The 69046-nt window shown below is 35.0% G+C and overlaps 1 protein-coding gene across 1 annotated transcript; it reads left to right on the top strand.

The window, feature by feature from the left end:
- The first annotated feature begins 9599 nt into the window (after positions 1-9599).
- On the top strand, positions 9600-59022 carry LOC121430599 (ZP domain-containing protein-like). The gene is made up of 9 exons (XM_041627917.1): positions 9600-9864; positions 22148-22336; positions 24003-24200; positions 33667-33762; positions 35240-35418; positions 44320-44717; positions 52919-53021; positions 56515-56689; positions 58716-59022. The coding sequence occupies exons 1-9, from the start codon at positions 9600-9602 to the stop codon at positions 58868-58870; spliced, it is 1758 nt and encodes a 585-aa protein (XP_041483851.1). The 3' UTR covers positions 58871-59022.
- The last annotated feature ends 10024 nt before the right edge of the window (positions 59023-69046 follow it).

Consider the following 69046-nt stretch of genomic DNA (forward strand, 5'->3'; position numbering starts at 1 on the left):
ATAGTGAGAAAGGGGGGTAGTGAGAGAGAGAGGGGGGGGGGGCTAGCGACATAGTTGCCACAGTTGGCATAATTATGCTTTTTGGCATAATTTGGACCGCTTCAGCATCTGGCATTATGCTTGGCATAATTTGACAAAATTCAGCATAATTTTAGCATAATTTGGACTTTTTTGGTGAAACCATTTTCCCCGACCCTACAAAATGTGAGACAACTCGCCCTTGCTGAACCGAGGCCGTGTATTGTATTTCTGTGGGCCGGATGAGCGGTCTCGGGGTGACTGAGTTGTCTACCGGGTGAGTTGTCCAAAACATCTCTATGGATCTTACGTGTACGTAAGCTCCCGAAGGGAGCTAGAGAGGCAACTCTTTTCGCGCGGTTTTGATTTTCCAAAGGTTTTATACATAACAAACATGGCTGCCATTTGGCCAATTTGAAGGTTGATTTTGGAAGGTCAATGTTTAATTCATGATAATGACGTCAAAATACGCATAATGCACTTGTATGATTGGATAAAACGCTAATGTTTTATTCATGTCCTCATGCCTTAAACATTATTTTCCGTCCCACAATTCCCTACGATATCTGTGCGAAGTGTCGTTCTTTTTGATTCTGCGAAATTCAGCTTTATGAAATACAATAGCAAGTCTCAGTGGCGTAATTACGGGGGGGGGCATGTGAGGGCACGTGCCCCCCCCCCCCATCGGCTGGTCAAAAAAAAACGGGGAAAAGGAGAAAAAGAGGGAAAAAGGAAGAGAAACGTAGTGGGGGAAGAAGAAATTGTTTATCATAGTATTATATTATGTTATGTAACACAAGAAGCATTTTTTCACAACTTTACTTTTTTGCTTAATAGTGTCTTCATTGTTCCTGGCGCTCACATAGACTTTTTAACGAGATATATAAAACTGCTGTACTAAAGCCTCCCGTTTTCAAATCAATGTACAACAAAATAATACATTTCCTCTCAATTAGAGTTATTATTATTTTAAGTAGTAATATATTCTTTTTTATGACTACTGAAAGTTATTGCCCTATTTTAAGGTCTTAATATAAAACATTTTCTGTCCGTGCTAACGTTCGCATTAGTGGATTGGTGAGATTTATGCTCTTCATGAACTCCTAAAATCAGTCCTTAAATGTCAATTTTTCTAATCTGAATATCACAAAATTTTAGCTCGCGCTTCGCGCTCGCAGTATTTCATTAGTGAGATGCGTATGATAATCATGATTACAATGACTTCAAAAAGTGCTCCATGTGTTTAGATATAATTCTAACAAAATCAACATTTGCTTGGCACTTGCATTAGATTACTATGGTGAGATATGTATACTCTGACTTAATGGATTCGTAACAATAGTCCTTAGAATGCCCCTCTTCAGGTCTATATTTCCTAAATTTTCAGCTCGCGCTTTCGCGCTTGCAGTATTTGATTAGTAAGATACGTATGATAATCACGATTACATGACTACAAAAGGTGCTTCATGACTGTGTTTAGATGTACTTCTAATAATTTAAATCAGCAAAGGATGGCACTATAGCATTAGATGACTATGGTGAGATATTTATACTCTTAACGGATTCTAACATATAATCCTTAAAATTTCCTTGTTTAGGGTCAGTATATACAAAAATCTTAGCTCGCGCTTCGCGCTCGCATTGTTTAACGAGACAGTTAAGTATGATTACAAAACAATTCGCTTATAATGTCAATTTTTAGCCCTCAATGTATAAAATTTTCAGCTCACGCTCGCATTATTTAATCAGTGAGATACATATTCGTTTGATGGCACTGCCTGTCCTTAAAATATCTCTAATAGGTCAGTATACCTGACAACTGAGCTCCCTAAGTGACCCGAAATTTTTGCTGGTGCCCCACCCCCCATGCCGTGACCCACGGTACGCCACTGGCAAGTCTAATTATATGTTTTTAGAATTGATGTTCGAAATTTGTTTAAACTTTTTTTTCCAGATGTCTTGTTAAACCTTAAACTTGAATGTTGTAGGTGTTTTCAGATGCCTTGATATACCTTATAAACTTGAATGGTTTAGGTACATGTGTCATCAGATGCCTTGTTGGACCTTTGACTTGACTTCTGTGTTTTCACTTTCCACATGCCTTTTTATACATTAAACTTGAAACTCGTGTGTTCAGATACCTTGATATACTGGGTACATACATGAAACTTGCTGCTGTCTTTCCACTTGTCTTTTTTATACATTACACTTGAATTTTACTATGAGATGCCTTGCCATACCTCAAACTTGATGACTTGTTATACCTCAAACTTTACTTTTGTAGTTATTTTCATATGCTTTGCAAACTTTGACAACTAACAAATATACATGCCTTGTTATACCTTATTAAGTAACTGCATAGCCTTACAACCAATTCTATTCAAAACCAAAAAGAGGTACTCCCTCCCGTTAGTGTGCGAATTGCAGAATCGAGCTTATATGTCGGTCAATTCCCATGTAAAATGTATGCAGTTGGCAAGTACATGTGTACTCCTGTTTTCATGAAGTAAGACTGTTATCTGCTTCTGAATTTTGGTAGCTATGTAATTGTTATACATGTTGGTAGATGCATTGTTATGCTTGTATATAGATTTGATATTAACCCTAAATCTCCCGGGGTATTTTGATTCTTGTCATTCCCGGGGGGGGGGGGCCATTATGGCCCCCCCCCCCTTAAGATCTCGGCCGCCGATCGCGCGAGCGACGCAAAAATTTGCACGCTGGTAGTGTGCGATGTAATCTACAAGGCTGTATGGTAAAATTTTCCAAAATAATGAGATTTTATTTTATATGAATTAATTATGCTAATTTATGCATAAATCATACTTTTTGCTCTAATTCACTAAATAAAGCTCCTAGAATGCTAATTTTTGGTAAAAATTTTCTTTGTAGCATTCTTAACAATCGTAATTCAAAAAAACTTTGGTTTGGAAATAAATTTCTTATGTATTTTATTGCTTTATGAATTTCCTATGTATTTCCTTGTTTTTTTTACTTTTTGTTTTTTATTGTTTTTTCAATGGAAATTGTTCCAGACATAATTTTGATCATAAACAAGGCAAAATTAATTAAGTTTAATCAGTAAAAGTAGAAATAATGATACATTTATGAATTTTGGCTAAATACGCAATTTGCATTGGATTTGTACATGAAATCACGTTTATGAGCAATTTTGGGTCTGACATGCACTTGCATAATGTTACGTAATGTCGTAACCGCGTACCCGGGCGTCATAACTTTGGTCTCAAAATTGCGCGAGACTTGAATGTAAAAAGTCAGTGAGCGGCGAGGTGAAGAAATTTCGCGCAGCAGATATATCGCGAAAATTGTTGAGGGGGGCCATTATGGCCCCCCGGGAGAATTAGGGTTAAGTCATGAGTTTAAAGGTCAGAAGTCTGAGGTATTTCATTTTGTGCATGCACACATTATAGATTATATCAAAATATTTATGTTGACTCAGGGTCTCTGTGAAAATACCTCACAAATAAGCTGCAGATGCCAATAATTATACCAGACATATATGGAAATATATGCGTCATTTTGTGTTGTTCTAAGCTTCTGGTTGTAATTCAGTTGTGCATAGCGCATGACAGATGTTGATTCATGATGTCATAATCGCAGTTAAAGAACAAATGGGTTGAGAAAAAAATATACCATTTTTAAATTTCATTTTAAGCAGTCACAAAATTTGAGACAGAAATATTCAATAATGTTGTTAATCGTCTTTTATAGATTTGAAGCAATTCCTGCAGCATCATACAGAAAAAAAGATATAACATGAATTTTACATGCTTACGACAAGAAAGTTTCCCCCCTCGGTTACTATGTCAACCAAGTATTCCCATGCAGGATCTAAAAAACTTATTTTGAATATAGAACTATACCCCTTTTCAGCAAGCTTGACTATTTTGTTTATTAAAGATTAGAATAAAGACAGGCAGGGTGTGAGTGGCGATGCAAGGCTGGATGCATTTTGTGTGTGTGTGGGGGGGCTCGGGCCAATATTTTGTTTATGTTTTTTTTAAGTCTTCACAATCTGGACAAGATACATACAGGTTTTCATACCCCCCGCCCCTTCTTTCAGGCTTATCCCAGTGCATGAGAACCGTGCAAGTCATTGCATTTTTGTATCTACTTAGCAAATTGTTTATTGTAATTAGATTGTCAAATTTTTTTATTATTTTTTATTATTTTTTTTATATTTGATTTTATAATTTAAAAAAAAAATCAAATTTTATTTTTCAATTTTTTTGTTTTTTTAATATTTTTTATTTTATTTATATAGACCTATTTATTTATTTCATTTGATTTCAAAAAATTGTTAAGTCATCTCACCCATTTTTGCATAAATTTTAGCGTAATTTAGTATTTTTTGCTGCTCCATGTTGTTATTTCATTTGGCATAATTTTAGCATAATTTTGCGGTCCTCCCTAGCATAATTTCATTTTGAGCGCTGGCCACACTGGCTAGCGAGAGAGTGTGTGAGAGAGGGAGAGAGAGGGATAGTGTAATACAGAGAAGGGGATAGTGAGAGGGAGAGAGAGAGGGATAGTGTGAGATAGAGAGGGAGAGAGAGAGAGAGAGGGACTGATATTTCCATCTAAGCATGATCAAATAAATCCCCCTCCCTCCCCCCACAAAAAAAAACCACCACCACCACATTTTATGCAGGCCTATAAGTATCCAAAAGGAGGGGGCAAGGCAAGAGAATAAAACAGAGAGGAAGGAAGAAAGTCCTTTCTGTTGATATTTTTTATCCATTCCTTCATCACGGCCTGGAAACCTATGCAGGGAGTACGGCTTCACACACAAACAGGCTTCATGAGTCCAAGGCGAGTGATTTTCACATTCACTTTGCTTCCAATCTTGAAGCTTTCTCCAATTGTTGTGGCAATTGAACACAGCACAGCTGCGACCTGAACTTCTCCGATTAATGCTCATTGTGAATCTTACAAGAAATCTGCTCAATTGGTCCAAAATAAAAAAAAATCGAACGAATGTACCGAATAACCTATTGACTTGTGTACTATAAAAGTTGATTCGCCCACCGCAGCATGGCGACCAGTCTGCTGCCCTCTCACGTTGTGAAATTGGTCTATATATATGAGGCCTCTAGTCTTAGCCATGTCATAATTTGCATGTACTTTTCAAATGTGGAAAAGCAAACGTTTGGTGTATAACAAAACACTTTAACTTTTACAGGTATGCTTTTTGCATAAATTAAAGAACTTCATCCTTATTGAAGCTCAGACATATTATTCTAAATTACGAGGATCACAAGTGCTTCATCTCGTTAATTATGCTTAACTTGCCTGTCATTTTAATATGACTGGCTTTTGTGTGTCACTTTAAATTTAAGTCTTGTATCCAAAGACACATTCATATACAAACACACCAGTCTTGAATAAGACTAATCAAATGAAACCTGCGTTACACGCATTCCATTTGATCATTTAAAGCTAAAAAATATGGCTTGGCAATTTCTAATTACATGAGCCTATTTCCTTAAGCTCAAATAGCATTTAACCTCCAAAAGAAACATTTGACATTGAGCTAACCTTGATGCCCAAAGTACCACTTCAATACCACTTCAATGACCTTTTTACATAGGCTATATATCGTATTATGGTATCTCTGAGATAAAACGCTGCATGTTGGTGATATTGGTGTCAAAAAGCAATTTTTGCAAGAAGATAAAATGGCACAAAACAATAATAAAGAATTATCCTTCGCCTTTGGTATCCAAAGTCAAAGGTCAAAAGTTAATAATTATATAGATATTCATGCATGATCCCCCCCCCAAGAAATTAATCCATTATATTCACATTTTATTGTAATTAATAGAAAGATCGCTATTTGTAATGAAAACTTGCTTGTTTAATAATTTCACTCTGAAATAAAAATAAATAATGGCCATGAAAAATATATTTAGGGGTTAGAGGTCAATCAACTATTTCAATAACGGCAGGTCTTTCAAGTAAACAGGTCGATAACTTGATTGTGGCATGTAGGTGTATAGTGATTCTGATGGGAAAAAGACTGACCTGCTTGGAAAATGAACAGAAATTTAATAGTTGATTCCTTGACCAATGATGTCAAAATACAAGTTCAAGGTGAAATTGAGATCAAATAGCACTTTTTAATATATTTTGTAGTAATGCATTGCCAAAAGTGTAAAAAGAAATCATGTATGATATGATTTGAAATGGTGCATTTATCTAGAATAGCAGCATTAAAATATGCATTTTATAAATCTAAATCAAGGTACTAATTTCTATGTAGCAATAGGTCACCTCAAATGCTACAATTAATTCTATAAACTATAACTTAATCTGTAAATGGAAAGAATAAGCATCATCCAAGAACATTTTCATACCTGTATAGCCAGGGACAATGATGAAGAATTAAAAAAAGGCAATCATTAGAGCTGCAGCTTTGGTCATAGTAAATGAAGTTAGGTGTCTCAAATTCGGCAAAGAGTAATCAAACTCTTGAAAACCTTCTGACATTTTCAGGACTTTGATCTCGCCCATGCAATGAAAGCCTGTCAAGGGATATACCAGGATCTACATGTATATTATTAGTGATATGTTGCACAGCTTGATCCTCAAGAACTGGAAGTGATGCTGTAGGAGTTTTGTTAGGTCGATGGATGTGTACTTGTAAGCTATTGTCTCCTTTTGAATTTCATTATTATATGCCTAATTTGTGCATGATAACAACAGTTGTTCTGGACCAAATACATGATCCTTGTACAAATTGATACCTAGTAGAAATAGCATCATGGGTGACGTACGGCAGCTGGAGAGCAAATATGAAGTTTTGTCCTGCAGCATTAGCATCTTAAGAGATTCTGGCAGCTCGCAATGAGAGGTAATTAATGATATGGGAATTCATCTTTGTTGAAGTTGAGATACATGCTATTTACTATGAAAAAAGTGGCAGCTCTAAGTATGACCTTCATTTCATCTTCATATTCATCCCTCTGCTGTTTGGAAATTCTCTCAGATGATGCTAGCTGTGACATGAGAGTGAGACCTATCCTATCCATTTTCATAAGATTTAGCTAATAGTTTATAGTATTTATTGTATCATTGTGGTGAGTGGACTATCGCTGGACAGGAAAAGACACGACCACCTTGATTCAGATATTATGATGCATTAAATGCTGCTACTTAAGATAAATATTTCAAATTATATACTCGATTTCTTTATTTTTGATCAATGCTTTTGGCAATGCGTCGCAGTATATGAAGAAATGTTATTTGGTTATCAACCCTTTTTACTTAATTTCCACTGATATTTTGGAAAGAGTTCATTGACCTCTGACCCCTAAATAGATTCTCCATGACCTTCATTACTTCAGAGTGAATTTATGAAACCTCCATGTTTTCATTACAAATTAGTTATCTTTATTTACATTATAACAAATACAATTAGAATAAATGTTTGCTATTTTTATATCATACAGATATATAATATTTCATTCGATCTTGGAATTCAAGGTTGAAACTTTATTCCTTCTACTGGTTTTGGCGTTGTTTAATCTACTTGTACAATATTAATCTTTGCATTTTGGCACCAAGATCACCAACCTGCGATGTTTTATCTCAGAGATACCATTATCATTATCTTATGTTAAAAAGGACATTGACCTTTGTCCTTGAATTCTAAATGTGAATGTGAATTCTCGATGCTTAATGTTATTTGATCTTCCTGCATGTAAGAATCTGTGTATTTTGACAGCAAGAACACCAACCTTTGCCGTTTTATCTTAGAGATACCATTATATAATATGGTATATAATGTATAAAAGGTCTTTGACCTTTGGCCTTAAATTTTATGGGTGAATGTGCATTCTAGGTACTTAATATTTTTCCATTTGATCTTCTGGTAAGAATCAGTGCATTTTGACACCATTATCACCAACCTGCGCCTCTCTATCTCAGAGATACCATTATACAATATGCTGTATATAATGTAAAAAGGTCTTTGACCTTTTAAAAGCGTTGACCTTGAATTTCATTGGTGAATGTCCATTCTAAGTACTTGAATTCATTCTATTTTATCTTCTTGTAAGAATCTGTACATTTTGACACCATGATCGCCAGCCTGTACCTTATCATCTCAGCGATACCATTATACAGTATGGTATATAATGTAAAAAAAGGTCATTGACCTTTGAAAGGCTTTGACCTTGAATTATATCAGTGAATGTGCATTCTAGGTACTTAATTTTATTTTATTTGATATTCTGGTAAGAATTTGTGTATTTTGACACCATTATCACCAACCTGCGACTTTCCATCTCAGAGATACCATAATACAGTATATATGAACAGGTCACTGACCTTTGACCTTGAAAAAAAGCAGTTTCCACAACCCGCATTCCTCCTAACTTTTTTTGGTAAATGTTGACACCCATACCTACTCGAATCAGTTGAAAAACCATTTCCAATAATTTTATTCCAGATTGGTTACTTTGGGGTCTAATTTAGGAATACTATGGGACAACCAGATAACAACAAATCCCGCCAGTACTACCAGCCTTCAGAAGGTCTTGGATATTCTACTTAATAATTCGATGTTTCAAGTAGTAAGGGAGATTACTCGTCCTGTTTCAAATAATATCCTTGATTTAGTGGTTACCTCAAATCCTGCCCTGGTAGAGAATGTGTCTATTCAGTCTGGTATATTGGATCACAATATTGTTACCTTCACGCTTGCTGCAAACCAAGGACCTCTGTAAAACCACCTAGAAAGGTCTTCCAGTTCCACAGAGCTAACCAATAGCAACTGAAGAATGCAGCTGCAGACTTTTCAACTGAATTTCTTCAATCGAATCCAGAAATGAATTCGGTAGATAAAATCTGGAAAGCAATCACCAACTTTTTGAATAGGTGTATGTCTGAGCTTGTTCCCTCCAAAATGAGTAAGGGTAAGAGGCATCTCCCCTGGGTTACTAGAAGCATTAAATGTCAGATGAGGAAGAGAGATAGGCTTTTCAGGAAGGCACAGACACAGTCATGTCCAGAATCATGGAAAGCTTACAGGCAATATAGGAATCAGGTTGCTAATAATGTGCATCGGACAAGTCGGGAGTATATCAACAACATCATCCGGAAAGCCTTAAAGACAATCCAATGTCCTTCTGGTCATACATCAGGACATGTCGATCTAAAAACATTGGTATCCAAACGTCGCGTACTCCGACCAAGCTTTGTGCTATAGCCTTGGATAAGGCATAGGCATTGAATGACTTCTTCCAATCAGTATTCAATCGTAGCCAGCCTCAATCACATGTGCAGAAGAGATCATCTCCTTATCCAGCCATTGGCCACTTGCACATCCATACGACTCAACTAACATCAGTAGTACATGATGGGTCTTCTATCCTTCAACGTCGAAGTCAAGTGGACATCATCTTCCTCGACTTCCAGAAGACCTTGGACCTGGTCCCACACCATCTGTTGTTTTCTAAGCTTGAATTCTATGGAATCACTGGTAACTCTCTACGTTGGAAAATGTCACTCCTCGCTGATCGGAAGCAGGCAGTTGTTGTTGATGGATCAAAGTCAACATGGAGAGACGTAACATCAGGAGTGCCGCAGGGATCCGTTATCCGTTATCTCTCCATGTTGACTTTGATCCATCAACAACAACTGCCTGCTTCCGATCAGCGAGGAGTTGGCCCGGGCGAACTCTGCTTTTGCTGTACATCAATGACATCCTACATAACGTACAATCAACGATGCGTCTCTTCGCAGATGACGGTGTCATTTACCACGAGATCAAGCATTGTGTCGACCAACAAATCCTCCAAAATGATCTCCAACAACTGTCTAGTTGGTCTACCAAATGGATGATAGACTTCAGCATCAAAAAGTGTGCAGTGTTAACTATTACACGCAAACAAACATTGCCAACTCGTCCGGCAGAAAGCAAGTCGTACTCTTGGTCTCCTGCGTAGGACTCTTTACTCTTGTTCAAGAGATGTGAAGTCTACACATCCTTAGTGCGCCCCCAACTAGAGTATGGCTGTGAAGCCTGGAATCCATACAAAGTCAAAGTCACGAACCTGCTTGAGCAAGTACAAAGATCAGCGGCTCGCTCCGTGTACTCGGACTATAGGATTTCCACATCACCTTCATCTCTTGTGACGTCACTGGAATGGGAAGCACTACACACACGCCGAATCCTTGCCCAATGTTCCCTCTTTCACAAAATCCACTACCATCATTGTTTTTATAACTCCTCCACCTATCGTCACCCCAGCAACATTTTTACAAGACATGATCACAACTTGAAGTACATCATACCTGAAGCCACATCGACCCCTTCAAGTTCTCGTTCTATCCATGAACGATAAGGAAATGGAACTGGAACAACCTACCCAGCTCAGCTGTCAACACCAAAGGAATATCCAGTTTCAAGGAGGCTGCTCTCCCTGCCATCAGAATGATGCAGCCCCCTGTTGGATCCTATATGTTTTAAAGTCTTAAGCTTGGTTTTTACTTGCACTCAACATAGCATGTTTTACTGTACATATACAAAATTGCTATGTCTATACATCACCATTTCTGCACTTCATGATGCTCCTTTCAGTGGCTCACTTTATTTATCATCTCAGTATAGCTCTGTATGAGCTGCCATAGGGATTTACATCAAGTGTCAAGATATTCATGACTTGAGAAGTTTTGCATATTTAATGAGCTTGATGCGGACACAAACACATATTTTCATTCGGTCATTGCTGCTCTAACTGTGCATCAAATTTCATGATTTCATTGTATTGAAAATGAATCATTCTTTCAGGTCATGTGTTTGAATTTATTCAAAGATTTTGAAATATGGGTTAAAGTTTTGATCTAAAATATGCTACAAAATAAATATTTTCACCTGAAGAAACCTGCTATTTTCACACTTTATTTTTGTTTGAGTTCAAAGGCTTTTTAGATCATGATAGAGCTGAATATGTATGCTTTAAAACGGTGTAGGTTTCAAAATAAGAATTGGTTTAATCGGGTCAAGATCACACTTTTCATTTGCCAAGTACATAAAGCAGCTTGAACATAAGAATACTGTACTCTGATTGGTCAAAGAGACCGCACACTGGAAAATTCCAATGGTTCAAGTGTCTGGGTTCATGGGGAGGTCACACTTCGCATGTGTTCATCTCCTCAAATTACCAGCGTATGTTGTTTTGTGAACCTTATCCAGCCAATCAGAAGTCTGGATTTCATGCAACTACAAAATTTCAGAAATCTCGTCTTGTACCTTGGTAGGAGAAATGTGATGTTGACCCGATTAAAAGGCGCTGCATATCAAAATTGGCATTGTGGGAAAGTACAGAAGTTCAGCTTTATGGTGATACATATGTCATTGAGGCTCAAAATAAAACGTTTTAAAATCACGAGAGTTTACAAGGAGGAAGATTCAGCCACGAGATTTTTTGGATGAATCTGGCCTTTTTGCTCATTAGCATAGGGACCTGCGGTCTGAGCGAGCTTGCGTCTGTACATTTCATTCCAAGCTTTCTCTTGTTTGACCGTAAGGCTCCATACGGCAGCAAAGACTCTACAGTTGATGGCAAGCCTCAGAGCATAGTCAAGGGCTATGACGAACAAACATAATACCCCCCCCCCTTCTTTTCTTATCTCGGCTGCCTTTGGTGCGATCGTGCCGAAGTTTGGCACGTACACATTCTTTACCTCATAAACTACAAGTCACTATATATTTTTTTATCTGAAAATAACAATTTTTTTCATTTATTATGAGTAAACTATGCAAATCTATTCGTAAAAAACACTACGTGCATATTTAACACCCAATTTCCATTCGTAATTTATTTTTTTTCCGGGTATGATCTTTGTAATCGTATTTAAGATTTCCACAAATAGAGAATGTGAAAGCTATTTTTTTCTTTTTATTTACTTTTATGTTTTTTTCTTATGTGGTTCTTTGTTTCTTCATCTTTTTTCTTCTTTTTTTTCAGTGGAAATTATTATTTTTTTTTTTTTTTTTTTTTTTATTTATTTTATTTCCAGGCAAAAGACATCAAGAATAAGTACAAGAAGGAGAAATTACCACCGACTAGTGCCTGAGGATGACTAAAAGAAAAACTAGTTTCTGTTATGAAGCTCTCCTCACTAATCGGGGTTTACAAAATTAAATATACAAAAATAAAATCGGTATAAAATGACAATATAGATTTAGATTCATCTATTTCCGTCCAAACAAATGATATAATCCAAGTAGCAGTGTAAATACATGTTCAAAAGAATACATACCAAAAATAACACATACAGTTGTATAACATTTCATAACAAATATTGAAGATGAATTATCTGAACGGAGGGACTTGCCAAGAAAAGCAGAGCTTTTAAAAAAGGCAAGTCCCTAAACTTAGTTCCAATACTAATTAACATAACCTATATACAAGAGACGGACGAACCGTATTACAAACCGTATAACAACTAAATTAACCCCTAAATTAATTAGGCAGAACGATTCGAATGAAAAACTAATCACTCTTATATGAAGTGCTTCTCTCTCAGACTTTGTACACAAAGTTTAAAAAATAATTATCTTCGGCATGACATTTTCTCGTAAAAAGTCATGTGACGACGCGAGGCTATACCATTTGCCTCGAATTTGGGCACAAAGGTTGCCCGAGACTTAAAAAAGGAATAAAATTTCGCGGTTTAAAACACGATTTGCCTATTAAACCTAGTCTTCCTTTCTCAAATATAGACCTGACTACGCGATTATTCCTGTGATCGAGGGAGATCCGCTGTCTAATGATTATTTGCAATACTAGCTTGCAGGTCTTTCAGGAATGCCAATTCGTTTTTAGTCCCTGTCCAAGTCCAGGGGCTAATGCCCTGTATCAAAATATGACTTTCAATCAACAGGCTTCAGTTTGCACCAACAATCACTTGAATAACTTTGAGAGATTTGAAAGATGGCAAAAAGAAGCTGCTGTAAACTGCTTATCTAAAAAAAAAAAGAGCCAATGGAGTAAATAAGAGAGTCAAAAGGGGCCTAAGCTTTCGATCCTAGCAGAATCTTCTTCGGAGGCAAAATGACAAACATAAAAGGTGGAACAACCATAATATAGACCACAGACATACAACAGCAACACTGGAACAAGGAGACAAAAGGGGCATTAGTGAGAAGAGATGGTTAATGAAGGGGATGAAAGAAAAGGAGAAGGCAGACACAAAGGGAAGTTATACCCTTTTTACACAGGCTAAAATTTCCTTAACCCCGTACTATAGGTACGGGGTTCTGGATGAGACGACTTCTGGATGAGACAACTTCGCACCATCCAACCTCATGGCCTGAACATCCAAGAGGGAACGACTGATTAATCCTTCTTATCCACTTTCCATTTGTATACACATATGTTTTTTCCCCTCAGCTCTTTTAGATTAGTTACATTTAAGTTTCTGCCTCTACTTTCCTCCATATCTCATACAAGCTCAGCTCCTATTTTTCCTCCCTTATTCAGGCGATATAACATTCATTTTATATATATATATATTTTTTTTTTCTCTCTCCCTTCACCACTTAGATTTACCACTTATTTATTTTGCTTTTTTTCATGGTTACTATGTTTAATTTTTTTCTCAATACGCCCCTCTCTGATATTGCATCAGTTTCTTTATTTGCTTTTACCCTTTTAGGCAATTTGCTTCCCTTCCATATATATACAGGGTTTTTTTTCTACTATATAGTCTTCTGTTTTTTCCCCTCACACCCAGCGGATTACAATATCAGTTACCCCATTTGTAAATATATTATTTTTTCATTTTTAATATATTTCTATACTTTTATACTTACAGATTTATTTTATCACTTACTTTCTTCTCTTAGTTTATTGCTCTATCATACATACTTGTGTCTTTTGCACTTTATCAGTTGTTCCCTTCTCTTTCCCCCTTTTTTCCCCACTCTTATGCACAAGCTTATTATGCCTTTCTTTGTTACCTGTTTGACCCACCTCTCACTAATTCTCTTGTTTTTCATATCTTCATCATACCCTCTATCACTGTTTTGTTCCAGATCCTGTTTGATGTTGCCTGCCTCATTATCTTAATCCCTCTTGGCTTGAGGTCTTCCTTTGGCCTTACTCCACTAACTACCCTTTGTGTCTGCCTACTCCTTTTCTTTCATCCCCTTCATTAACCTGATTGGTCATCTCTTCTCACTAATGCCCCTTTGTCTCCTTATTCCAGTGTTGCTGTTGTATGCCTGTGGTCTATATCATGGTTGTTCCACCTTATATGTTTGTCATTTTGCCTCCGAAGAAGATTCTGCTAGGATCGAAAGCTTAGGCCCCTTTTGACTCTCAGATTTTAAAGATACACGAGAGATCCACGATCTCCATATGTAATGTAAAGCAAGCAAAATCCCATTAACACGTTAATCATTTAACAGTTTTCTTGACAACCCAAACCCTAACTCTATATTTTTTAATCCTACCAACACAAGAGAAATGATTAATATTGTTAACAATCTGCAGACTAAGAAGAGCCCAGGATTCGATAGCATTCCTAAGAAAATTATTTTAACTATCGTTCATCCTTTGGTGCACATATTAAATATTTCTATGAACACAGGGAAAGTACGTAATCTCATGAAAATAGCCAAAGTCATCCCTCTTTACAAAAAAGGCGACAATCAATTAGTTTCTAACTACCGCCCTATTTCATTACTCACCGCATTATCAAAAATTCTCGAAAAACTTATACATACACGTACAAGTATGTTTTTTGATAAATATCTTTTCTAAGTCACAATTTGGTTTTCGCGAAAATCATAGCACTTCACATGCAATTCTGTCGTTCATTGATAAAATCACTACATCCATAGATAAAGGTTTTCATACTGTTGGTATTTTCCTGGACTTCTCCAAGGCCTTCGATACCATTAATCACGAAATACTTCTTTATAAACTTTCTTGTTATGGTATTCGGGGGAAGGCCTTGGAGTGGTTCAGGAATTACCTAACAGATAGGTCTCAATTCGTATGAGTTAACAACGCTTCTTCTTCTACTCTTCCTATTACATGCGGAGTACCTCAGGGTAGCTTACTTGGCCCTCTTCTTTTTATTACGTACATCAATGACATTAAAAAAGGTTCAAATTTACTAACATTCATACTGTTTGAAGACGACTCGAATATTTTCTGTTCTCATGATAACGCAAATCAACTTGTAGAAATTGTAAACTCTGAACTCATACATGTAACTGACTGGATTAAGGCGAATAAACTATAACTTAACCTGCAAAAGACAAATTTTTTTATAACACCGTTCTTGAAAATGTTCCTCTTTTCATTTTCAGTTTATTTGCACCACCCTTTTCTCCTCTCTCTTCCATCTGCCTCCCTTTCCCACTCTTATAATTTCTATTAAAAATTGTATCATTATTATCGTTATCATTCCAATTATTATCCAAATTATTTTCCACTTTTTGTTGTCGCTTATACGATCTATTATGGTATTTTGTAGATTATGTACACGTATTTTAATTTCGTTTTCCACCCGTCTCTTCTATATAGGTTATGTTAATTAGTATTGGAACTATGTTTGGGGACTTGCCTTTTTTACAAGCTCTGCTTTTCTTGGCAAGTCCCTCCGTTCAGATAATTTTATCTTCAATATTTGTTATGAAATGTTATAGAACTGTATGTATTATTTTGAGTAAGTATTATTTTGAACATGTATTTAACTGTACTTGGATTATATCTTTTGTTTGAACGGAAATAAATAAATAAATAAAATCAAAATGTAACATGTTGGATGAAACTTGGTCAAAATTACGATAATAAATTAAAAAAATATTAATCATAGTACTGCCTTAAAATATAGTCTTAAAATGTTTGCTGTAGCAAAATTAAAATTCTACCGGTATTTTCTTCATAAAGGATTAATTAGTGATACTCGAGAAAAAGTAGCTACATAAAATTCCAATAATTAACATTAAATAAAATACCACCGTTCAATTAAGTTATTAAGGCCATGGTAATTGATATTTTGGTGCGCTGACGCAGGACATGTTGATATTATTAATCATGATTATTTACTGTAGCTGTTAAACCCATGCTGTTGGACCTTGGATGGGTGTGGCCAGTGAATATGACGCAAGTGGTCACGTGATCAAGACAAAGTGAATTTCAGCTAATCCAATATAGTCATATAAGTGTAGATTAAACAAGCAAAAATCGTTTGCTTCCTTTGATGAATTTCTGTCAACAGCCATGTAAGACTGTGGGTGGGCGTGGCCAGTGGCTGATAAATGTCAGAGGGTTTTGCTCACGTGATCAACATGATCAAGAGAAATTAAAGTTCGTCCACCTACAGTGTATTGCAATATAATCATATCAGTATTTCTCAAACAAGGAAAAAAAATCAGGGTTTTCTTCGTTTCAATAAATTATTGTATCCACCCAATTCGTATTGATTATTCTAATCGATTGGCGACAGTGCTCTAATCATCTTTCGGTTTGCTCGTGCAAATCTGTCTGTTCACATCACCTCTGCTACTGGCATACACAGGCCACACCCATCAAGGTCTTCCAATGGGCGTAACAGCTACTCCTATCGCTCTCCACAGTTACGTCAGTATTCCGAGGGCTGACATGATCAAGGCCATTACAATACAGATTTGGGTATAGTAGTCTGCAATGTCAATTTCCAATCAGTTGTCTGTTTGTTTCGAATGAGGACAGTTGCGCTTTTTTTCAAAATGTCTTCCTTACTTAGACTTGTTCTCTACTTTTGTGCTTTTTCTATGGCAGCTGCCTCTGGCGGTAAGTTCTGGTACCCATTTCATAAAACTTGTTTTAAACACTTCAAAGCTATGCTGATACCATTCGCCTTTATTGGATGATAGTAAAGTTGATCGATATAGAATTGTTAATTTCTTAATTTACCAAGTCCTTATGAATAGGGACCCTGATTTTGCCCTCGGCTGACATTAAACGGGTAGGCCCCCTATTATACAGGTTACACTTTGTAATTCCAAAGGTTAGTTATTCCGAAAATTCGTAATTCCGAAACATTCAAATTGCCTGTACCTCGATGTTCGTTTATCCGAAAACGAAAAAGGGTTCGTTAATCCGAACATTTGTGGCGTCATTCCGAAGGTTCGTTAATCCGTAAACAAAATAAGGTTCGATGTTCCGAAGGTACGTTAATCCGAAAACAAAGTAAGGTTCTCTATTCCGAAGGTTCGTTAATCCGAAAAATGAAAACCGGGAAAATAGAGGCAGAGGCAAGTGGGGGGGCACCGATGCTGTTCTATTGTTATGAGGATGGGACGGCAAGGGCGGCCAAACGAAATTTCGTTTGGGGGCAAAGCCAAAAATGAAACTCATACGTCAAAATGGGCACTTTGGTGATATTTTTACTTTGAGATTATCATCTCTGGGAAGTAATTGTGTGTTTTATAGTAATTTAGTAGAGAAAAGCATTTTTAAGTGACTTCTGATTATGGAAAGATGTATCGTTTGGCATTATTTTTCGCGAGAGAGGCTAATGAGCGAGTGGTTTTAAAAAAAAAATCAAAGATGAAGTTGTAAAACTCGTTTTGTGGGTCAATTATTATTAATATGTCATCATTGCGAGGTGTTGTGAACGTGAATCACAAGCTAAGACTTTGGGTAATTTTAAGAAGAAATTTAGATTTTAAAAAATCCGAGTAGGTTTCTGCTGTCATTAAAAAGATGTGCATCTAACTAAAGAATTAACACAAGCACAAAACGCGAGCTTAAATATACTGACCAGAAGAGGAACCTGTTAAGGACTGTATTTAGTGATACATACATTGTACTTCACCAATCGAATAATTGAGAGTGCGAAGCGCGAACTGAAAATTTGTAATATTCCAGCCTGGAAACTATTCTGAAATGTATACTTTGAAAAGAGTATTTATTTTGAATAAGGGCACATTTAATTTTGAAAAAGGGCATTTTTTCCTACCAAGATGGTTTTTTTTAATACAAACCGACCTGGTTTCAACAATTAAACAATGCGAGCACAATTATTTTTCATTCCGACCTAAAATTGACATTCTGAGCAGCTTTTTGTAATCACGAACGAGATGAGTAAAGTAAACAATTGATTCGAGGGCGACGAACAGGCGGAAAATAAAAAAGGATTTCAGACCTGAGAAAGTGTTACTCTATTAATGTCTTGTGAGTGATGAAAAGGATGGGTAACTGGGTATACACAAACACACACATAGGCCTACTGTTCGGTGGATACGAATTGAAATGCATTCCATTTTAAACATTGTCGACACTAGGTAACGGTCAATAAAATTGTATTAATACTTATATTCTTTATTACCATTTTTATTATGATCATCGTTTTGATTATTATTTTCATCATTAGTATTATTTTTATTTCTATTACCAGCAAAAGCTGTTATTCAAAATTACATCCAATCCAATACAAATCCTATTATCTGGAGGCTACTTGCACGCGACCAACACACTTTATCCCCTGCATCATTAAACTATTTGCTGAGGCAGCTCAGATAAAATCGAAATTAAGCCTATGCTTGATCCGGGCGCCTATTCTTAATATTCCAGTAGATATGTGAAAAAGATGCTCGAATCTGCCAGAAAGTATAAAATTTAGCATACAAATACAGGGGTATTTTTGGGTGCTCATTCAAAAAGATGCTAGCCCAAGCGATTCGACCATCGGGTCGGCCGCCATTTTGAAATCAGAGATGGCCGCCATGAAAAATCATTAAATGTCATTTTCTTGAGTTTTACATGGCATGTGACACTAAAATTTTGCTTATAGGGGTATTTTGAGGCACTGATTTGAATTAAAATATTGCCGGCCCCAGCAATTTGCCCATTCGGTTGGCAGCTAAATGGCCGCCACCTTAAAATCCAAGATGGCCGTCATGAAATATCGTTGCAATAACTTTCTCTAGTATTGCATGTATAAGCTATGGTATTGAAATTTAGCATATACAGTCTCGGTGTAGTTTAGGGCACTTATTTCAAATAGGCTTACCACCAGGTCAGCCACCATTTTGAAATCTAAGATGGCCGCCATGAAAAATCACTAAAAATCATTTTCTTGAATTTTACATGTGCTTTGAGCTTTAGCAAATAGAGTACCTATTTGGGGGTGATGGCTTTCATGATATATTATTGCATTCATTTTCTCTAGATTTATGTGAACTGTGGTATTGAAATTTGGCATAAAAGGCTTAATTTTGGGTTTGATTTCAAATTTTGCCGAACCCAAGTGTTTTGACCATCGGGTCTGCCGCCATTTTGAAATCCAAGATGGCCGCCATGAAAAGTCACTAAATGTCATTTTCTTGAGTTGTACATGATATGGGACACTGAAATTGGGCAAAATATGGGTATTTTGAGGCACTGATTTCAAATATAGCCGGCCCCCAGCAATTTGATCTCCAGGTCAGTGGCAAAACGGCCGCCATCTTAAAATCCAAGATGGCCGCCATGAAATATCGTTGCAATAACTTTCTCTAGTATTGCATGTATAAGCTATGGTATTGAAATTTAGCATATACAGTCTCGGTGTAGTTTAGGGCACTTATTTCAAATAGTCTTACCACCAGGTCAGCCACCATTTTGAAATCTAAGATGGCCGCCATGAAAAATCACTAAAAATCATTTTCTTGAATTTTACATGTGCTTTGAGCTTTAGCAAATAGAGTACCTATTTGGGGGTGATGGCTTTCATGACAGTCGATATTGGATTTCAAGATGGCTGCCATTTTGCTGCTGAGGTATCACGGACCTGAAACATTTCTCATAGACTCCTGTGTTAATGAGGCGCTCTAAAAAACAACAAAATAAGGATAAAATTCGAGAATTGAATGTTTACTACCAGAGGATAGGATATATGTCTAAAATTCCATATCTGAACAGAAAAGGGTACCTCGACCAGCTCATTTTTAAAATCTGCGTTTATTAAGATTACACCTGACAGAATCAAATTCATCACTTGAGACAGTAGAAAAATAAGAATGAAATTCGAGAATTGAATGTTTACTACCAGTGGATAGGATATATGTCTGACATTCCATGTCTGACCCCCCAAAAAAGGGTACCTCGACCAGCTCATTTTAGAAATAAATCAGCATTTATGAAGTCTACACCTGACAGGATCAAATTCATCACTTGAGACAGTAAAATGGCAATGCTTCTTCCGCCAGTATAGAAATAGTTCTAAAATGTTGATATATCTTCTCAATTTGAAAAAAAAGGAATTTCAGTAAAGTTACCTCCCAAGAATCAGTGTTAGATTATCAATCATATTAATTCATTTTTGTCAATCAGCAATATCAAAATGAAAAATTGAGAATTAATGGGTTGGCTCAAATGAATATCTTTGGCTTGCCACTTGTAATTACGCCCGTATAACCCAGTCTAAGGGGGTCAGATCGCTGAGGACCAGCAATATTTGAAATAAGCTCCCCACACTACTTATATATGTCAAAGTCCAATACTGCAGACAATATAAAACTCGGCGATATAATTGCAATATTTCTATGGCAGCCAGCTTGGAATTCAAGATGACAGCCATTTTTGCTTGGAGCCAGCAATTATTCAAATGAACGCACCCAGATACCGATATACTACAAATTCCAGTGGCACATACATGTATTATGTAAAATTCAAGAAAATGAAATTAATGATTTTTCATGGCGGCATCTTGGATTTCAAAATGGCGGCCGACCCGATGGTCAAATCACTTGGGGTTGGCAATATTTGAAATCAGCACCCCAAATTAAGCTTTTATGCCAAATTTCAAATCGCATTTCATATAAAACTCGAGAAAATGACTGCAAGTATAACATACCATGGCGGCCTTCTTTAAATTCAAGATGGCTGCCATTTTGCAGCCGACCAAATGGTCAAATTGCAGGGGGCTGGCAATATTTGAAATCAGTGCCTCAAGATACCCCTATATGCCAAATTTCAGTGCCACGTACCATGTAAAACTCAAGAAAATGACAATTAATGATTTTTCATGGTGGCCATCTTGTATTTTGAAATGGCGGCTGACCCGATGGTCAAATCGCTTGGGGCCTGCAATTGTTTTAAATCAGCGCCCAAAAATACCCCTGTATGCTAAATTCCACACTTTATGTCAGATCTCAGCATCTTGGCTATTTTTTGTCACATAAGCGCTCGACTATGCAATGCATGCTTTGGCCACAACACACACATGTATCATCGTTCGTTATTACTATTACTGCATAACATCGTGTTGTCTTGTAATGACAACAATGTTTTTGTTACGAAATGAATTAATTTCATTGTCGGAAATACGAACCTTATTTAATTTTCGGATTAACGAACCTTATTTCGTTTTCTGACTGACGAACTTCGGAATTATGAACCTCATTTTGTATTCGGACTAACGAACCTTCGGAATTATGAACCTCATTTTGTATTCGGACTAACGAACCTTCGGAATTACGAATCTTATTTCGTTTTCGGATTAAGGAACCTTCGGAATTACGAACCTTCGCAAATCCGAACTTTCGGAATATCCAAACCTTCGGAATAACGAAGCTTCGGAATTACGCATGTATGCGTATTTTACATACTGTGTTTCGAGTTTTGTACGTTTTCTTGTTATTTGAATCACTTTGAAAAGGAAGGGTCAATTACATTTGTTGTTCTATACTATGTGGGGATTATGTTCAAATATTGAAATTCCTAAGTAAATCGTTGATCTCGATCCAGAAAACCACTCCCCTCAATTCCTTAACTAATTTAAACGGTTTAACATTGTATTTGCATTTCTAATTTAGTCTACATATATTCCATGTAAATTATTTGGTCTACAAACTACTTATTCATATATTTTCCCTGATGTACATTCTTTCAGTCATTTCCCATTTCACTTGTACCAAAGATTTATTGGAGCCGAATGTACGTTAGGGTGAAATTTGAACAATCGCGGGAATAAATGATATCTTATCTCGTCTTAATCATCCGCTTTAAATCAATACCATTATTACTATAATTATTATTATCATTATTATCATTATTATATTACTATAATTAGCTACACCTGATTGCATTTCCTTTATTTTCTCATTGTGGCGAAGGTTGTGGCAAACCCCCAGATATCCCAAACGCATCCGAGCCTGGCATCACGCATGCACATCTTGGTGATCAGTACACGTATGAATGCCTTCAAGGGTATAGCCCCTCTCTGGATGGTACCTTAACTATTGTATGCGAAAGGGACGAAAATAATAATTACAGCTGGACTTCTGTGACGGGGAGATGCGACAGTAAGTAATTGTCACGTTATCTTTTTTTAATTCAGAGGTTATTTTCTAAAGTCCAATATGTGTTATAAGTAAAAAAAAAAAAACATACGAAATACAAACAGAGAAATGAAAAAAAAATTGAATGCAGACCATGAGCATACTGATCTGTTTATTGAGCATATAAATACACTTCACTTCTCGTCTTTTCCTCTTTATCTCTTTATCTCTCTCTCCCTCTATCTCTGTTTCTTCCTCTGATTATTATTGGAAATAGCACTGGACTTCAAATATTTTTATAAAAGAACGAATTGATACAGGCAAGGGTTCATATTTAATAAAAACTGTTTTGTTTACGATTAGCCATGGAATATTCGGTGAAAACGTGTTTTATTTTGATGTTAAATGTATGGAAATACAAATGTGATTTGTATTAGAGAAACCTAACTTTGTTATTTCTTTACCATTTTATTGATTGAGATATGAGCAAATATAAAGCCATATGAAGAGCTTGATTAAGCCATTAGCAAGAACCCAAACTGCTTTGAATTCATTTAGAATAGTTCGTGTTAAAGAATAGAATAAGTTACCTCATGACGTTAGAAATAGCTTGGCTCTGTCCCGATTTAAAATATTGTGTAAAAAGCATCTCTTTGATAGATTGCGGTCGGATGTGAATGTATAAATCATGAAGCAGATTGCGATGAGTGAGGTCTCCATGTGTGTGTGGGTGTGTATGTGTGTGTGTGTGTGAGGGTATGTGTGTGCGTTAGTTATCGGGTGTGTATGGGGGGGTCATGTGTGTGTTTATTAATAGAGGTTGTCTATGCAGGGGTCAAAAGGGTGGTGTTTCGGTTTCCTTAGGGCTCCTGTTCATTTGATGAGGTGTCCTTTCACTTTTAAAAAAATATGAATCAGTAGTTAATGCTTAATGAATATAAGTAAAATTTATAATTTGAAATTACTTTTGGTTTTTTTAAGTAGTTTTAACTTGTCTTTTAATTTACTTGATTTATTTGGTTTCAATATACATATAAGAAAATTCATGAATTGATAGCTTGCTTCGATTGAGTAAATCTAACTCAATTAGGCAAAGATGATCATTACTTATGAATTCTTGTTGAATGTACTTATATTTTTCAATTAACGCCTTATTTAGATAAGGCATGAATATTCATTAGACATGTTAGAGCAAGTAAATGTTTGGGTTTTTTTATAACTGTCATATATATTTGCGTTTGATTTTTTTTTTCCGATAAGGGTGTGCTAACTATTTTATTCTTTTGTTGAATCAAAGAAAGAGCAACATTAAATAGTCATTTAGCAAAAAATTTAAGATGTTTTTTTTAGGTTTTGCTTGTATTATTCTCACTGTTTTATTTGTAAATGAAACGATCGCGTATAAATAAAAATTTAAGTACCTATATAACAGGTAAGTGAAATTGCACAAAGTCTAATATTTGGATAAAAGATGTCTAAGATGAAAATGATGCCACTAAAATAAAGTGGGACGATGGGGAGCGGACTTTCGAATGATGAAAGTCCACTCCCCCATTTGATTTTTTTTATTGTTATTAGTACTATTATTATTATTATTATCATTATTATTATCATTATTATTGTTGTTGTTATTGTTATCATTATTATTGGCTATACCTGATTGCATTTCCTTTATTTTCTCATTGTGGAGGGGATAAATGTGCCACGCCCCCACCTATCAACTTAGCAGTCTCGCCTCCCAACGTCGAATATCATGTTGGAGATACGTACATGTATCAGTGCGCTCCTCTGTTTGGCCCCTCTTCGGAAGGTTCCTTGGTTATTTCCTGTGTTACTGACCATGACACAGGAGCTGCAATATGGACTGATGTGACGGGGAGCTGTGTCCGTAAGTAATTGTCACATTATCTTTTTTAATTCAGAGGTTGTTTTCTAAATTCCAATATGTGTTTCAAGTAAAAAAAAACATACAAAATACAAGCAGAGAAAAAAAGGTGAATGCTGACCACGTGCATACTGATTTGTTTATTGAGCATATAAATACATTCCAATTCTCGTCTTTTCCTCTTCATCTCTCTATCTCTCTCTCCCTCTATCTCTGTTTCTTCTTCTGCTTATTATTGGAAAAATAATTTTATAAAATGAAGAAGTGATGCAGGCAAGGGTTCATATTTACTAAAAACTGTTTTGTTGACGATTAGCCATGGAATATTGGTGAAAACGTGTTTTATTTTTTTGTTGAAATGTATGGAAATACAAACGTGATTTGTATTAGAGAAACCTAGCTTTGTTATTTGTTTACCATTTTATTAATTGAGATAGCAAATCTAAAGGCATACGAAGAGCTTAATTCCAAAAGGGACTACATGCACTTTTGACAAAATTTGAATTTTCGATATGAATATATGTATCTAGGACGTGGAAATCAAATACACCATATTTCATTTGAAAAAAAAATACATTCGGGTTGGTAAAATTGACTGCAAATTTGAGTTTTATTCCAAAAGGAGCTAAATCCATCATACATATATTAAAAGTTGGTTTATTTTGCTAATTGGCATAAATCTATATATGAAAAGTCATCGTCCTTTGAAAGTATTTTTAAAATATCACTTTTTTCTTTTTAATTGATTTTCAATGAAATGTACATAAAGCGACCAAAAATCTACTAAGGTTTTGTTCCAAAGGAGCTAACAAATCAATGAAAAATATAATTTCAATGAATAATTTATAATGCTAGATTTTTAAGAACATTATACAATCTAAGATAACAACACTATCACACATATCAAAATAAAGCAGAAATGGACAAGGCAACGTGGAGAATTAAAAAAAAAAGATTAACAGAAAATGCCATAAGTGGATTTAGCTCTTTTTTGGATTAGAACTCTTCATATATTGTTTATATACATATCTGTTTTAGATATTTCATTGTTCGGTTTGAAATGGAGTCAAGTGACTTTTTGTATCCTTTGTTCAAATTGTTTTTACTCACCCATGCAGTGAATGAGGAATCACCTAATTTTACCAGATAAAAGAAGAGACTCTAAGCCTAACATTGATAGATTATTCGTGTATTGTTTTTTTTTTTTTGATTACGGAATAAGCTATGATTGTCAGTTTTTGTGGGACTTATACGGTTCGCCTATACAATGTATCTGCCCAAACCTCTAAATAGAAATTTAATGTACTGTGTATCAGATTATGTTGGACGGCGGGGCACACCAAAATGTATATTGATTGGGTGAATGTTTTAAGGAATTTAGAATTTCACAGTATTTTTAGTTAAATTTAAGCATTTATCATGTAAAGACAAAGTTCTAAAAATCAGTCAGTCGGCATGTCCCAAGAAAGTGGCTTCTGTCATCCAAGTGATATTCATGACTTGAATTTTTTTGCATATTTAATGAGCTTGATGCGGACCAAAACACCTCTTTTTATTCGTTCATTGCTGCTCTAATCGTGCATCAAATTTCATGATTTTGGTATCATTGTAATGAAGAAGAATCATTCGTACAGGTCATGTATTTGAATCTATTCAAAGATTTTGTGATATGGGTTAAAATTTTGATCTAAAATATGCTACAAAATAATTATTGTTACCTGACAAAAGCTGCTATTTTCACATTTTATTTTGGTTTAAGACCAAATAATTTTAGAACCATGATAAAGCTGGATATGTATGCTTTTAAATGGTATAGGTTCAAAATAAGAATTGGTTTAATCGGGTCAAGATCACACTTTTCATTGGCGAAGTACATAAAGCAGCTTGAAAACAAGAATACTGCACTCTGATTTGCCAAAGAAACTACACACTGGCAAATTCCAAGGGTTCCAGCGCCTGAGGGAGCAGAGCTATGTTTAGCTTGTCTTGCCGTCGAAGCTTGGTGCCCCCCTTGAAACAGGTTTGTTGGTTTTTTTTTGTAAAGTATATAATTTTTTTTTTACAAGTGAAGTAGAGGTTGTGCTTAAGGATAGCATGGATAGTGAGGCGTTATTGAAAATAATTTATTCACGATTGAGAGTCGAATAATGGCAAATTCAAACGGTTCCAGCGCCTGGGTTCACGGGAAGGTCTTACTTCCATGTGGTAATCTCCTCAAATTACCCGCGCATGTTGTTCCGTGAACCTTAACCAGCCAATCAGATCTCTTGATTTCAAGCAACTACAAAATTTCAGAAATCTCGTCTTGCAACTTGGTGGGAAAAGTGGGATCTTCACCCGATTAAAAGGTGCCGCATGTCAAGAGTGGCATTGTGAGAAAGTACATAAGCTCAGCTTTATTGTGATATTCATGTATATATATCGTTGAGGCTCAAAATAAAAAGATTTGCACAATTTGCAAAAAAAAAAAAAAAAAAAATTGAAGAAAATTAAGTTTTGAGGGACATTTTCAGGCCAGAAATTAACTTATTTAACAAAATATTGTATGCAAACTAAATGACCATTATGAAAGAATGATATTGACTGTATTTGATGGTGCAATGATATTCATTTAACTTGAGGTTAAAACAGGTAAATTCTTAGAGAAAGAAAATCTCAGAAATCACGAGATTTTGCAAGGAGGATTCAGCCACAAGATGATTTGGATGAATGTGGTCTTTTTGCTCATTAAGTCATTAGCATAGGGGCTGCACGGGCCTAATCGCAACTGGCAGGCCAAAGATATTCATTCGAGCCAACCCATTGCTCAATTTTTAAATTTGATATTGCTGATTGACAAAAATGTATGAATATGACTGACAATCCAACACTGATTATAGGGAGGGTACCAACTGAACGTACTTTTTCCAAATTGGAAAGATATTTCACCACTATGGAACTATATTTTTACTGGCGGAAGAATGAGGGTCATTTTACTCTCTCAAGTGATGAATCTGGTCCCGTCAGGTGTAGTCTTCGTAAATGCTGATTTATATTCAAAATAAGCCGGTCGAGGTACCTTTTCTGGTCAGATATGGAATGCCAGACATTTATCCTATCTATCCACTTGTAGTAAACATTCAAACCTCGAATTTCTCCAGATGGTACCTTAACTATTTTATGCGAAAGGGACGATGATTTTAATTACAGCTGGACTTCTGTGACGGGGAGATGCGTCAGTAAGCAATTGTCACGTTATCTTTTTAATTCAGAAGTTATTTTCTAAAGTCCAATATGTGTTACAAAAAAAGAAACATACGAAATACGAACAGAGAAATTAAAAAAAAATGAATGCAGACCATGAGCATACTGATCTGTTTATTGAGCATATAAATACATTCCAATTTTCGTCTTTCCTCTTTACCTCTCTATCTCTCTCTCCCTATATCTCTGTTTCTTCCTCTGCTTATTGTTGGAAAATAATTTTATGAAATGAAGAAGTGATGCAGGCAAGGGTTCATATTTACTAAAAACTTTTTTGTTGACGATTAGCCATGGAATATTGGTGAAAACGTGTTTTATTTTTTTGTTGAAATGTATAGAAATACAAACATGATTTGTATTAGAGAAACCTAACTTTGTTATTTCTTTACCATTTTATTAATTGAGATAGCAAATCTAAAGGCATACGAAGAGCTTAATTCCAAAAGGGGGCTACATCCACTTTTAACAAAAATTGAATTTTCGATATGAATATATGTATCTAAGACATGGAAATCAAATACGTAGACGTTTCGCCTAGACTTTCGTACAGTCTCTAGGGCCGGATAGCTCTAGAGTAGATCCCCAGTATATTTCATACAGTTAACCTCGACATCCTACATAAAAGGGTTTGACCAATTACCACAAACCAACAGGTAATAATGTTCTATGTATAAATAGCATAATTCTAAAATAGAAATTTGCTTACTTAAAAAACAAATTTTTCTTATTTTCCATACTGTCTAAAATACAGTGGTAAGGAAGAAGAAACCACGAGGTATGAATGTTTCTTCGACACCTCCTTTTTTTACTACTTGAAAGTTTTACCGAAATACTTGCGCACTGCTTATTTCATGCTTGTGTGCAGCCCGAACGTAACCATTGCTTCTCTATAATCTATGAACCGTATATCATGCTCATTGATTTCCTCCTTTATTTAATCAAGAGAGCCTACTTGTTTAGGTTATTCTTTCATTTTTTTATTTCTAATAGGTTATTGTTGATCACGTTTGACATGTTTTACATTTTTAATCTAAAGCCTTTATCCCAACACAAATTATACACAGCAAAAACTGTGGTGTTAACCGGTCTAAATAGAGGACCACATAGAGGACCACACCGGTGTTAAATTGGTGGTGTTAGTTTTACACCTATAGGTGTTATTACAACACCTTTTGCTGTTACATTTACACTCTTTGGTTTTATGTTTAATCTCAAATTATACACAGCAAAAACTGTGGTGTTAACCGGTCTACATAGAGGACCACACCAGTTATTTTACACCGGTGTTAAATTGGTGGTGTTAGTTTTACACCTATAGGTGTGTACAGAGAGGACCACACCAGTTATTTTACACCGGTGTTAAATTGGTGGTGTTAGTTTTACACCTATAGGTGTTATTACAACACCTTTTGCTGTTACATTTACACTCTTTGGTTTTATGTTTAATCTCAAATTATACACAGCAAAAACTGTGGTGTTAACCGGTCTACATAGAGGACCACACCCGTTATTTTACACCGGTGTTAAATTGGTGGTGTTAGTTTTACACCTATAGGTGTGTACAGAGAGGACCACACCAGTTATTTTACACCGGTGTTAAATTGGTGGTGTTAGTTTTACACCTATAGGTGTTATTGCAACACCTTTTGCGGTTACATTTACACTCTTTGGTGTTATGTTTAATCTCTAGGGTGTAAACACCTCAGGGTATGTTCCTCTATTAACACCAATTGGTGTCAGTTTTAACACCGCAGTTTTTACAGTGTACGAAGGAAGTATTGTTGATTTGTTTTGGGGTGGAAGGTCACATACACAAACATATTATTTTTTTTTGTTTTCTTCATTATGTATACATATGTATAAATGAACGACAGTTCACTCTCGCAGAACTAGTTAATGATAATGTTGATGATCATGATGTTTGCTCACATTTGCACATTACATCAATTTCTGAATCCAATGATCATGATTTATGTAGAAATAGACTCAAGAAATACAATGCTCTCAAACTAACTCACTTAAATGCCTGTAGTACGTATGGGACACTAGAAGAAATGCGATTTCTCTTGCTGAAAATTGATCTTGATGTATTATGCATTTCTGAAGCTTGGCTATCTGAAACTATAAGTGACAATCTGGTATCAATAGATGGATATACACTTTTCCGTAGGGATAGAACAGATGGTCGCCGTGGAGGTGGTGTTTGTATATATGGTAAAAACACATTATCATGTACTCAACGCGATGATCTCAATAGTAATGAAATAGAGGCGATATGGATAGACTTTAAAATATCCTTACTTGATAATCTGTTAATATGTTGTCTATATAGACCACCTGACTCTAATACTTATTACTTTAACAATATGTTGGATGTGTTTGAAAAAGCAACCGATGATCCATCTGATTTAGTAATCATGGGTGATTTTTTATATAGATTATTGAGTTGATGAATCACTCCATGAAAATCACATAAATCTCTTAGAAAAGTTATTTCTTTTTATCACTGATGATAAGTAGAGTAACGTTGACTTCTTCAACCTGTACAGACCACATGCAAAGCTCAATTCCTCAGAAACATGCTATATGTGATGTAGCAGAAATTTCTATGAGCGACCATTATATGACATATACATGCATCGATTTCTCCACCGAAATGTCGTCGTATTCGTGACTATAAATCATTTGATGTAAATAGGTTCATTGCTTCTGTGGAAAATGCTGAAATATTCAAAGGGGTCAATAACGGTCCGGTTGAAGAAACATGGAACACCTGGAAGGAATCTTTTCTGACAATATGTAATGAACACGCACCTATCAAAACAGCAAGAGTAAAAGACGGAATATGCCCTTGGATGACCCCTGACATCATAAAACTCATCTACACTCGAGATTTTTTCAAAAGAATGTCAGTGGCCTTTGATGAATATGAAATAAGTACTGAATATTATGAAAAATATAAGAAGACAAAAAACTATATTATTTGTCTTATCCGGAAGCAGAAGCAAGAATATTTCCATGATGTACACAAGAAACATAAAAAATCTTCTAAAAAGTTATGGTCATAACTGAATAAGATTCATGGGGTGTCGAAATCTGTGGACTCTAGTTGTAATATTGAATGTAATGAAATGAATGATTTTTTTATTGATACTATAATAACATCTCTAAATCATTTTACAAAGAAAAATTAACGTGGAATATCATCCACCATGTATCTATGAATTCCTTTTTCAACCAATCGACTGTTCAAAAGATTCTACGGCACTTGAACATTTTGGACTCAAATAGTTACTTAAATATCATTGACTTTGATACGAAATTATTAAAATTAGCTGCCCCTTTATTGTCCAATCCTTATGTGACATCTTTAACACTAGTTTTTATATGGGAATGTTCCTGACTGGAAAATTGCACGTAAGACACCAATTTCCATAGGTAAGGGTTCAAAAGACGAAAAATCTAATTACCGACCAATCTCAGTCGTTCGTCACATCCCCAAAATCATAAAAAGGGAAATACAATCTCCACTACTATTCTACCTCCAAAAGCATGATATGATTAATGTTGATCAATAAGCATTTCTTCCGAACCATTCAACAATAACGTGCCTACACTGTGTCTTAGATGATTTTTATGATGCATTAAATATGAAAGAAATGGTTGCTGCATACTCTCTAGACATCTCAAAATGTTTTGATTGTGTAGATCATGGACTTCTTCTATTCAAACTCGGAAAATATGTAATTATCAATAATATGCTCACTTGTTTCCAAAACTATTTAAATGATAGAAAGCAATCTGTATTTTCCAAAGGAAAATTATCTTATATTAAAAAGCTTTCTATTGGAGTACCGCGGGGCAGTGTTCTGGCCCCCAGCCTGTTCTTAATTTTTATTAATGATATATCTGAATGTATTACTAAAGGTACTTACAGCATATTTGCTGATGATGTAGTAGTATTTGCCTCAGAGAGTAAATTAGAAGATGTAACAAAGAAATTATGGAAAGATGTAGACGCCTTAAATGACTGGTATAACCGAAACCGATTCTGCATTAATACAAGCAAATAAAAAAAAAACAATACTACATGTAATTAAATTAAGATCATCCGATACATTGAATATATTCATCAATAATTATCTGATTGAACAGATAAAGTCCATAAGGTATTTAGGCATTGAGATAGATGAAAACCTGAAGTGGGATGTATTTTTAAGAGAATTATGTAAATCGATTGCTGATAAAAATCTACTCTTTAGGCAAGTTAAGTAAGTTCCTGAGTGCACATGTACTAAATATCCTGTATAAATGCATAAATCAGCCCTGTATAGACTATGCAATCTCTGTTTAGGGGAACTGTCCAGCAGCCTACAAATTGCCCTTGCCCCTAAATAAATTGCAAAAAAGAGCTGCCAGATATGTATCTGGAATTTCCGACTTTCAAATTGCGAGCGGGAATGCATTGATAAATCAACTCTCCTGGCAAACTATTGACCACTCTCTATTGGCTACTCTCATGTACAAGTGTATAAGGGACGTTGCCCCTCCCCGTTTATCAAATGAAATTGAAATATACTTCGAACGCCATGGCATGAACACTAGGAATGCAAATTCACTAAATGTAGTATACAGTGCGTATCAAAAAAGGTTACACTTTGAAGAAATTCTGTAAAATTATACATTTGTAATATCCTGAAGATTTTTCCACATGTTAACATTGGTACAGATCCATTTAAGCAAATGACGATATAACTATCGAAAAATATTTCCGCTTGAGTGAGCACCACTTACTTTTGAAAAGTTAGTGAAAAATGATTTGCGCAGAGCTTTGAAATAGCTATGCGAATAAAAGTAAACCTTTATATCATGAAGAACACGTAGAATTAAGCAAGTAAAATTTATTTGGAGATATCTTTGACATCTTTTAAGTTGTTTCCTTGCCCAATACACTTCAAAGAGTGCATTGCGCCCTTCCCCCACTCCTCCACACACCAAGGCCATCAAGGCGATATTTGATTTACACTGAGCTGTGATTTACTTAACATGAATTAGGCTTGATTTTCATTTTGTTAATCATTGTCAAGATTGGGAAAAGTGTGGAGAAACAAGTATTAAATGAAAAATAAAATGTCAACCCACTTTGAATAATAAAAACTTAGTGAAAAAGTGCAGGAGATGTCTGATGTAAATTTTTGTTCAGATTCAGTTATGTCCTCAGATCCAGCTGGCACAAAAAGGGTAAAAGTTGTGCTTACTAAGTGTTGAAATTTCAATTCGGGTGGCAAATTTGTTTTAAAATGCTTGAATGTATCTGTTTTAGAGTAAAAGTGCAAGGGTAATGTAGGAAAATGTGTCTCAGGGTAAGTTTGATTTCGCCCTTTCCCCTTGACACTGCGTGAAAACGAGCATTTCTGCGCAAACAGATTTCTGCGAGCTTTACAAAAATGGACAGTGCTCATTCAAGTGTAACATTCTGTCAAAACTTTTACTTTCATTGGATAGATGAGACTCGTACCCAAGATTATATGTGAAAAAATTACCCGCATGTTGTATATTTTTTAATTCCCAGAGCTTTTTCAAAGTGTAAACTTTTTTTTATACGCACTGTATTACTCAAACCAAACATATCCCTATTGTATGCAGGTGAAGTAACTTGGAACAAACCCCCGGAAGATATCCAGAATGCCATTTCTGTTGAAAGTTTCAAATTTCATGACAAGAAATTTCGCTTAAATCTATTACAATTATTTAACTGTTCTATTTTGGTCCATATATATATCTATAGTATTGCTATTATTAGAATGATTACCCAATAATACACATCTACTTATTATCGATTATTAGGATTTCCTATGAGTATTAATACTGTTACAATTTCTTAAAATTGAGGCCCAATCCTGTTTTAACTTGATATTCGATGTATAAAACCTCTTTCCTTCTTTACCTCTTCACTTCTTTATCCTACTGAGATAAATCTTGCTATTTGTTTTTTTCTGATGTTTCATTTTGAGCATTATTTGTATTTTTGTTTTGCTGTACATAATTATATGTATTCCTAAGTATTTGTAATCTTTCCTTTTATTTTGTGTATATTTCCTTTATGCAGAACCAGTATATGAAAGAGCCTGCGAGCTGATTAATGTTTTATCCCGTTGAAAGATGCTTCAATAAATAAACAAATAAATAAATAAATAAATGTATATATATATACCTATTGTTTCAGAACCTTGTACTGCCCCGTGCAATAATGAAGGGACTTGTGAGGAGGGTTCTTGCATTTGCCCTGACGGATTTGGAGGTCCTACATGTGAGGAAGAATGTAAGTTTCGTATTCATCTTCTTCTGAAACTCCCAAAATTGACATATCGCCTTGCGTGTGAAGATATGATTGAAACAGGCTATTTCACAAATATGACGAGGATTCAGTGCCAGATCTTGGTCAGGTGAATGGGCCTAGAAGAGGTCATTACAAACGAAGACCAGTATGTCTCAAGGTACATCACACAGAATTGTAAGAAATCAATCCACAAAAGAATGACGATCCCTTAGAATAGTGTTAGTATCGATTAAGTCGATTCACCATGTGTCCTCATGTCAGAGAGTGGCCTAGATACAATATATGGACCAAATGTGAATTCCTAATAATGAGCTGCCGGAAATCTGGGACACATTGCCCTCAGAGCAGGCGACGTACCGGTGGGACCGAATGAATCTATCTCGTAAATAAGAAAATTAGGTATGATTTGCTGACTTGCAACAATAACTAGCAGACGGTGACGAGACATTTGCTCCGGAGAAAATTGCTCCGGGCTTTATTTCGTCTAAGATATAGTGGTAGGTTCAAGGTTGCAATGGAGTTTTATGCTGGGTTTAGGGTCCGGCTTAGGGTAGGGTATAGTGTTAAATCCAGGGTTGAAATGAGCCATTCCATCAATGTGTGGACATTGCAGCTGAGCAATTGTCGCCGGAGCAAAGGTCGTGGAACCCTAGGAGACACCTATTGATCTAGGTACATCAGCAAGAATTAATCTACAGGAGACTTTGAAGAAGGTGCCTTCTTCAATCTTCAATGTTTTCCATTCTCTACAGGTGGAAGGGAATGATTGAGATGTGCGCGTGTGGTATCCATAGTATGGCATGGGAGATAGTACACACTAAGAAATATAGGTTCAAAATTGAACCCCGAAAGATTGATGCAAAATCAGCACCCTACGGGTTCAATTTTTTAACCCATAGGCTGCTGATTTTGCATCAATCTTTAGGGGTTCAATTTTGAACCTTTATTTCTTTAGTGTGTTTGTCAAAGTGGGGTGCTAGCTGATTCGGCGCTTACGGCTTCTCGGTCCCGCAAAAAGTTATGTGCCGAGTTGTCCAACGATATCGCTACTTGATGACTTACGTTTGCATCGAATACAAAGTGATTGAAATGTTCTCCACTATGATTTTAATTGATGTGTGTATTTTAGCATCGTATTTAGGGTTAAGTTTTATGATTGACAAATCGGCACCTAATTTTTCGGTGGGGAGAGTTGTCACAAGTGCCGAGTTGACTCGGGCACTTCAAAGTGTTGCGGTGGTTTAAACACCTGTTATCATTAGCCCTATAAACTGATAATTAGGACCTAATTGCTATCATTATTATTATCATTGTCATCATCATCATCATTATAATCATCGTAATCATCATAGTTACCATCTTATCATAATCAGTATCGTTTACATTATAGGCAGAGGGCGACATACGCATTTGAAATGTCGGCGCAATCGTGTTTCATTTTTCTCTTTTTTTTATTCAGATACATCAGTAACGTGTGAAAGTGACTCGATGACTGTCGTTTTGAATAAAGATCTTTTCGATGGCATTGCCCTGGCAGATGTTAATTTTCATGACCATTCCTGCGAATCTGAACCTGACGTTGATGATGATCATGTGACTCTTTCTACGGGCTATGATAAGTGTGGTACAACCAAAGAGGTAAAATACTTTTCACTTATGTCTATGCACTGAATATGACTTTTACTATACAATATGTTCTGCTTATGAGAATGAACTACTGGAAAATAACAAACATTTACTTTTTTGATGTACTTGAAGGGATGGTCCGGGCTGTATCTAAATAAATAGAGTAAAATACACAAAGCAAAATGCTGAAATTCATCAAAATCGGATAACAAATAGAGAGGAAGTTTAAGGTTTATCAATATTTTGTGAAAGCAGTTATATGCACATTATCATGAATAATCATTAGATGGACTCATGATGTCACATCCCCGCTTTCCTTTATTTCATTTCATGAAAGCACACATGTTTCAATTTTTTCATACGTAAATTATGTGTCACCAATGTGGTGAAATAAGTTGCGGCAATAGATAACTAATGCACTTAACCAGCTGTCAATCCAATTGTTTTAGTTATTGGTAGGATTTTTTTTATAAACCTAATTTCATATAATAAAATAAAAATAACTAGTGGGGATATGATATCAACAGTAAACCTAATGAATATTCATGAAGACAGCCTAGAACAGTTTCACCGGATTAATGTTATCTTTTTTCCTGGTTATCCGAGCGTTTTGCTCTGCGGATTTTACTCTTTTTTATTGAGATATAGATATTCTCGGCCTGTTCCACCCATTTAAAATTAATAACGAGTTTATGGCTAAGCGTGCACAATCAACATGAATAAATGATTCAATATATCAATAATGTGAGTTTGAACAAAGAAAATCAAATCACTTTGGAACATTATATTAATAAACCACTGTGTCTTCAATCTGTGAAAAGTAAACACCGCATAGTCCAGGGTAGGCCCAACAGAAAGTGGACAAAGCCTTGTGTATCAATATGGAGCGTGGATCGTTGTGGCCTAGTGGATTAGTCTTCGGACTTGAAGCAGAGGGTCGTGGGTTCGAATCCCAGCCATGGCGTAATTTCCTTCAGCAAGAAACTGATCCACAGTGTTCTGCACTCAACCAAGGTGAGGTAAATGGGCACCGGTAGGAAGTAATTCCTTAAAAACCTGTGTGCGCTATGAACGCCTAGCTTAGCCGGGCAATATAAGAGCGCCTTGAGCACTTAACAAGGTGGATATGTGCGCAATATAAATATCCTATATTATTATTATTATATAAGGTTTTTGTCAGTTCGAGGTTGCTGATTCAAAATCTGAATGATGCAATACGTGTAACCTTGAAAAATTTCCGAAAATTTGCAAAGTCCAATATGGCTGCCATAATATGTGAATTACCTGTGGAAGTCCTAATATTGTAGCACAGTAAAATTCAATGTGGCTGCAATATTCCCAAACTGGATTTGACTTTATTTTACATATTGCACTGTTGCACATATGAAAGTAATACACGTACAAAGTAATATAACATCAGAATGATACATAAGGCGTCCAAGAAAGAAGGAAAAAGGAAATCACACTTCAGCATTTTCAGTGTAATATGCCATCATAATCATAAAATTGCTTCTTGAAATGTACATTAATTTTTGATAAATGATATGCTTCATTTGAAGCCGATCTCAACGTTTATAATGCTCGCATGACTGAGTTAGAACAATTGAAAATGGTGCTGGCAAATTTCCATTTGCACGAGTAAATTATGATTGTGTATCTATTATCGTGTTTACACTTTATCCGCTTTGAATCGTCTCGCGGTTCTGAACCGCAAGCCGATGCAGCATCGGCTTTTTCCTAGCGTGTAAACGCGATCCTCGGCCGAGTCATACCAAAGACTTATAAAAATGGGACCTTCTGCCTTCTTGCTAGGCGCTCAGCATTTAGATTGGAGAAGGGTAATAATAGCATATTATGTTATGCAGGGCCCGCTGGTAGAGCAGTTTCCTAACTGAAGTGGCTACCCTGGGAATAAAACGTTATTATTATTCTTACTATTACTATTATCCATGAGACCTTATGCGTGAAATATGACTGGCGCATGGTCGATAAAAAGTTCTACGAAAATATTTTTTATTTCTACCTATTCGACGTATGGTTAAAAACAAACATTCTTTTTCCCAACAAAGTAGCATACAATATGTTTTTGGTGAATGCTGTTCGGGTCTGGGAAAGAAAACCCTCTATTATTTCTGGCTAGAGTCCATGGCTGTGGAAGTTCAATGCTACAATGGTAATAATTTTGTCTCGCTGGCATAGCAGAGCGAATCTGGGGCGCCGCTTTTTCGACGGCGGCGACAGCGTCGTCACCAATGAAATCCTAACCAAAGTTAACTTTCTTAGTAGTCATCATAACCTATGAGGTATAAAGACCTAGTTCATGAAACTTTAGCACAAGGATTATAAAGTATTACTGAACATCCTGCCTGAGTTGCATTTATAGTAATTATTACTTTTAGTGATTTTGTTTTTCTGGCTTTTACTGGTATTTATTCGGAACACAAAATTAATAATCCACTTTTCATCTTTCATATGAGTCCTGGTGCGTAATATATGATTGAGGCAAGGTTGAGAGGAAGTAGCATGAAAACATGCTTGATATCTAGCTAGCAGTAATGTCGATGTCATAACAATAGAAGTTTTTTTTTAAGATCCACTGCAAAACACCTTTTCAATCTATTCTCTAGCTAGTCTTATTTATCATTTTGAAAAGATTTTATAATAAACAAGAAGCTGTGTGCGCTCTGAACGCCTAGCTTAGCCGGGTAATATAGGAGCGCCTTGAGCACCTTACAAGGTGGATATGTGCACAATATAAATACCCCCCCCCCCTGTATTAACAATCATTACTCCAAATCAATTTTTATTTTTATGAGGGGAGGGAGGGTTGTTGCACCCACAAATGTAATAACGCCCACAAATGTTATAACACTTTACCAACAAATGTAATAAATTTGAAGGGATTTTTGGCAAATCCGTTCTGAACTAAAATCCTATAAAAATGCGTTCATATAGCACAAAAGTGCAAAGTCTCTTTTCCTGACCCGGTTAATTGACAAATTATAATATAAGTCCAAAGTCTGTTTTCCAGACCCGGTTGTTACAAAAATGATAATATAAGTCCGAAGTCTTTTCTCCAGACCCGGTTGTTTAAATAATTATGATATATGTCCAAAGTCTTTTTACAGACCCGGTTGTTTCAAAAATTATAATATATATGCAAAGTCTTTATTCGCTACCTGATTGTCTAAAAAATAATAATATGAGCCCAAAGTCTTTTTTCCAGACCCGGTTGTTTATAAAATCATAATATTAGTCCAAAGTCTTTATTCCAGACCTGGTTGTTTTGAAAAATTATAATATGAATCCAAAGTCTTTTTTCCAGACCCTGTTGTCTCAAAAATTATAACATAAGTCCGAAGTCTTTTCTCCAGACCCGGTTGTTTCAAAAATTATAATATAAATCCAAAGCCTTTTTTCCAGACACGGTTGTTTAAAAAAAATATTAGTACAAAGTCTTTATTCCAGACCCAGTTGTTTCAAAAATTATAATATAAGTCCAAAGTCTTTTTTCCTGACCCAGTTGTTCCAAGAATTATAATATAAGTCTGAAGTTTTTTTCTCCAGACCCGGTTGTTTAAAACATTATAGTATAAATCCAAAGTCTTTATTGCAATCCAGGTTGTTTAAAAAATAAAAAGATAAGTCCAAAGTCTTTTTTACAGACCTGGTGGTTTAAAAAATAATATTATGAATCCAAAGTCTTTATATCAGACCCGGTTGTTAAAAAATCATAATATAAATCCAAAGTCTTTATTCCAGACCCAGTTGTTTAAAAAAAAAATAATATACTTCTAAATTTTTTTTTTCCAGACCCGGTTGTTTCAAAAATTATGATATAAATCAAAAGTCTTTATTTCAGACCCGGTTGTTTAAGAATTTATAATGTAAATTCAAAGTCTTTATTCCAGACCCGATTGCTTAAGAAATAATAATAGAGTCCAAAGTCTTTTCTCCAGACCCGTTTGTTTAAAACTGGTGGAATCAATGTCTTTGTTGTTGTTTTAAATTATACGGAACGTATCGTGAATATATGCGGTATGAGTAAATTGAGAATCAAGCATAGTCTTTTCTCCAGACCTGGTTATTTAGAACTGAAAACTAAAACCCTATAGTAATGCCTTCACATAGCACAAAAATCCAAAGTCTTTTTTCCAGACCTGGCAGTTTCAAAAATTGTAATATAAGTCCAAAGTCTTATTTCCAGTCCCGGTTATTTCAAAAATTATAATATAAGTCCAAACTAAGAACCATAATGATATTCCAGTGGAAACAAAAGAAAATCAAGCTTAGCCTTTTTCTCCGAACCCGGGTCTTCAAAAATTGTAAATAGCAATACAACAACAACAAAAACCGTGTTAAGACCCCATAATCTTATTAATGATGGATAACATGGGCATATAGCGTAGTCTTTCAGCCAGACCCAGTCATTTGTTATTCAAAATAAGGCTAATAGTAAAAATATAAATAACTCAAAATCTAAGACCAAGCAATCCTTGAACCTAAGAAACTGTTTTTAAAAAGAGGTTTAGAACGTTGTCTTTATTCCAGACCTAATCATTACAAAAATTACGAAAAAAAAATCTTCTAACGTAAGACCCTATCATATTCTTTTGGAATAACATGAGTTGTAAAACGTAGTCTTTCCTCCAGACCAGGTTATCTAAGAAATGAATTTAAAAAGAAAATCAAATCTAAAACCAACTTTCAAAAGTTACACCCAGTAAAAATATATGTCTGTACCCCACACCCAGATTTTTTTTTATAACAGTACTAAGACCCCTACAAAACATTGTAATTATGCATGGCTAAAGCAAACGTCCATTCTCCAGACTTGGTTATTATTTAAAAAGAATAATTTTTACATATATTCCAAAACGAATACCAAATAATCTAATTACCGTGGAATAACATGGAGATCGATTGTAGACTTTCCTCCAGACACAATTATTTCATGAATAAAAAACAATAAAACCCAACCCCCAACAAAGAATCTAAGAACCAACAATCCTTTAAATAAAGACCAAGTAGAAAAGCACATGTTTAGAGCGTTGTCTTTTTTCCAGACCCAGTCATTTAGAAATTTATTTAAACAATCTTAAAAACATAAGACTGTCATATTCTTATTCCTGTTGAATAACATTATTATTATGTTTAGACCTTCGTCTAGACCCAGCTATTTATAAGATAAACAAATATTGAAAAAATATCAAAGCTAAGACCAATCTTTAAAATTAATCAAGTTAAAATGCTTGGGTTTAGAGAGTTGTCTTTACCCCACATCCGGTTCTCTTAAAAATACAAATTAAGCAAAAGATTAATATTAAAACTTAGACACCAGCATCTCCCAAACTATAAAAACCCTTTGATAAGGTATACCACAAAACGACAAATTAATAAAAGGCGTTAATATTCAGATCTGAATGGTACGTGCCTTAAAAACCCAAAATAACAACAACAACGTTATTCTACATCAATGATGTTGTGGCGTCTTTGTTAGTCTTGTTTGTCTGTTTTTATCGTTTCTGATAATTTCCTATTTTGAAATAACTGGGTCTAGAGCAAAGACTACACCATATTTTAAGACGTTTGTCCCCTGGAAAGATTACAACTCAAGATGTCGATGGACCTGAATTCACCGACGGGACAGCCTAACTCCGTAACTATGGTTCGGGTGTGGGAGGGGGCTCTTCTCTTTTTGCCTGTCTCTCTTCAGTCATTTCAAATCAGTTTTTTCCTATCTTATCACTTCTTGATCACATAAATCCTCTCTCTCTCTCTTTACTTTACGGGTCTGTATAACCCCAGAAAATATATCTTAGGCCACTGAGATTATTGGAATTGTAACTAATAAAAAAAAGCTGAATATATTACAAATGGTGCTTGGTACACTGAAATTTTAAAGTACCGAAGAACTTGTTAAAACGTTATCCCCTCTTGTTAAAATGATTTTATTTTTGTATAATATCTCATAGATCGTCCTACTTATCAACCTTATCTTTTACGGGTAGTGATCCCCATACCGTGTGCTGATATCTTAGTCCTCAGTTTTTTGTTTTATATGTATTTAAAGGTTTTGTTTTGCTTTTTTTCTTAAAAAAGGAATGAATATACAAGAATTAATAATAATAAAAAAGAAGTAATAAAAATAATACTAAATAAATTTGTTGCCCTACTTCTCATACAGTGGGTGGCAAAAATAGTCAATCATGACTTATTGCCAAATAAAAACATGGAATGGAATGATTTTCCCCTCTTGTGAGAATGTTTTTCTTTGATATAATATTTCATAGATTGTAGATCAACAACTTTATCGTTTTCGCAATTAATCCCCCTATTTTCTACTGATATCTTATTTCTCAGTTTTTTTTCTTATTTATTTTATGTTTTGTTATTTAGGTTTTTTGCATAGAAAAAAGAAGGAATATACAAGAAATTATTTTTTTTCAAATGGTTGCAGGGTCTTTGTTTTGTTGTTGTTATTGTTGTGTTTTTAATGATTTTTATAACTGGGTCTGACAGAAAGACTACGCTATATTTCCCTGTTATTCAACATAAATAGGATCGTGGGTCTTTGTTTTTTATAAATATATTAATTTTTTGAAATAACCAGGTCTGGGAAAAAAGACTTTGGACTTACATTATAATTTTTGAATTAACCGGGTCTGGAAATTTTTTTCTGGATTTTTGTGCTATTCAAACGCATTATTATAAAGTTTCAGCCTTTAGTAACCGGGTCTGGAGCAAAGACTATGCTTGATTCTCAATTAACTATTAGCGTCTGGAGAAAAGACTAAGCTCGATTCTCAGTTGGTTAAAGGAATTATATCATAATTCTTTTACCAACCTGGTCTGGAAAAAAAGACTTTGGATTGATATTATCATTTCTAAAACAATTGGGTCTGGGCTCATAGTATTATTCTTTAAACAAATGGGTCTGGAAAAAAACTTTGGATTAATATTATAATTTTTTAAACAACCGGGTCTGGAGAAAAGACTTTGGACTTATATTATCATTTTTTAAACAACCAGAATAAAGACTTCGGATTAATATTATAATTTTTGAAACAATCGTGTCTGAAGAAAAGACTTTGGACTATATTATCATTTTTGAAACAATCGGGTTTGGAATAAAGACTTTAGGCTCATATTATTATTTTTTAAACAACCGGGTCTGGAATAAATACTTTGGATTTATATTATAATTTCTAAACAACCGGGTCTGGAGTAAAGACATTGGAATTATATTATAATTTTTTTAACAACCGATGCCTGGAAAAAAGACTTTGGACTTATATCATAATTTTTGAAGCAACCGGGTCTGGAAAAAAGACTTAGGACTTGTATTATTATTTTTGAAACAACCGGGTCTGGAGTAAAGATTTTGGAATTATATTATAATTTTTAACAACCGAGGCCTGGAAAAAAGACTTTGGACTTATACTATAATTTTTTAAACAACCGGGTCTGGAAAAAAGAATTTGGACTTATATCATAATTTTTGAAGCAACCGGGTCTGGAAAAAAGACTTTGGACTTATATTATAATTTTTGAAGCAACCGGGTCGGGAATAAAGACTTTTGACTTGTTTTATTATTTTTGAAACAACCGGGTCTGGAAAATAAAGACTTTGGACTTATAGTATAATTTTTGAAACAACCTGGTCTGGAATAAAGACTTTGGACTTATATTATAATTTTTGAAACAACCGGGTCTGGAGTAAAGACTTTGGACTTATATTATTATTTTTTAAACAACCGGGTCTGGAAAAAAGACTTTGGACTTATATCATAATTTTTGAAGCAACCGGGTCTGGAAAAAAGACTTTGGACTTGTATTATTATTTTTCAAACAACCGGGTCTTGAAAAAAGACTTTGGACTTGTATTATTATTTTTTAAACAACCGGGTCTGAAATAAATACTTTGGATTTATATTATAATTTTTGAAACAACCGGGTCTGGAATAAAGACTTAGGACTTATATCATAATTTTTTAAACAACCGGGTCTGGAAAAAAGACTTTGGACTTATATCATAATTTTTGAAGCAACCGGGTCTTGAAAAAAGACTTTGGACTTGTATTATTATTTTTTAAACAACCGGGTCTGAAATAAATACTTTGGATTTATATTATAATTTTTGAAACAACCGGGTCTGGAATAAAGACTTAGGACTTATATTATAATTTTTGAAGCAACCGGGTCGGGAAAAAAGACTTTGGACTTGTATTATAATATTTTAAACAACCGGATCTGGAATAAAGACTTTGGACTTATATTATAATTTATGTAACAACCGGGTCTGGAATAAAGACTTTGGACTTATATAATTATTTTTTAAACAACCGAGGCCTGGAAAAAAGACTTTGGACTTATATTATAATTTTTGAAACAACCGGGTCTGGAAAAAAGACTTTGGACTTATATCATAATTTTTTAAGCAACCGGGTCTGGAAAAAAGACTTTGGACTTGTATTATTATTTTTTAAACAACCGGGTCTGGAATAAAAACTTTGGACTTATATTATAATTTGTTAATTAACCGGGTCAGGAAAAGAGACTTTGCACTTTTGTGCTATATGAACGCATTACTATAGGATTTTAGTTTAGAACGGATTTGCCAAAAATCCCTTCAAATTTATAACATTTGTGGGTAAAGTCATTATTACATTTGTGGGCGATCAAAAATTATTACATTTGTGGGCGATCAAAAATTATTACATTTGTTGGTAAAGTGCATTATTACATTTGTTGGTGAAGTGTTATTGCATTTGTGGGTAAAGTGTTATTACATTTGTGGGCGTTATTACATTTGTGGGCGATTATAGGGTTGTAATTGTTGTTCTCTTTATTGTTTTTAATAGCAGTATTTTGCATTCCAGGTCTTCCTTTTTCTTCCATTTCGCCACTCAGGAAGATGACACAACCATTACATTCTCGAATACTATCACTTATTACTTGCCTGAGGCTATACCTAATTCTGAAATCACCCGTGAATACCAGAAGCAGCTAGAGGTTTCATGCTGTCTTGACAAGACTTCTCAAGTGGACCAATCGTTCACACCGAAGCTCGGTAAAATAAAGTTTAGCGACAAGGGATCCGGTCACTTCCATCTGGACATCACAAGGTTCACAAACGATTACTTTTATGAGCCAGCACATGACAACGATGAGGTCTCTCAAGACAATCCGCTTTACTTTCAAGTCCAACTTGACTCAGTAGACGAAGTTGGTATGTTTATCGAACGATGCTGGGCGACAGCCGGCGCTGGTCATGATTCTAATCCAAGGCATGACCTGTTCACTGAGAGGTTAGTATACCTTTCTAATGAAGTGCTAATTTAGCACTTACAGTGCTTGTATAGTGCCTGCACTACGAGTGCTGACTTTCTAGTTCAAATTTAAATTAGAAAATCAGCAATCGTAATGCAGTCACTTTACAAGCACTGTAAGTGCTAAATTAGCACTTCATTTTTCTACAGTGTACTCTGAGCCCGGGGGGGGGGGGCACTTTCATTCACGAGTGGATACCATGCGCGACCATGGGGTCTCGAAAAGCACCCTAAACACGTAATTTCCATATTCTGAAAATGGACCCCTTAACAAGTATTGGCGTGTGAAAACCTACCCTTAACAAGTAGTGGAAACAAAACGATACTCTTGGAAAATATTCCCTGAAATGAACCCCTAAACAAGTAAAGAAATGTTTTATTGTTACGGGTCCTTCGGTCGTCGGCTTTACCTTATTTGGTTTAGTACGACCCCACCTTCTTAACCTCGCACAAATCGGACTCTAAACACGTAGTGTTGGGGCAAATAGGACATCCTTTATAAACATTTTAATTTTGTTTTATCATCCGCGCAAATCTGACCCTAAACACGTAATTTTTCTAGCGAAATAGATACCCCTTTTTCATTATTTTGTTTGACACTCTTATCACGTTACGTACGTTACGTGCCCTATCGTGAAAAAGACATCCTTTTGACGTGTTTTTTGGGTCGTGCATGGTATCCACTCGTCATTGTAAGTGCCCCCTCCCCCCGGGACTCTGAGAGGTTGTGCTGGTGCGTGTAGGCGCACAATGTGGTACAGCGAAATCTAAATGGAGACGTATCCTGTTATCATATTGATATGCAACAATCATAAAACCGCTAGCACCACTTTGCAATATTTTCGGAAAAATAGAGGAATAAGTTTTTCATATTTCAAGCATGACATTGAGGTAAAAATGGTCAAGGAAATGGTCAAAGGCAGCTCAGGATTTATTCAAGAACAATATCAAACTTCGTTTCTTCGCCGGTAAATGGAGAACAAGTTCTGGAGTTCAATATGCCTTTTCTTCGGTGGAATAGACTTGAATCTATACTTCTGTGGAACAGACAGTGACCTTGATTGTATATGTATATATATTTACTGTATATAATGTTTTTTTTTTCTTTTCTCATTCAACATACGATGATATGTCAACTTCTGAATTTATACTTTTATAACATTTTGACAAAAATCTTCAATGATGTAAACTTCTCCTTTTTTCCCTTCTTTCCATCCTACTCCTTCTATTTCTCTCCCTATTCGTTCCTATATACTTACCTCCTGACTCCTATGCTACGGTTATAAAGGGAATATGTAAATTTTGCTTTAACTCTGGCAGGAGAGACTAGATTGCTCCACTATTTAATTGAACCTATCCCTTTGTCACCTCGTTCACGGCTACACTTATTATACATTAAATGTTTTTATCATGTGTTTTTGTTTGTCTGGGTATCTGCAGCTCTGAATTCCCTAAAAACACATACCATATATTTCTGCTACTTACATATGTTCAATATTATTCGGTAAGGCACATGTATGTCGTATTTATCATGATGTTTATGTACACTGAGATATATACATCCTTACACATCCATGATGAGTTTGTGTAACATTCTTCCTTTTTTAGCATTGGATGATAATGATTTTTATTCAGCTTTCCAAACTTATGTTCATACACCTACTCATGGATCCTGTGGGAATTTTGCCCCAAATGCATTTGATCAGCTAATGGCAGATGATCTTAATACCAACTCATTAAACTTTGATTTTACCCCACATGATGATGAACTATTAATATATAAACAAGATTCAAAATATTACACTGACAATATGTTTTTTGACAAGATTGAAAACAAAATGAATAAATTATGCATATTCCACACAAATATCAGAAGTATGAACAAAAATTTTGAAAAGCTGAATATATTTTTACAACGAAGTAAACATGAATGTTTTGCCATAGGTATAACAGAAACATGGATGTGTGATTCTTACCGCCCTCTTTATTCTCTACAAGGGTATAATTTGTTCACAAATAACAGGATGGAAAAGAGAGGAGGTGGATTAGCTTTGTATGTTTTGAACAACGTAGAATGCGAGATAAAACATGAATTGAATTTTATGAATCATAATATTGAAACTTTATTTGTAGAGATTTCTATTCCTGGCAAGAGAAATATCATTATTGGAGTAGTGTACAGACCACCACAGTCTAAAACTGCTGATTTCCTTGCCGAAATGCAATCTGTTTTGTCTAACTGCATATTAGTTTCGAAGTCATGTATATTAATGGGTGACTTTAATGCGGATCTTTTGCAACATGAATCTTGTGCGTTTGTTATGGACTTTTTAAATATTATGAACTCGTTCTCCTTATCTCCACTTATAACAAAACCTACAAGAACTACTGAACATTCTAAAACACTAATCGACAACATCTTCTGTAATCTTACTCCCCCTCCTGAAGCGGGAATTATTCTTACAGACTTTTCTGACCACTTTTCAATATTTGCTCTCTTCTCTTTATTAAATGAAAATAGGCAAAATGAGTACTTTTTTCGTAAAATCACTCCAGAAAATACAAATCGATTCAAGAATAGCTTATCCACCGTTATCTGGTCAGAAGTTTTAACCGAAGAGGATGTAAATGAGTCTTATGAAAAATTTATGAATACACTCATGTTGTCATATGAGAATAATTTTCCATTAATCAAACGCACAAATTCAAATTACAAAAGAACTCCTCGCATGCCTTGGGTCAGCTTGTCATTGTTAAAGTCAATAAATAGAAAAAATGGGTTATTCTATAAATATAAATCTAATCCAACGCATAAAAATCGTATGAAATACACGAGGTACAGAAATACGCTTACCAGTTTAATTCGTCATGTAAAGAAAGAGTATTATTGTGCTCAATTTGTTAATTGCAATTCCGATATAAAAGGAACATGGAAAACTATAAAGAAGGTACTTAATCCCAGCTCCTCGAACTCTAGTAATTTATCAAAAATCAAGCATTGTGGAACGATTATTGAAGATAAACAATGTTTTGCCGAAACATTCAACGATTTTTTGTCCTCTGTAGGTTCAAATCTACCACAATCTGTTCCGAATGCACAAAGGTCGTCTCATGATTTTATGCCAGGCTTTAATCCATTTTCAATGTTTATGTTGCCCATCGACGAGAAAGAAATAACTGATATTGTTCATAATTTGAAAAATAAGAAAAGCCCTGGCTTTGATAATCTTACGAACGAACTGATTAAAACCATTATCGGTGAAATCATTGTGCCGTTAAATCATATATTCAACATGTCAATTTTACAAGGGATCGTACCAGATAAAATGACGATTGCGAAGGTGATACCTATCTTTAAGAAAGGAGATCCACTTGAGTGTCATAATTATAGACCAATTTCTCTCCTAACTGCCTTTTCAAAAATTTTAGAAAGACTGGTATATAAACGTACAATAGATTTTTTCATACGCTATGAAATTTTATCTGATAATCAATTTGGATTTCGAGAAAAACACACAACTTCACATGCAATTCTTCATTTTATTAACAAAATTTCATCTGCTATTGACAAACATTGCCATACAATCGGATTATTTTTGGACTTCTCCAAGGCCTTCGATACCATTGATCATAGTATTCTTTTTTATAAACTACATCATTATGGTGTAAGGGGGAAGGCCTTGGAGTGGTTCAAAAGTTATCTTACAAACAGAAAACAATTTGTCTCATTGAATGGAGTAGAATCTAAACGCCAATCAATTACTTGCGGTATTCCTCAAGGGAGTATCCTTGGCCCCCTGATTTATATCATATATGTAAATGATTTTCAATATTCATCTCCACTTTTGTCTTTTATTCTATATGCAGATGATTCTAGTATATTTTTCTCACATAAAAACCCTCAAATGCTCGTAGATATTTTTAAGACCGAGTTGAAAAGTATTTGTAAATCTTGATAAAACAAATTTTATGTTATTTAGTAACTCTCTTACAAGTTTACCTGACAATATTTTATTGAATGATGTCCAGATCAGTAGGGTAAAATCAACTAAGTTCTTGGGACTTTTTATTGATGACAAAATGACCTGGAAAATTCATACAAACCACATTTGCTCAATTTTATCTAGAAATACTGGTATAATGTATAAACTTAAATCAATGTTTCCACTCAATATTATGCAAATGTTATATTCCACTTTATTACTTCCGTATTTAAACTATGGTATTCTTGCCTGGGGAAATTCTAGTAAGCTTCAACTTGATAAAATTTTGGTTATTCAAAAGAGAGCAATTCGTATAATCTCCAATGCCCATATACGGGCTCATACAGGTCCTCTCTTTTTAGAAAAGGGTGTTTTAAGAGTTTCTGATATTTTCCTTCTGCAGTTGGGTTCTTTTATGTTTCAACTGAATAATAATGACTTGCCTCCGGGACTTAATTATATGTTCATAAAAAACAACCAGTTGCATGACTATCCAACACGCCAAGCATTTTCATTTCATCTTCCAAAAACCAGAACAAAATTTGCCCACAATACTATTATTTATTCAGGTCCCAAATATTGGAATTCACTCAATATCGATATAAAAAGATCTGTTAGCTTGACTGCATTTAAAAGAAAATTGAAAACGTCTCTTTTGAGAAAAGATTACTCCTCGTAGAACCCAACTGTAAGCTTTAAATACACAATATATATTTATATATTTGTATTCAATTGCGTATTACTTTTAAGACGGTCAGAGAGTGGATTGGGCACCTGGTAGCCAGGGAAACTCTTTAAAACCACATAGCTCTTCTAAGTTTTGCTTCGGTCCTTTGATACTTTTTCTCTCCTAGCAACTATCAATTTTTTTTTTCTTTTCCTCGTCTGCCAGGTGCTCTATCCCCTCACTATGTCCGTATGTTTACCATTGTAATGAATTACATGTATTCATATTTACAGCTGCAGATACCCTTACAAAGGACCCGTCTACTATTCCACTGGCATACGATCAATTCTGTCAAAATATTTTACGTCATGCTTTAACGACGCAATCATGAACAGCAATATAATAGACGGGTCTTCTTTCCTTCTTTCTTTCTTTTATGTCTTGTTTTGTCCTCCTTGTCTTGTCTAGTAACCTGTGTGCCCCTGTTCTTTGTAACGTTCTCTGTTTTCGTCCTTGTCCAGTTTCTGTAACTTTCTCCGAGCTCAGCTCTATTTTTTCTATAATTATTTGTAGCTATCGATGATTACACATAAATTATTTGATAAGGGCCTATCCACAACAAGCTTTTGCTTTACTTTAGGTCAATCCACTTAGAATCTGCTTTTATATTGTAATTATGCATACTATTTCGGAATGAGTTGTATGTTTTTCTTTGTATTTTGATTGATTTGTGGAAAATAAATGAAATGAAATGAAATGAAATGAAAAACTTTTCAAGCAAAAATAATTATCAAGAGGAAATTAAAATAAATCAACCTACAAAAAAAAGTGATATGAGAGAATTTCGGTGGGCACAAAATGAGCTTTGCCAAATCCGGGTGAGATGGGCAAACTGGTTCATTTATGACAGAATTTTATCCTGTTTTATTGATTTACTGATTTTATTTTTAAAACATGGTACAATATCATTCCATTGTTAATATATTTTTATTTTCTATAATTTGAATCTAGTATTGGCATAATCTTTTAGTTTATCTCTATTTTGCTAGCATCAATTGTTTATACCTATCCCATTTATTAATTCAAAAAGTGCGTAGAATTACCATTTTCTAGTTTAGAATGTCAAAAAATTTGCTCGCGCTTCGCGCTCGCATTATTGAAATTTATACCGTCTTTGTGGGTAACTGTAAGCAGTCCTATAACAGGTCCCTTTTCGATAATGCTAGAACAGTTAATACAAATTTCTGCTCGGGCTTGGCGTTCGCAGTATCCATCTTACATTGCCAGAATATTAATTTAATATTGAAATACATGAAAGTAAAGATATAAAAAAAATCGCTCGCGCTTCGCGCTCGCAATTTTAATTAGGCTTATGAGATTATTTCATGTTATGTTTAAGAAGTGACTGATCGGGGAAAATATAGGACTGGTGAAGATAATTTCGGGCCCCGTCCCTTATTGGCGAAAGTCGGATCCACCCTTGTGACACACACACCGGAAAAAATGGCCGGTGCCCCCCCCCGTAAAAGCAAGGACCCCCAGTTCCCCCCCCCCGGAAAAAAAATCCTAGCTACGCCACTGTGGTAGGGTCTAGTACAATGCAAACGTGTATGAGGGCATATTATCAAGTCATAGGCATACATATTGATGCAGTCAGGGTTATAAAGGATGACCATTACATGTTAGAATTTTCATACATCACATTCTCGCCTTTCCAATTCACCTCCATTTCTGTCCACTTTTATCTCAGTCCCTCCAGGGTCCCATGACACAAAGATTAGCGATGAAAAGAAAATATGAGAAAACACTTTTGATTGGTTACTGGTCAGTATTTTTTTTTTCGCCGAATTCCCGTGTAATATTGATCATGATTGGTCAGTTCATTAAGCAATTGATCGCTATCCCCCTCCCTCCCCCCTCCCCCATGCGGGTCAATGATAAACGTCATCGCGCAAAATACGGTTTCTCATAATAGTCCAGGGAAAAATTGCCGATTTGGGGGTTAATTGCAATGCATTCCCTGAAGTCCCCAAAATGACACACTAAAAGTCCCCAAAATCCCAGTGGTGGAAAGACGTCTGATTTGCATAAATCCAAAAGGCCTCCAAATTTCCAGAAAATTTGAATTTTTGTTCACACTTTTTGACATGAACATTTAATTGCCACAGATAAAATTGGTGTCATATGAAGAGAACTAAGTTTCCTATAATTTGGTACTATTTACAGGGGATAAATAGGTAAACTGGATGAGATTTTGGGTAAAAAAATGTTTTTTTTCCAAAAAAATTGTTTGAGGTCAAACCTTATTTTTCCTGGACTATAATGGGAGGTGGTAATTGACGTGCTGACGCGGAATGTAAGCCATTATTCAACCTGCATAAACAAGTTGGTATGACCCAACCTCAGGCGATAGTTCGTGTTGGATCCACTAAAATTTAGTACCGCTACCCTCCGCTACACCTACCCGAACCCTCGGTCGATAAAAACTCGCTGTCAAAAAACCATTGACAAACCGTGTCACTTTTTAGTAATTTTTTTTTTTTGGGGGGGGTTGTTTACTCATCACGCTTCTGCTACATAATTATAGAGTATTTTTTTTATATATTGTTCGCGCACAATCACAAAAAATCAGGTTCAGCAACAGTTACAGCATATAATAAACTGTTATAATAAACTGTTATGCCAGCATAGGTAGCTCATCTAATTTTTGTCTAAAGGAGAGCAGCAATAGACATTCTACTTTGATGGATGAATAGGCTCAGTCCTACAACATCGTTGGAGTAAACTAAACTAAACTAAACTATAGAAATCAGGTTTGTTTCTGTTGTCTTTTGTTCTGTTATTTTTTAGCGGGAGTTAATTTGTGATTTTGATTATGGATAAAAAAATTATCAATCCAACTTTTTACTTGATGATTTGTAAAAAAAAGATATATGTATAATGTATATATATAATAATGCTTTTCTTTGATCGTAATTCTTTTCGTTTGAATTTGGAATCAAAACTAACTGCAACTTAGTCATAACATAACTAAGAAAACTCTTGGCGCCCCCCCCCCTTCCATCTTGGTCATTGACCCCTGTTACGCCCCTGCATTTAACTTTCATTATGATGGTATAGATATAAATTTCAAATTGTTTCTAAGTCATTATGTTAAACAGCTGTTGTTGCTGATGATCTTTTATCCTGAAGGAAAAATAAGTGAATAAATGAATGAATAATATTTCATTCAATATATAACTTTCATTATAATGGTATATATATATATATATATATATTTCAGATTGTTTTTTTAAGTCATTATCATGTTAAACAGATGTTGTTGCAGATGACGTTTTACCCTGAAGGAAAAATAAGTGAATAAATGAATACATAATAATTTTATTCAATATATTTAACTTTCATTATAATGGCATATATATATTTCAGATTGTTATTTTTAAGTCATTATCATGTTAAACACCTGATGCTGCTGATTATGTTTTACCCTGAAGGAAAAATAAGTGAATAAATAATATTTTACTCAATAGGTGCACTTTTGATGATGACACGGTTCAAGTCTCTTTTCCAGGCAACGGACATCTAGAAAACTTTTGGTTTAACTCATTTGCCTTTGTTGGAGATCATGACATGGTAATTCAAGTTTTATAGAGGATATTTTTTATGTACATTTTTTGAACTACATGAATAAAGGAAAGAAAACACTCTTTTACATATGCGCACCTAGGTATCAATAATGATTAAGATAAAAATAATATAGTAGATAAAATGTCTTGTGAGAAGGTGTTCTAGTCTGCGATGCAAACCAATCAGTGAACGTGCAGTTCCTGATGACTTGTGTATTGAATTTGAAACAGCAAATTTTAAATGTGCCAGTGTTTTACCAATACCCACTTGTTGAGCAATTAGTTTCAAACAAAGTCTGTGCCTGCGGTCTTGTGTGAGTGCCTATTCTTAAACAATGAATTTATTGTTGTCATTATTGCAGCATTAAAATAAAAACAATTAAATACTACACACTCTTGTTAATAACAATTCATTCACGTATATCCATTAGATAATCAAATGCAGAAGTCGTCGTCACTGCTTTCACCCCTCCATCATCCCCTAGTATGTTTTGTACAAAACCCAAGACGGCGACTCGCGACTTTCGACTTACTCTACGCTGTAGGGCGCTCTCCCCAAGCGTTTCATTACGCGCTCCAGTCTTGCACTTTTAGTGTCTTTACGTCTAAAAGGGCTTATACTAATCACTCGAGTCGCGTCGAAATTACTCGGGTTTTGGATTTTTGGCAATTTTCTGGATTTCGATGTGATTTTTTTACGGTGCTTTCAATATGACAAACACGTTGGGAAAATAAAATGAAATTGAAATTTGAGTTTCGTTTTAAGCTGACAGGTGCCTTAAATAAAAGGTACCGGACTACTTTTTTGACATAACAACAAGAAAATCAGCTATTTAGCTCAACCAACTTAAAATAGATCCGGCCTCTACTGTGTCTTATATGAGGACTCCGAGTCGGAACTTGCCATATCTGCCACATCGATATTACATCCCCCTAACCATTCCCATATGCGGACATGCCTGATGCAATGGCCCCAAGGCGGGACACGGCCGCGCGGTCGGACACGACGTGCATCGGCCGGGTAGCATGGAACAAACTAACGCTAGTCGAGCCGAGGTCTAGATCCAACGTCACAGTGCCAGTCAGTCCGCAGCCCTTAGAATATCCATTTCTCATAAAATTGGTCTTATTTTTGTATAGATAAAAGTTTGAAATTTCTGAACAGTCAAATAATATGCACATTAAACGTATGTTGGTGACCGATATAGCTTAGCAAAGATAAATTTTCTCAAGAAATATATGTGAACAAATACAGAATATTTTCGCATAGAAATTACACTTGCGTCAATTGATTTAGTAACCACTATAAAGCGTTGACATTCCCCTTCACGACTTAGCAAAAATCATTAAAAATTTAGCAAAGTCAGAAACAAAAAAAAATACATCGCAAAAATATTGGAGAATTGCCGAAGCTTTATGATTGGTCAACAGTGGTGCACAGACTTCTTACGTATTGTAATTATATCATTAAAGACCCGGAACTTGGCAAGAAACGGGCTGTGGTGATTGCCGTTACCGCATCGCTTTGGTGCGTGTAACTACCCTAGTTCGAATCCACTATTTTTTCGGGAGGTAATTTTTTTTTCTTTTTCTTTAAATCCTATTCCTTGCCCGTTCCAGACGCAACTTTATTCTCTGTTTATTTTCATGTGAAATTCTATTCAAGCCTGTATTTATTTTACATCTTCTTAATTTATCACTTTGATTTTCAAGTTCATGATAATAATAATATAATAATGGGTATTTAGAGGCGCTGAAAACAAAAAGTACCATAGCGCGTACAAAGTAGGAATAACAATTTAACATTTGCATATATACTACAATATTCAAGATAAGAAGGGAAATCAATTATTAAGGAAAAAGGTATGTCTAAAGGGAAGATTTGAAGCCAAGAAACTGGAAGCATTTCTTATTGAAAGAGGGATAGCATTCTAAGTCTTGGCAGCTGCTACAGCAAACCGTTTTTCGGCACAGGAGAGTTTTGACAAGGGAATGCAAAGTCTGCATGTGTCAGTGATTGAACGAAGATTACGAGAGGGTGTGTATGATTTGATGGTATTATTAAGATATTCAGGTGCTAATTGATTTAGAGTTTTGTATACATATAAACAGACTTTAAACTGAATACGTTGGAATAGAGGTAGCCAGTGGAGTTCCTTAAGTAGGGATGTAGTATGAGTTCGGGATCCAAAAGCCAAAAATAAAACGAGCGGCACGATTCTGTATAACCAAGTTTTCTTCTATCTCTAGCTGACAAAACAGTATATAAACTATTTTAGTAATCTAACCGAGAAAGAATAAGTGCTCGCACAGCATGGTGATATGTCTTAAGATCAATGAAGTCCATGTTAACACTTATTTTGGCAGGGGTGGGAGAGAATTTCCTATAAATTCAAATTAATTTTTTTGGTGAGGTGGACTTTTCCTTAATCTTTACATGGAATGTAAAGAATGCATAACAATATTTATTCAAAAATAAAATTGTCTAAAAATATGCCAATCCTCAATTAGAAATTTCAACAAAAACTTTGATTCAAATTAAAAAGAAATACTATTTTGACATTGAGAAATTTTGCCTAATAAAACGATTACATGCCAATCTTGATTATGTGTAAATTACAGAACCGATTATGTCACACATACTCTAATTTCTTTCATATTTTGTTATTTGGTACATGCACATGACATGTTTATTGTGTATTTTAGTTTCCTCATCATTTTGTTAAACAAAATCAATTCCTCCAATAACATTTGGAGTTGCCATAAATGTAACCAATTCTGATTCGATGAAGAGTTTCTCTGTCATGAAATCTGAAAAATATTGATATAATGAAAGGCAACAAAAATTAAAAGGGAACGAGAAGTGAGTGACAAAATCAAGTCTAATTTACAAACTCATAGTTTGTGCATATAACTGTTTTGTGTAAAAAAAATAGGGATGGGGTATTACTTTATATATTCGAATATTTCTTTTTTATATGGACTTGACTTTAAACTTATCCGCTTCCCCTCCCACCCCTGCCGAAATATGTGTTAAGATGAACTTGAAAATCAAAGTAATAAATTTGTAAGATTTTATAAAACATGCTTCAATATAATTTTACATGAAAAAGAAAATAAAGCTGTGTTGTAAACGGGAAGGATGTGTTTTCAAGAAAAAGAAAGGAAAAAAATACCCCCCCTCAATGAAAAAAAATAGAATAGGGGGTTCGAACCAGGCTCCTTACACGCATCAAAACGATCTATTCTAAGTTTGTTGAGCCACGTGGCTGAATTGCTTGTTTGTTATGTTAAACAGTAGTCCAGTATATCTTATTCAAGGCACTTGCCGGCTTAAAACGAAACTCGAATTCAGCGTGTTTTTCAAATTGAAAAGTGCCAAAAATCCAAAACCCGAGTGATTTCGCATGCGACCCAACTGATTTCGATCGCGCACGCGACCCGAGTGATTAGTATAATCTCTTTCAAGTCACTGTAGAGTCATTTTTTTTTCTTCAAAGGTATATATTCACTGTGAAGTGATGGTGTGTGAGACTAAGGAGGCCGGTCTCAAACGAAAATGCCCTGGTGATTCCTCAGATCGCAAACGTCGATCTTCTTCTTTCCTTTCCACTCAAACGATCAGCAGTGCTCCGATCCGCGTTCGCCGCTCAACCAACGATATGGCTACTAATGGTAAGAAAACAATGACGCGGGGGGGATAATACAAGTTATAGCCACTTTCGGATGTGGGATGGGGCGTGTACGACCCATACCCCGCCCCTTCATCCCAATCATGTTTCTCAAGAAATATATTGCATTTTAACATTAAGGAAATCATTGATCGCGTTGTTTAGGTCATGCGAGAGTATATTTAAATATACAGGTTTCAGTTAAACCGTGACAGACCATTTTCCCTACCTGACGAATGGGATGTTTTCGTGAATGAAAAGAATTCAACCTCAAAAATACACTTAATGACAAACTAACATCTAGAAGTGCTCTAGGATTTTCTGAATTATTTTTACATTGGCGTATAGGTAATTTTATAAGCTTCCATCTGGTGAATATTACGGACGTATGCTATGTCATTTTCCAGTAAGAGCTGCCAGAAGGTAAAATTATCACTTTTTAAAAGTCACAAGCCTTATATCATGCCATTGATTGCATTTTATCGTAACAAATACCACATTCTCATCATGAAAAACTGTTCAGAAGGCTTGTAAAAGGTACTTTCTAAAAGGCGTTACAAATGTTTGGCTAACTTTCACGACTCCGCATTTTCTAAATTCTTGATTTTCTACTCATTTCTATCGGTGAAAGTCATCTTATATGAAAACATTTATTTTGGGGAAGAATATCTTCTCTGATATTCATCATTTCATTATTCAGTGAACATTTTTTATTATTAATTTATGGACACAATTGGATCCAGAATTTAAAATGGGGAGGAGACCGAGAAATTGGGGAACGGAGCCACCAACATTTTCCAGTTATAGATATAAATGTAGTTCTTGTTCTTTGTTTGTTGTTTTCTGTTTTATTCTGCTGTTTTCTGTTTTATCACTTAGGTGTCCGTCTTCGTAGGCAATTCTACAATAATTATTTTAGAGGTGTCTACACAATAAAGCACTGCTTTTTTTAGTAGATCCCCCATTTTCTCAGAATTTTATTTTATGACGTTTATGACATTTTGCTTACATATATCTATAATACTTTGTTGTGTTTTACTTATAGAAAAATATCATAAATTGTACATTCCTCAAATGATATTGTCTGTATAGGTTACTTGTAATTCTATCGACCAAAAATACTTCATTCTGCTGAAAATGAAATAAATTGAATTGAATTGAAAGAGGGCACTACTAAACCCCTATGATACGTCACGAAAAAAAATGTTCTCTCTGAACCATGGACATACGTTATCGAAAGTTTGTATGGAGTGGTTAAATGTTGGATAGTAAAGCAGTATAATGCACCATAAAATTCAATAAAAACAAACTTCGTATTTAAACAATAAAACAATGACGTTTATGTCTTTTAAAAATTGAAATTTTTAATTTAATACTTGATTTCTCATGCATGACCGAATTGTTCACAAAAGTTGCTTGATAAGTGTAGAAAACCACCTGCCAAATATTTATCCGAATTATTGCGTTCAAATATTACAACATTTTGATATGGGGGAGGGGCTTACTTCCTTTTTGAGCACCGTCCGTTGCACTGAAACGCGTACAAAGTTAACTGCAAGTTGGAAAGTTTTCTGTGAAAAAAATCACCCTAATGACTCCAAGTGGTTTTGGGGTATGGAAATCTCCGTAGCAAAAGAAAAGATCAACATTAAGAAGGAAAATAAAGATTTTTAAATTAAGTCCTTGTCTATGGCAGCTCGGATTTGAACCAGCATCCCTGTCATTCAGTTTAAGTGCCGTTTAATGCACCCCAATGGTAAGTTTCTCGAGCCAGGACGAAGCAAATTATTTTGTGTCCGTGAATCTTCATTAGAACTTGTAATCGGCGAAATAGACCCGACTCTCATGCCGGGAAGAAAAAGTCGAAAGGAAAGAAAAACAAATGACATGAGAAGCATTGGAGAAAAAAATAGCGCACGAAAGTATCAAACAAAAATTGCCTGCACTCTCAACAGCGTAGACGAGAGTTAAGGTTATAGATATTTAATATGAATTGAGTGTGCCGTCTTATTTTCATTTCTATACCATAGATCTGTCTGCCTACAATTCGTTTGGAGTGTTCATCATTGGAATGGTCGCAACCATGGTTGCTATAACAATCCTGATGGGCGTGGTCAAGCTAGTTGGTCGTCCAACCGGCAACAGCTTCAAGCGAGTCCCAACTGCATCCATGGAAGGGATTTAGAAGTGATTAATGACCAGAGTGGAATCAATATTTGGAGTGACGTCGCGCGGATTAGTACGCTACTTTACAGCCTTGTCAAGGATCAAGTATTAATATTTCCAAAGTTCCTTCAATAGAATAAGAAAAGCTCAAACATGTCAAACGCTCCTTAACTAAAACTACAAAAAGAAATGAATGAACAAGTAAAATCCGCTGATGTCATTCTCCTTATATACCACTCTGGCATCACAAAAAACATGAAGATTCTCCATGTTAAGAATATGCTCTTCAGAGAGTCATAATTATGATAGCAATTATCATTCAAATATTTCGATATTTGTGATTTGTTTCAGCATTTCTTCTTATTTTACTACACTGCTGGTGGAGGAATAATTTTAATTTTTGCTTTATGTTTTAACGTATAAGTTTACCGAAGACTAAGTGAGTAGTAAAATCGTTGTAAGAATTTAAATATAATGGTATCATACTACGTGAAGTTTGCAATAATGATAATCAAGATTAGTTGACAGATAAATTGGACAGAAATAACAACAGGAAATAATTATTAGAAAAATTCACAAAAATAGCTGATGTCGTTCTTTTCAAGTACGAATCTGGTATCAATTTGCTCCTACAGGAGGTACAGAAGAACAAATATCACTCAGCCACGTGTCAACTCTAACGATATATGTGATTTAACTAAGTATTTATCTTGTTTTAATTTAATGCTGGTGAAGGAATAATATTTATTTTTTGTTTCATGTTTTAACGTATAAGTTTACCGAAGACTAAGTAAGTAGTAAAATCGTTGTAAGAATTTAAATGTAATGGTATCCTACTACGTGTATGTATAGATTGAAGTTTGCAATAATGATAATCAAGATTAGTTGACAGATAAATTGGACAGAAATAACAACAGGAGATAATAATTAGAAAAATTCACAAAAATAGCTGATGTCGTCCTTTTCAAGTACGAATCTGGTGTCAATTTGCTCCTACAGGAGGTACAGAAGAGCAAATATCACTCAGCCACGTGTCAACTCTAACGATATATGTGATTTAACTAAGTGTTTACTGTGATTTAACTAAGTATTTATCTTGTTTTAATTTAATACTGGTGAAGGAATAATATTTATTTTTTGTTTCATGTATTAACGTATTAGTTTACCGAAGACTAAGTAAGTAGTAAAATCGTTGTAAGAATTTAAATATAATGATATCATACTACGTGTATGTAAAGATTGAAGTTTGCAATAATGATAATCAAGATTAGTTGACAGACAAATTGGACAGAAATAACAGGAAATAATTATTAGAAAAATTCACAAAAATAGCTGATGTCGTTCTTTTCGAATCTTGTATCAACAGAAGACTTAAATATTTTCCTTAATTTATAATTTCCTCCTAAAGGATGTACAGAAGAGCAAATATCACTCAGCCACGTGTCAACCGAGGGCGTCGATTCATTTTTCAGATTTTTTTTGGGGGGGGGCTATATCATGAATCAACGTTCCAAAGGCTCTCGATCACACAACTCATCTACACACACATACACACACAGATATATATATGTGTGTATATATATATATATGTATATATATATGACTCATGACAAAGAGACACATATCTTACCAACAAATTTTAATGCGAGCGCGAAGCGCGGGCTTAAATCTTTTCGTATTCTGACCTGAAAACATGAACAAAGGTTAAGGACCGTTTGTAGTAACTCATGAGGAGGACACATATTTCACTACGCAGATAAAGCGAGTGCCGAGAGCGAACTGAAATTTCTTTACATTCAGACATATAAGCTTGATATTCTAATCATTTTTCATAACAATGATTAAGATGGGTAACTAAAAGAACAATAGACGCAAGCGCGAAGCGCACGAGCTGAAAATGTTGATATTTTGATCTGAAAAAAAGGACAGTTTAAAAGACAAGATGTATATCCGTCCAAATATTATTGCCAATCGAAGCGGGAGTTCTTTTAGTTTTATCTGAAAACGGAACATTCTATTCACCTATTTAATCATGAAGTATGGGTTTATTGCTAAAGAAGTGATGCGAGCGCGAAGCCCGAGCTGAAAATTTGTATATTCCACTCTAAAATGCGGACTTTTTGAGCACGATTTTCAATAAAGAAAAAGCTGTGCAGCTTAATTTCGCTTGCCGATTTCTGTGTAACATTACAATATTTATTTTATTCTTACTGTTTGCCCCCCCCCAATATTTTCATTGGTGGGGCGATCGTCCCCCTGCCCCCCCCCCCCCCCCCGATCGACGCCTCTGGTGTCAACTGTAACGATAACTGTGATTTAACAAAGTATTTATCTTGTTTTATTTCAACGCTGGTGAAGGAATAATATTTATTTTTGCTTTATGTGTTAACGTAAGTTTACGGAAGAATAAGTTAGCTGTGAGTTAATTAGGTTATAATATCAGCCGCCAGGGCCTCGACAAGAATCTAAGGAATTTGTAAAAGGGAAGGAATCAAATGTGCCACTCATACACGAAAACTACGCTTAAACTGCATGTTGCTTTGGTGTTGTTAATTTTTTTCCAACAATATTATTTTTAATTAGTTTCTTGTACCTCAGCGACCTACTATATTGGCAACTACTTCTGCTACTACTGAATTAATGTTGTTAAAGTGGTAATGATAAATAGCACACTTTATCCTCCTCAATGCTAGTAGTACACCTTTAGAAGGAACAAATGACCTCAAATCAACTGTGAATTCACACACATATGACTTTAGTAAATAAATTCACTTCAATTTAATTTCAAAATTCATCTTTGATTACGACAATACCAATCGGGGCTTATATCAAATGTCAGAAAGTATTAAACGTCAGCTTAATCGTATCAAGGTTACAATCAAATAAAATAAATTAGATTACAAATAAACTATTATTGGAGTTATTTATCATGTCTTGGTGTGTATGAACTGTGTGATAAATATTTTGTTGATTCATCGTATTTTCTTCCCATAACAACAATAACAACAGTTAAAAAAAAATCTTTTTTTCTCCTTTAAGTATGATTAAATGCTTCATAGACAATGATAAGGACTCTTTGATAAAAGAGTTACGATTATGGTATCTGTAGCTTTATGATAACTAGAAATACCACATAGTAACAGGGTCTCAGCAGCAAATCCATATTGGAAAATATACACAACAAAAAAATTAAGTCCCCCCTTAAACAAACATCAATATTCCAAACCAATGCGAGTTTTTAATATATTTTTACATGAGCGTCTAGGTAATTTTATAAGCTACCCTCTGAGTAAATGTTATGGCCATATTTTACGTCATGCTTCAGTGAGCACCGTCAGAAGGCAAAAATGTCACTTTTCAAAAGTCACAAGCCAAATATCATGACTTTTACTCCATTTTATTGGAACTTATTCCACATTCTCATCATGAAAAATAGTCAGAAGGCTTATAAAAGGTACTTTCTAAAAGACGATACAACTTTTTTGGCTAAATTTCACGGTTGAATAAACACAAGTCCAAATTTGCTATAATTGGGTATTTTACACGTTTCTATCAATAAAAATTATAGAATGTGATGACAGTTATTTTGGGGAAGAGTTTCTTCAACAATATTTATCGTTTCACGGTTCAATGAACATTTATTGAAAACAAAAAATACGATTTTTAAATATCATAGGCAAGTATTGTTTTATTTTGGTAACTGAAAATGATCTTTTCTCAAATTTTTCGTTGTGTTCATGACCAATTAACATGCTTCAATGATTCAAATGCGTTTAAATAAACATTCACGCTTGCACATGTGGAATGTGATTAGGTCTTTTCTACGTTATTGGAAAAAATGCAATTTGTAACTATGGATATCTGTCACAAAACTCCTTGCAGACTTCATTTGATTTGATTTTTGTTAAAATCCCGATGTTTAATGCATCAGTGAGCACACAATACTCGAAAATTCTGGAAATGAGAAGAAAGTTCAATGCCTTGGCCCCACTCTGCGCCGTATCGAATAGTTATTTTGGTGTGCGCACCTTTTGGATAGTGTTAATCTGAAGCCATGTGCGAAGTTTCATGAAATAACTGTTGGCAGAAGTAACAAAAAACGTCCATGAAGCAAACCCTCATTTCAAAATTTTGATTTCCTCTCTCATAGACTTGTGTACATTATGGGTGCATATGTTTACGAATAAGTAACCCCTTATTAAATAAGGTGGAACCTTTTTTCAAGGCTGTCTTTAGCAATGTCGTTTGGCAGAAATGTTCATCAACCTATGGGCAAACTTCTGTGCAAAAATGAAATCGTTTTGTTTATTTATGGATGAGTGAGCACGCATCAAAGTGGGAAAATTGGTATTTTCAATGTCACAGACGCATTTCAAAGGGTAATAAAGTGATTATTCGGGGGAAATTCGGTTTCAAATGTGACTCTAATTGCTGTTGTTTTATCATCCATCATTTCTATTACCACAAACCTACCGAACTTTAAATATTTTAATGGTTGAGCGAGCACAATGGAAAACTTAGGAATGAATACTCTTTATACTGCATAAATGTATTCTTTTCCTAGCAATTTCTGAGGATCAGTTGAATGTATGGACAAATTAGTGGTGGATCCAGAATTTTAACGTGGGGGAGGGGCCTTTATTCGGGGGAGCCACCAACATTTTCAAATTTTAACATGATCTAACAAGATGTAGAGGATACTACCATAAACCCCTATGATGATACGTCACAATTTAGGGGCCGCGGAACGGTTTTCAAAGTGGGGGGGGTTACTGAGCCAAAAGTGAGGGGAATGATCATGCAAAAAAATCCAAATCGTATGGTAATTTTTACATTTTTGTACATGCTTTTGGAAAAAAGTTGGGGCTGAAGCCCCCCCCCCCCCGCTTCCGCAGCCCCTGTAATACATTGTGCTCACTTAACCATGAACATATGATATCAAAATCTGGTCTGAAGTGGTTAAATGATGGATAGTAAAACAGCATAACACCATAAAATTCACCTGAAAACAACTTTTGCCAACTTTGTATTTGAAAAAACTGTAAAAACGACTCTTGTGACTTTTAAAAATTGTCATTTTTAATTCAATCTTTAATTACTCATGCGTGACTCAACTGATCGATCTCATTTTTCCCCAGGAGCTGCTTAATAAGTGCAGAAAATTACCTATAAAATATCATATCTCAATCTAATTCGGTTTAAAAGTTAGAGCAATTTGATTTAGGGGGACTTACTTTTTTTGTCGTGTATATATCAAATACGTCAAATATTTAAACCCTTTGGGTAATATTTAACAAAATGGTGGCAATTGGCAGTGACGTTCAATAATAAATTCAATTCATGTAGTAATACCAATACCTTTCTTATATAATATATAAATATAATATATAAAAATATTATATAAAATATTATGTTGTCGCCGAACCGGCCTCTCTTTTTACTTTTACTTACTAAACTTGCGGATGCGAAGGGGATGTAAAACCAAAAACAAAAAAAATAATACCCTCCGTTGGAAAATGCTATGACTCATCATGCCAAACTAATTCCCCCGAAAAGGTAATTAGAGTGAAAAGGTAATAAATGAATACATGAAAAAATGACAATGATGAAATAAAAAAATGAAAAAGTAGACGAGTGAAAAATTAGTGAGTGAATAGATAAATAAATAGATGACTAGGTAACAAATAAAGGAATAAATTGATAAATAAATGTAGATTATTTCTTAAAGGACAAGTCCACCCCAACAAAAACTTGATTTAAATAAAAAGAGAAAAATTCAACAAGCATAACACTGAAAATTTCATCAAAATCGGATGTAAAATAAGAAAGTTATAGCATTTTCAAGTTTCGCTTATTTTCAGCAAAAACAGTTATATGAACGAGCCAGTTACATCTAAATTAGAGAGTTGATGACATCACTCACTATTTCTTTTGTATTTTATTATATGAAATATGAAATATTTTGATTTTCTTGCCATTGTCATGTGAAATGATATTTTCATTCCTCCCTGAACACGTAGAATTCCATTATTTTAACATTTTGTGCTTCAGGCAAGGAGGTCCTAATCGTCAAATTCGTAAAAATTGAAATATTGTATAATTCAAACAATAAAAAACAAAAGAAATAGTGAGTGAGTGACATCATCAACTCTCTCATTTGGATGTAACTGGCTCGTTCGTATAACTTTTTTGTTGAAAATAAGGAAAACTTTGAAATGTCATAACTTTCTTATTTTACATCTGATTTTGAGGAAATTTTCAGCATTGTGCTTGTCTGATTTTTCTCTATCGATTCAAATCAATATTTTTTGGAGGTGGACTTGACCTTTAAAACCTTGAACATTTAAACTTTGTGCTACCCTGATTTTCATGAGCATTAGGTATATATGGGGTATATATTTTTTTATCTCTCTGCTCGTACTCACTTTGGTTGTAGAGACTATGCAATAGTTACTTTTTTGTTTACACCCCGGGGGTCACTTACATTGACGAGTGGATACCATGCGCGACCAAAAAACACGTAGAGGATGTAATTTTCACGATAGGGCACGTTACGTACGTAAGCCCTATTGAAAAAAAGGGTATCTATCTCGCTAGGAAAATTACGTGTTTAGAGTCGAATTTGCGAGGATGATTAAACAAAATTAAAATGTTTTATAAAGCATGTCCAAGGTGGGGTCGTACTAAACCAAATAAGGAAAAGCCGACGAACGGACCCGTAACAATAAAACATTCCTGTACTTGTTCAGCGGTTCATTTCAGGGAATATTTGCCAAGAGTATCGTTTTGTTTCCAGTACTTGTTAAGGGTAGGGTTTCACACGCCAATACTTGTTAAGGAGTGCATTTTCAGAATATGGAAATTACGTGTTTAGGGTGCTTTTCGAGACCCCATGGTCGCGCATGGTATCCACTTGTGAATGGAAGTCCCCCCCCCCCCCGGGGGGGTTACACCCAGCTTAAGTCGATGTAATTATAGAAAGCGCTTTGCATCCTCGGACAAAAAGAAAAACGCTTTTTAATCCCGCTGTCATTATCATTAAAATTATTATTTTCCACAGTCTACACTTGCACGATTTTGGTTCACACCCTAGCATTTTATCGTGCCAGTTCGTGACAATTCCGGCCATGAAATGCGTCGTTGGTTCGTGCCATCGTCCCGACTAGTTCGTGACGTGTTAACGGAAAGTTTACGACAAGTTAACGCTTTGGCATGACACTTTGCACGACTTTTGGCCACGATTCTGTCGTTGCAAGTCGTACCATTTGGGGGCACGAACGGGGAAGCTCCTGCATTGTTCACGACTGGTTCACGCATAGTTCTCGACGAATTCATAAAGAGTTCACTGACGAATGCGTGCCCATTAAGTGTCCACACGACGAGTTTGCGCAACCCGGACGGGGACATCCCGATAGTCCGCGGGTCCGATAGACCGCTGGTCCGATAGTCCGCATTGTGTGTAAAATTATAAGTTGAGTCTGAGTTTGATGTTTTATTATTCAAAAGAAGTATATGTAACAAAACATTGTGAAACTGAAAGTTTTACAAAGGAAATGAAATGAGAAATGGAACCAGAAAATAGTATGAAATGCATGAAATCAGGATACATCAAATGTCATCGAGAGGTCAAAGGTCAAATGATACAAGACCATGGGGTTCTATTAGGCGCGGATCCATGGGGCCGAGCCAAGGGGGCATTGCCTCTTCCCCACCCGCTTAAAAAAAAAGAGCTAGGAGGAAGAGGGGGAAAGAAAGAGAAGAAAAGAAAGAGAGGAAAAGGGGGAAAAGAGAAGGAAAAGAAGAGAGAGGAAGAGGGGAAGGGAGAGAAGAAAAACAAGAAAAAGAGAGAGGAAGAGGGGGATAGAAAAGAAGAAAACAAAGAGAGAAGAAAAGGGGGAAATGGAAAAGAGAGAAGAAGAGGGAAAGGAAGGGAAGAAGAAAAGAGAAAAGGGGGAAAGGGTAGAGAAGGAAAATAGAGAGTGAGAGGTGGTGGGAACAGAAAAGAAGAAGAAAAAGAGAGAGGAAGAGGGGGAGAGAGAGAAGGAAAAGAGAAAGGAGTTTAAATACAGGATTTTCCAATGTTCCAACCTGTCATGTGAAAAAGTTTTATTCCTCCAATGGATATGTTGATTTACAATTTTTTTACACATAATAGTTCAATCTAGTCGGTCTTTATTGTCACATCTTAAAAAAAATAATTGTATAATTCAAGCAATAAAAAAAGAAATAATGAGGTAGGGACATCATCGAATCTCTCATTTGTATTTAACTTGTGTGTGAACAGAACCGTTTTGTTGAAAATAAGCGAAACATGAAATTGTCACTTATAATACATCCGTGATTGGTGATATTTTTTCCAGCAACATACTAGTTTGATTTTCTGCATTGATTAAAATCAACATTTTCTTCTTGGGGTGGGCTTGACCTTTAATAAACAGGATAATACTTTTAGACTATATGCCTTTACACGATTTCAGAACAACATTCTTGCAACAAGGAACTTCGCACATGATTTATCTAAAGGTATCCAGCGTAAGAAAATATCCGAGTCTCAAGTCCGTGTTAACTGATATAATTTCCCTATTATGATGACAATACCTATACTATATAAACACTTTTCGTGACATACGAGACTTTCGGGGTCATTTCAGGTGCATGTTAATTCTTATAGCATGGTTTTGTTTTTTTTGTTCTTTTTACATATTGGATGATGTTTTTATTAACCATTAGTGTCTGTTATTTATCAATACATTGTATCTATGTCGTGTACAAAATTCACACGAAATGTTTTATCTAGAACTCCTTGTTGCACCCACAAATCTTATAATGCACTTTTCCCATAAATCTAATAATTTTTGATCGCCCATAAATGAACTAATGACTTTACAAACAAATGTAATAAATTTGAAGGGATTTTTGGCGAATCCTTTCTGAACTAATTTCCAGTCCCGGTTGTTTAAAACATTATGACTTAAGTCCAAAGTCTGTTTTCCAGATCCGGTTATTTCAAAAATTATGATATTAGTCCAAACTAAGATATGATCATGATATTCCAGTGGAATACAAATGAGAATCGAGCTTAGTCTTTTGTCCAGACCCAGTTAATTAAAACTGGTGGAATTAATGTCTTTGTTTTAACTGTATAAGAGTAAAGGCATAGTCACACCGCCCGAGCGTTGTTAAGGCGGTCGTGGAACGGTAGGGAAAGAGGGCCGAATTTCGCTCACAAAATTTGGGAAAAATAAAAAACAAAAATCGAAAATAAAATAAAAACAATCGAAATCGAAAATGGTGATCGGGAGCGAGCGGTGAAGATTTTTTTCTCTCCGCTACACGACCGCTCCAACAACGCTCGGGTGGTGTGACCATGCCTTTAAATTGAGAATCAAGCATAGTCTAGACTCTTTTCTCCAGACCCGGTAACTGTATGACATGTATGTTAATTTATATTTAGATTACTTTCAAATATGTATTTTTTTCCAATATTGAATTTTGTTCATGCTATTGTTTGTTCAAATTGAATCAATCTATCTTGTACTTATTTGTATAATTTTGAAGAATGAAAATAATTTTGAATTGAATTGAATTAACTAAGAAATAAAACCCTATAGTAATGCATTCATATCATTAAACTGGAAATTTCCAGTTCTGTGGCTCATATAGCACAAAAGTGCAAAGTCTGTTTTCCAGACCCGGTTGTTTAAACAAATAATAATATAAGTCCAAAGTCTTTTTTCCAGACTCGGTTGTTTCAAAAATTATAATATAAGCCCAAAGTCTTTTTTCCGCATGCATAATTTAACGCCAAAGTTGTTTTTCCAGACCCGATCATTTCAAAAATTACAATACAAGTCCCAACCAAGATACGATAATTCTATTCCAGTGGAATAAGAATGAAAATCGAGCTTAGTCATTTCTCCAAACCCTGTTATTCCAAAATTATTAATAACAATACAACAACAACAATAGCAACAAAACAGTATAAAGACCCCATAATTTTATTAATGCTGGATAACATGGACACATAGCGTAGTCTTTCAGCCAGACCCAGTTGTTTTTTTTTTCAAAATAACGCTAATAGTAATAAAAACTCCAAATCTAAGACCAAACAATCCTTCAACCTAAGAACCTGTTTTAAAAAGAGGTTTAGAGCATTGTCTTTATTCCAAACCTAATCATTAAAAAATTACGGGGA

This window comes from Lytechinus variegatus, chromosome 17 (assembly GCF_018143015.1).
Source record: "Lytechinus variegatus isolate NC3 chromosome 17, Lvar_3.0, whole genome shotgun sequence".
Lineage (NCBI taxonomy): Eukaryota > Metazoa > Echinodermata > Echinoidea > Temnopleuroida > Toxopneustidae > Lytechinus > Lytechinus variegatus.

Bases quoted from the DNA above. Each gene is read 5' to 3' on its own strand.
- LOC121430599 (XM_041627917.1), top strand. From the start codon at position 9,600: ATGGAGAGACGTAACATCAGGAGTGCCGCAGGGATCCGTTATCCGTTA. The intron at 35,419-44,319 runs GTAAAATACTTT...TTCGCCACTCAG, and splicing joins AGTGTGGTACAACCAAAGAG to GAAGATGACACAACCATTAC. The intron at 44,718-52,918 runs GTTAGTATACCT...TTTACTCAATAG, and splicing joins CATGACCTGTTCACTGAGAG to GTGCACTTTTGATGATGACA.